The 72,089-nt window shown below is 41.8% G+C and overlaps 1 protein-coding gene across 2 annotated transcripts; it reads right to left on the bottom strand.

The window, feature by feature from the left end:
- Window positions 1–16,022: 16,022 nt before the first annotated feature.
- On the bottom strand, window positions 16,023–69,207 carry LOC117460761 (protein S100-A1-like). Of its 2 annotated transcripts, none has more exons than XM_034102303.2 (4): window positions 69,117–69,204; window positions 19,685–19,753; window positions 17,257–17,419; window positions 16,023–16,313 (listed from the first exon to the last, which is right to left on the bottom strand). In XM_034102303.2, exons 3-4 carry the CDS (start codon window positions 17,395–17,397, stop codon window positions 16,149–16,151), a joined length of 306 nt encoding a protein of 101 aa, XP_033958194.1. In that variant the 5' UTR covers window positions 17,398–17,419; window positions 19,685–19,753; window positions 69,117–69,204; the 3' UTR covers window positions 16,023–16,148. The 2 variants fall into 2 exon arrangements, with proteins under 2 accessions (XP_033958194.1, XP_033958193.1); XM_034102302.2 differs by lacking the exons at window positions 16,023–16,313; window positions 17,257–17,419; window positions 19,685–19,753 and adding exons at window positions 40,671–45,232; window positions 45,343–46,525; window positions 47,864–48,858 and having other exon boundaries at window positions 69,117–69,207.
- Between the last annotated feature and the right edge of the window lie 2,882 nt (window positions 69,208–72,089).

Raw genomic sequence — 72,089 nt, 5'->3', positions numbered from 1 at the left:
ATTGAAGTTTTAAAGGATAGGTGTAGTTTTTGTTTTTAAAGTGTATAAAAGAGGATGTTTTTAAATGGGTAAAACGCTTTTCAAATGATATTTATTTGGTAGTCATGAAAATCTGTTTATTTATTTGATTGTGTAATGTTTTAGTTTTGTTCCGACTCTGTTGCAGGGTGGGTGTATGTTTAAAACAAATGCAAATAAAATTTGTTTTAAAAATCAAAAATCTTCTTCTTCTTCTTCTTCTTCTTCTTCTTCTTCTTCTTCTTCTTCTTCTTCTTCTTCTTCTTCTTCTTCTTCTTCTTCTTCTTCTTCTTCTTCTTCTTCTTCTTCTTCTTCTTCTTCTTCTTCTTCTTCTGGCCTTTGTTTTTAGATCTCCCGCTCCATTGAGGTGAGCACGGTCAACTTGTCTATCTCCATCAGACCTCGGTATTCACAGACCGAAGACATCTCTATGGCCGATCTCCAACAATGGGATACCTACAGTAAAACAATCGATATTGATGAATAAGATAAGTTTTGTGTTGAACTGTTCCTTGGGCTTTAAGGTCATAGTCTCGTCACACCCCACCTTCGCCTAGATCCTGCCATTAGTCAATTTAAGGATTTCCTGGCACGATTGAAAAAGATGAAAGTTGAAATCAAATATAGCCTCAAAACGTCCCTTCAGTGACACATGGTGACCTTGAGCCAGGTGTTCAACCTCTCACAGCTCAACGGATAGTCAACATTCCTGGTAGCCAACTGCAGCCTCGGTAGTTAAACAATAACAGAAAAAGGAAAGTATTTACAGGGCAGTACGCTTCTAATCATCTTCCTCTGGTTATTTTATGAGCATTTCCTCCAGCATTCACACACACACACACACACACACACACACACACACACACACACACACACACACACACACATTAATCATCTGATTGGGACAGTGTGTACAGGTCATGAAACGTGTTGAGCAATCTTGAGTGACGTTGCACATCCGACAATTTAAGTATAGCCTTTCTATTTCTCTCTGTGTCTTCTTCTTCTTCTTCTTCTGTGGTTGTGGAGCGCTGCCTGCATTGTCTGGGATCATTGTGACAGTTTGATGAGCCATTAGTCCACATAATTTATCTGTGTGTTCGCTCTGGCTGCAGACTCTCTGTCTGCTGCGGGACAGCGTGCCTATGTCCTGACTGCTGCAAGGGGCTAGGCCGGGGGTTTGTCACGCACACACACACGCGCACACACACACACACACACACACACACACACACACACACACACACAGTCATACACCTATGACGTAAATAATGTGATATGGCATGGTGTTACCAAAGTCTTAAAAGTTCAATATCATGTCCAACGATGACGAGTCAGTTCAATAAAAGGCTCACTATCTTAAATGTGTCACACACTTTTACGGCCAACATAAACATGGGCAATCACCGTCAATGCTTTAGTTGTTCTCTTAATGTTTCTGATCCGCGTGTTGGTTCAGTGAAGGCGTCGTAGATACCACTTTGGCCAAGGCTCAATGAAGACGGACAGCAGAAAGTTCTTTAGGTCAAAAATAAAACTTTGAGGAACAACGTTCACATAAAACAAACACAATGTCTCATTTTGCGAACGTCAAGAGCTACACTGGATATTTTGAGTCCAGAGGTGCCAAGAAAAAGATGGCAAAATGCAGTTAAGTGTTCATAACGTCTGTCAGAGGGTCCAGATAATTCATCCTGATGACTTTTGTTAGTCTTGGATTTTCTATATGAAAACATAAAACAAAGAGGTCTTACTTAGTCCTCAAGATTCAATTATATTAATTATTTATATTAATTGTAACTTGGTCAATGTTTGGTCGATGGTTCTGTTTGTTGTCTTAGATCATAAATATGTGCATTCATGGTTTTGGGTGTAATACCTGGACACACACAATCAGCAAATGGAGTATAAAGGTAAACAAGGTGAATGTAGAAGCAGACACTTCAGAAAAGAGACAATCAAACTTGAGACAATGGGGCTGGAGGAAGGTGTTGCTGTAGTGGATGCTTATAGCGCATTTCCGCTGCAGCGGGTAGCCCCGTTTAAGCATCCTTAATCGTCCTTAAGCGTCCTTAATCGTCCTCAAGCGGCCAGGCCAGTTTTTGGTGGCCTTTCCATATAGCGTAGCACCGGCTACCGGGTACTTTTCCCCTCTTTTTCCGGCCCCATAAAATCGTGGTTCTATCAGGCCAGGGCTGAACTAGTGACGTCTACACTCTCGACTGCTGATTGGTCAGAGAGAACCGTCACAAGATCGCGCGCGAGATCATCCCTAGCGTCGCAAAAATGGCAACGTCAAAGAAAAGCACACCGTGGTCGACCGAGGAGGTGACGACGTGCCTACATCTCATTGGGGATGATAAAATCCAGCGGGAGCTCGACGGAACAACAAAGCCGATCGCCCCGCCTACGCTGCGTTGCTATAGTAACTACCCCAGGTCCGAAACTGTAATGGAAATGCGCCACGGCCTCGGACGGCCAGCGAGGCAGCCCGAGGCCTGAGCGAGGACGCTTAGGGACGCTTAAACGGGGCTACCCCGCTGCAGTGGAAATGCGCCATGAGTAAACTCTGAAATACACTTCTTATGATTGTTAAGTGAGCAAGCAAAACGGAAGGTAATTTTGTCAATCGAAGGGAAGTTGCGGTAACACTTCATCCAGTTGGATTTTTTTCATTAAAAGAAGTGATCGGCTGTTGGCAATTTGATCAGCCATAGATAGAATTGATCGCATGATTGTCCATAGTTAATCGCAAATTAATCGCACATTTTTGATCTATTCTAAATGTTCCTTAGAGGGATATTTTAAGATTTTAATACTCTTATCAACATATGAGTGGACAAATGTGCTTTATGCTAATGTTTGTTTATTCTAATGAATATTAAACAAAACAACCTCTGAACATTACAAATATCCGCCTCAATTCAACCTGGAACCTCTCTCATACAATACAACAATAAAATACAAAGTGTGTGTGTGTGTGTGTGTGTGTGTGCGTGCGTGCGTGTGTGTGTGTGTGTGCGTGTGTGTGTGTGTGTGTGTGTGTGTGTGTGTGTGTGTGTGTGTGTGTGTGTGTGTGTGTGTGTGTGTGTGTGTGTGTGTGTGTGTGTGTGTGTGTGTGTGTGTGTGTGTGTGTGTGTGTGTGTGTGTGTGGAGAGACACTGTGATGGATCATTAGAGCTGTATGTAACTCAAGGCATATGCTCGAACGGGAGCTGCCTGGACGCTGCATTCATGTTGCCCACTATCCGTGCTGAGTGTGCTGACTTCTCCTACAATGTCCCACTATCTGGCTTCCTGCATAAAGTCAAGTGCTCGGCGCAGTTGTTGGCGAAATGTCGCTCCTCTGTTTTCATTGAAACAGCTCCTTATATCCGTTAGCGCAGCTAGCTAGCACCAGATGCTAACAACAACAATACACGCAAGGTGTGCCCGTTCTCTCTCGCTCGCTCGGGCCACACACACACACACACACACACACACACACACACACACACACACACACACACACACACACACACACACACACACCCTCCCGGTCCTCCCGATGGCCAGTCGGTGCCTGCCGGTGAGCGTGGAAGTGTGGTCTGCCACAAGCGGGCGGCAGGAGCGGGGCTGTCAGCATCAGCTTGTAGATGGTATTTTAAACTCGATGCGCTCTGAAACTTCGGGGCGGCCGAGGACAAAAAATACACATGCGTTAATCGCGTTAAAATAATTAGTGGCGGTAATTTTTTTTTGTTATTAACGCGTTAACTTGACAGCCCTAGTGATAACCCATTACTGTTGTAACAATCTTTAATTGTGGGTCTTTTTTCAGCTTCTTCAATGTTTTTTGATCCCGAATTTCCATGCAATCATCATTCATTGTAGTCGTGTGAATCATGATTAGTCGTAGAGGCCGAAGAAGTGAGACGATGTTAAAACGTAGCTGGTCAATTTACTGTATATGTTTGGGTCCTCAAAGCATGTGACTTCGGCGTTGTTGACTGTGTTTTGCATCCCGTATTTCCTTCCAAACGGTGTTGGTTTCCCCTTGACAAAGATATTCCCCTACCCTTTAGCAATAGTTATTGACGACGATAGCAGAGGTAGTGTTTGGACATGTCGTGTGAAATTACTGCATGCACTATCATAATATTTGGTTAAGATACTCATGGATTTAGGTGATGAATACCCTGGATTGTCCGTTTGAAAACAGGACAAGAAGAGGTCTCCTAAGTCCTCAAGGGGTCCTAGTCATCAAGAGCCAACCCAGGACCTAAGTTGGCCAGGTCCAAATTGTATTTGTTGTGACTTGGCCTATGGTAAGGTTTTGCTTTGTTGCCTTTCGTCTTAAATATGTGCATTCTAAGGATATGGCTAGGGTTAGGGTTAGGGTTAGGGTTAGGGTTAGGGTTAGGGTTAGGGTTAGGGTTAGGGTTAGGGTTAGGGTTAGGGTTAGGGTTAGGGTTAGGGTTAGGGTTAGGGTTAGGGTTAGGGTTAGGGTTAGGGTTAGGGTTAGGGTTAGGGTTAGGGTTAGGGTTAGGGTTAGGGTTAGGGTTAGGGTTAGGGTTAGGGTTAGGGTTAGGGTCGGCGGTTTAACACCTGAATGGACAATCAGCTATGATCATGTAGGGACTTGTCCAAGTGAAATGTAGGATAGATGAGATGTATTGTTGCTCCTTCATATCTCTACTCGTCTGCACTTTCACAATCTTCTCTAATAGTCTTCAGGGCTTCTTCAGAATTGTTGTCAACATTTCTGGAAAATGAATATTTCGCATGTCTATTTTCATGGGTTAGTTTTGGACCTGTAATGATGTTTTACTTCAAATTGGTCCAAATTACCAAAAATCACTGCTTGAAGTCTGTGCTGATGGTATCCAGCCGTGTGTTGGATCGGCATGATGATGTTTGTTCCCGCTCAGCTCCAGTGGACAGACAAGTTGGAAGCAACTGGAAAACGAATAAAGTGGGAATGCAGTAAAAACCTCTGAAAAAGGTTTGACTTCAGTTCAAACAAAAAAGAAAGGTAACACAAGACAACCATCTGTTAATGTCTAACTGGATCAGTACACATGGCTTCATGCACGCCTGAAAGCAAACATATGGGTGTGCACATAAAAAGGCATTTGTACACACATGCGTTTCCATAAGATTGAAATGGCCACTCCATAATTGCATTTTCCAATTAGGTCGGTTTGAATCAGTCTTTCTCTGAACGTTCACATTTATCAATTGCATGTTACAAAGTGAAATATTTTCAGTTCACACATTTTCCAGATACAACTATTTTCAACAAAAGGCATCGACTACACTAAAGTATGTATGTGTGTAATTGGCCACAAGGGTGGTTTAACACAAGACTCTTTAAGTACAGCTTTATTGCACCATAATATCAGAGAACACACATTCATGGAAGGAAATTGAATCTCTCCTCGACTCTCACTGTTAATACGATCCATACGGCACATTTCCTGTCCACCTCGGTCATAAACACACCGCCAGCCTGCTCACACACGGCACGGTCGTGTTTGACTATAGGTCTGTACATGATGCCAGCTATGTCCCATTTAATGGACCGTGACACAGACAGCGAGTGGACGAAAGAGACACTTGTCATTTTAAAGGTCCCCTGTTATAGTGTTTTTCATCAATATATCACAGGTCTCAGATATACACAGAGCCTGTCTCTGATTGGCTGAAACACCAAACAGATCATAGCAGCATTACCCATTACCCCCTGTTTCCAAAGTGCTGATTCTCTGTCTGTTACTTTAGATAAAAATAAGGAGCCCCTCCCCACGCCCCTCTGAGAGAGGTTTGGTTACAAAGAACTCAATGGAGCTCTAGGAGGAGATTCAGGTGATAAGGGGGGGGGGGGGGGTTACCTTGTTGCTGATTGGCTAATGGTTACCCAAGACAACACATCGTTATGACATCACAAAGTGGCCAAATCTGATCAGCTCATTTTCAGACAGGTTTTTATAGAAATTGATCAAAAAGAGAGAGAATCTTTGTTCCTGAAACTTTCAGAGTCTCTTTCCACAGAGGGGACACATGTTGATGTAGAAGAGACATGAAGAAGAGGGGACACATGTTGATGTAGAAGAGACATGAAGAAGAGGGGACACATGTTGATGTAGAAGAGACATGAGGAAGAGGGGACACATGTTGATGAAGAAGAGACATGAAGAAGAGGTGACACATGTTGATGTAGAAGAAGAGACATGAAGAAGAGGGGACACATGTTGCTGTAGAAGAGACATGAAGAAGAGGGGACACATGTTGCTGTAGAAGAGACATGAAGAAGAGGGGACACATGTTGATGTAGAAGAGACATGAAGAAGAGGGGACACATGTTGATGTAGAGGAGACATGAAGAAGAGGGGACACATGTTGATGTGGAAGAGACATGAAGAAGAGGGGACACATGACCTTTAATTCAAGTTCCAGAGAGATACGGACACACAGAAACATGTCATGAGTATCCAAGAACCCCAGGGGCTTAAAGCCGGTCCATGAGAGGAATTATCATCAGTGTATTAATTGGTGATACTCATGCAGCCACGCTGATGTTAAACTGTTCTCATGCTGCTGCTAATCCCTGTGCTATCGTCCACCTCCACCAGAGGTCCCTACCTGCCTCTTTGCCTGACAGCAGTTCTCACTCCGCCCCAATCAATCAATCAACCAATCAACCAATCAATCAATCAATCAATCAGCTAATCAGTAAGAAAAAGTATATCTGACGCTTTTTTCTTCAGACTCTTTCCATTGTGCATAATCATGTAATTACAGAGGTCTAGTTTATTACAAATAGTTGTTGTGCTGTATCGTTACTTGCAACTGCTCAAATTAAACGTTTCGAATAACTACTGTCTGTTTCAGAACATGTATTAAATAACATGTTCATATCAAAAAGTGTCAATATGTTAAATGACAAATCTCTAATGCACCAAACACACCGGAAACAGTGACAAGGGTTTCACTTTGAAGTCTGTGTCTCCACCTGCTGCTCAGTTGCTGAACTGCATGTTGTGTTGAGTCCGGGCTCAAGTAGTCTATGTAGTAAAGGATGCAGTTTTTCTCCCATGTGACTGTGTGTGTGTGTGTGTGTGTGTGTGTGTGTGTGTGTGTGTGTGTGTGTGTGTGTGTGTGTGTGTGTGTGTGTGTGTGTGTGTGTGTGTGTGTGTGTGTGTGTGTGTGTGTGTGTGTGTGTGTGTGTGTGTGTGTGTGTGTGTGTGTGTGTGTGTGTGTGTGTGTGTGTGTGTGTGTGTGTGTGTGTGTGTGTGTGTGTGTGTCATCATGGCGAAATATGGTCCTGTACGCTCCTACTGTAGCAGGAACTACCACGGAGAATACTTTAGACATATGTTTTTATTCACGTCTGTCCATGGAGAAGGAATTTTAGCAAGAAAGTGTCACAATTGTGCAACAGCAGTTGGTTGACTGTTGCATTAAAACAGGGGGGTCAAACTCAATTTCATCGACCAGTCAGGTCGACCGGTCTCAAGTCAGTGCCGATGCAGACTCGCTGTTTGAGGGCTTTGAGGGGTAGGGTGTAGGGGGCGGTTTGGGAATGGGCGTTAGTCATGAAACACAAGTATTCGATGAATGAATTATGATGGGAATATGAATGTAACAATTGCATGCCCATCAATCCACAGATATGTTAGATATTTAAGTGATGGTTTGACCTGTATTACGCAGAAGGATTATGTGTTAGCGGCGCCATGGTAACACCTAACCAGCACCGACATAAGAGATCAACTCTTGAAAAAGCAATGTCTACAGACCAATCAGAGCTTGTGCACTGAGTTTAAATCCATATGAGGTGATATTCCAGGCTAAAGGAAACACTGTTTGAATTGCTATATGTAGGAAGGACGTCTGTCAACAATCGCCAACTGCCCGGACATATAATATAATATAATAATATAATATATAATATCAGCCTGCATCTCCAGAACATCTGACTTTAATTACATGTATAACAATGTAATTCAGAGCAATGCATATACAGTCGGCACTGTAAGTGAACGACGCCAAGGTGTGGCGCTTATCATTCATATCCCACCATCATCTTATATATTATGTTGTGCAGCACGTCGTATCATAAATTCACTTGTCTGTGTTTCCGATCAGTTGTTGTGCATCACGCAGGAATGGTACACTTATCTGCAGACTGTATGCATTTTACTACAGGTTACATACTTCTATGTCTCCAGTGAGTGATTATAAGATAGTAAAACGCTTTTTTGCAAAGACAGACAGGTGCTGGACAGAATATTATTTAAATGGTTAGAAGAGATTTTATTCATAAAACACTGCTGTCTTTTAAGATATGAGAGTAAGCGTAAGCCTGCTTACCGTGTTTACTTATGTTTTTATATTCGTTTTGGGGGGTTAATAAAGTAAACTATATGCTGTCCTATACACATGTATCAAGTCAACAAGTTAAGTAGATGCAATAATCACATTTAATTGAAGTCAGATCCATTGCTGTCTTAGACAGAAACGTAGGCACTATCACATGATGATAGCTCAATTTTCTTTATTTGTGTTCAATAAAGTCCAGGTTAAAAGTCCATTCTCCTAACTCACTAGTTGTTAGAAAGGCCCATGTTTTTGACTGGGTGAACGTACATATCATCGCTATCCAGGGATTGATGTGCACATCCAAATGTTCCACTAAACTAAATGGAAATGGGTTCATTGAAAAAGAAAAGCTCCTGAAATAAGAGATTATAAGACAAACGTCTGTTCCGATGAGATGCCTTTCTGAACAGTCTCGTGACTCCAGGCAAGAAAAGTGTCAATCAAGACAGTAAGACCAGACCTGCCCTGATTTGTATCCATCACTTCCGTTTTATGCAAGATACTGCCTTAACAAATGTGGTTGAGTAGATAAGTATCAATGGACAACAAGTACAGCCAACCCAGGTGTTACCTTTGAACTTGGCTGAACCCTTTATAAAGATCCAAATGAGTTTAGAGGTAAGAGTATGAATGACATACGTATTCAAAACCTCCAGTAAAATAAGCGATTCCAGTCCCGCTGCAGGTGCCACATGCAAACACTAGATGGCACTGTGCATGCGTGGCTGGGAGCTGCTGATGTGTTGTTAGTTTCCCGCTTTGTATTGCCTCTCCTCTCTGTCTTGAACCAACACACCATTTCGCTGCTTGACATTTCACAGTCTCTGCTCCCGGCTGCAGTTTCATGCCACCGCAGCGCTGGGTTTCTGAGGAGTTTCTGCACAGACAGCTGTCACTCAGACAAGCTGCTGTTACATCATTTAATAAGTATTTTTATGAGCCCCTATTGGGTTTCCCCAGACTGCATTATTTTTGTTTCAAAGCGATGGCCCTCTCTCACTTTAGAGAATACAAGCCTAACAAAGACAGCAGCAGCCTACTTCCCTTAGTATATATTTATAAATCCCTTTGCATACCAACCTTGAAGCTCTACTGCAGTATCTGGAAACTGCTTTAGATTTCAAGTGTGTCTCAACTCAGAGACCTCACAATTCAGACAAAAGTATTTTCACATTTGTTCTATGGCAGGTTATAAAGTTCATCACCAATAACAGACCGATTTGGGTCAACTTCAGATCTTTAAGCTACGCTTGTTTAATGATTTGATCTGCAAATGAGAAAAAATACAGTTGCAAAAAGCCAACTTTATTACATTACATGTCACTTGTTAGACGCTTTTATCCAAAGCGACTCACTCAATACTGCAGGAGGAATTTGGGGTGAAGTGTCTCAACGACATGCTGACTGCAGCGGGGTTTGAACCTGTGACCCCCTGATCCCAGCACAAACGGACTAGTCCACTGCGCCACACGCCTCTGTTATAATGGAAAGATGTATTGCTTTTGGCAGGTAATAGACCGTGAGGGGAAACATTTTTGGTGCTGCAGCGTTGATTTATACAACTTTTAAGAATATTCATTGTGAATCTGACAGTGTTATGGAAGGCTCATTCTTAATTAAAACAATTAGGAGAGTTTAACAATCTTCTCATAACTTAATGCAGGAAATATGTATTTCTAATTCACAATAAACCTTTGCATTACAGCCGAGTGAAGCCTCGCTGAAGATGAATGGAAATTGCCCTAAAATGTGGAAACTGTGGATACGTTTTCTAGCTTTTGAATAAATGATAATATATCCACACTTTTTTTTGTAATGCTTCGATTACATATAAATAATATATTATTTATTCTGCATATCCTCATGTAATAATATATAAGGATATATACTTATATATCATTACATGAGGATATGCAGAATAATAATATGTCCTAATAATATATGCTTTACATAAAGCATATATTTTTCACAAGATTCCCATTACAGCTCAGTCCTTTTATCCTTTAAGTAGTGCATGCATGATTAAATCAATCTGTAAAACAGGTCAAATCAGTACATGTCGTGCAATTCTATCCAAAGACCAAGAAAAGACCATTCGGGGAGCAATTCAAATGCTCCTATAATCTCATTAAAGTCTGTGTTGCCTGCATTATGTTGCTTCGATTTCAGTTGTATCTGCTTGTCAAGGTGACCGTACAGTTCTTCTTTCTCTGAAATGAAGAAGCACGGAGAATCGGATGAAAGAAAGTGGATGTCTGAGAGCTTTTGAACGCACTTCCAGCATTGTTACCAGTACAAAACAGAAGGAGCACAGAATCAAACACAGGGACGTGCTCAAGGTTTTTTTCAAGTAGTAGCCCTTCAGACGTCACGGTGCTTTTCATAACAAACATCTTCAAAATGTGCCTGGTAAATATGTTGTTTTCATTTTAAACCTCATGGATCTGCACAGCTTTGACGTATTAGAAGACAGGATACTGAGAGGATGTCTATTGGACAAATACAAAGTAATAGTGTTCAAAACATGCCTGATAGTTGCATCTACTCAAGAGCTTTGGACCTGATCAAAGAACGTCTCCTTACAACCTATTACAAGTCGGTCAAGCATTGGTGCATTTTCTCTTTACAAGTGAAATAAGACACAACCATTTTGTATCCATCTGCAGACAGGATGAGATCATGGCCATAAACAACTGTCAGACCAAAATAAAACATAACCAGGGGTGTCAAACTCAATTTCATCACGGGCCATATCAGCATTAAGGTTGCACTCAAAGGGCCGGTTGTAACTTTAAGACAATATAAAAATACATATACAAATATTTAATATATATAAAATAATGTATTATATTACTTTATTGCCTCTGCATTCGATTATTATCGGATAGGGTAATAACTTCGTAATTAATACGTCTGAAAGCAGAAGTCTATAGGGCAAATAATTGCAAGTCTCTTCAGTAAGAATGTCACAAAATGATTTAAAAAGAAAAGCCAAATTCTGGAGAAAAAAAAATAACATTTTGGAAAAAAAGTCAAATTTCAAATGCATTGTGGGATATGTAGTTTATGGGCAACGTGCTTCTGTAAAGTAGCATGTAACCGTAATAAACATATTATATTCTTTCCACGCTCTTATGGGGCCACATAAAAAGAAGTCGCGGGCCGGATTTGGCCCCCGGGCCTTGAGTTTGACACCCCTGATATACAGTATCTTCCTCAGTTTCTACTAACAGATACTTTTGTTGGAAGCATGAACTGGATACTTTGGTTTGCATACGTTTTGATTAATATTGGGTAGACCATTGAAGCACCTTTAAAGACTTTAATCAATACAGACAATGATAATGAGATGCTGCTTTAATTTGGGCTGAAAAGTTAAACGAGATGTGTGAAATTGTCAAAACGTCTGGAAACATATGGGGAAACTTGTCGTGAAAGAGAAAGTGGTACATTCCAATTTGTATTTGTAACAAGTCGTATTCTTTCAAAACACAAACTCTATTTATAAAATGGATTACAATGAACGTAGATCGAAGGCAGGTCGATCCAGCTAGTAAGCATTACAGGAAATGCATCAGTATCTCACACTTAAAGGGGAAAACGTTCAAAGCATAACCTTGATAATTATAACATATCCAGAGAGGAATTCAAATGGCTTGCACATGCTCTCATAAATGCACAGAAGCCTCTGTCGTCTGCAGTGTGTTCATTCGATACAGTCTGTTTTATCAGCGGGTCCAAGCGCCTGCAGTCTCTCTGAAATGCACAGCCAGACTGTTTCTGACTGACATCATTTATTGGGCCAATGTTTTCCATCAGATTAAAACAGAGCTGCTGGATGAGATGACGTCAGGCTGACATGATGCAGTACCTCCATCGGCCACTGGGTGGGGCTCAAGGTTGCCAGTAAACTGGTGAAGTGTTTCAGTCTGCAGGGACTTATTTGTGGATAAAAGAGCATTTATCTTTTTCTACTTTATTTAGAATTGTTCTTTTAGTTACAATAAAGCAAAGACATACACAATATACAGTAAGTAGGCACCCGAAACCTTTACATGGCGTACAAAAAAAAGACGTTGGGTATTGTGGTATTTTCTTTTAATGTTTATTTTATTATCTTTGCTTTTTAATGACTGTTTTCAAATGTCATTTTCTTAATGTCTTTCATTTTTGTAAAGCACTTTGAATGGCCTTGTGTTGAAAGGTGCTATATCAATAAACTTGCCTTGCCTTATTGCCTGAGAATATTCTAAAGCTGCCAGTCGACAGCATCGTAGACAAACAAAAAGGCCAAGGCTAACCCACTACCAACAAAATAAAAAGAGAGAAAAAAAACATTAAGAATTACCGTAGTCTTTACAGAGTAAGTAAAATACAAGCAGCAGCAGAGCTCTTTAATTAAACGAGACCTGTTCGCAAAAGAGAATGGCTTGATAAATGCACAAGATGATGGAGAAGTCAATAATGTGTGATGGATGTATGACGGCAAAAGAGAACAGAACAGATTAAAAGTTTGACGGCATTACGACGATTGGCTGTTGGAGATTGTGGCAAAATGTAGTTCAATCAGGAGAGACGGTTTTGATGTAATAATACATATTTAATGCGCAGATACACAAATGAATGTGACAGTTTTGGCGATTAGGCCCCGTTGTGCAGGAAGTATCATTCGGGAGGGTAGAACCGATCCGATGAAAACCCCCCGGGGTCTAGAATCTAGACCCCGGGGGGTTTTCATCAACTATCCATTCACCACCACCAGTGTCTAGACACGGATAGTTGGGTCGGTCTGAGGAGGAGTGGTTTAGCTTGACCCTGGATTCAGCGGGACGGGAGGTGAAAAGGGGTGGAGGAGGGTTGCGTCGAGTCACCTGAAATGACTGTCAGAGGGCAGTGTGCGAACTATACCACGGTCACCGGGGGAGCCGCAAATGCTGATCCGTGCATTAATAGCAACAGCACAGACATAGGCCTATTATATAGAGAAAACCTGTTGCACACGGGGTAGTGCCACAGGTCTACATTTACATGAAACGTCCCGATGGATCATGTAAATGTCAACAGATTTCCCGAGCATGTATGGGCTACGCAAACTTCAATCAACTTGATAATAAGTAATCCACGGACCACCAATGTAACGTTTGACTGTTTAATTAAATCAACTTAAAATGTCTCAAAAATGTGATCCACTCACTCCACTGTTGGCTGGTCCAGCCAGCCGGAGGCCGCGGGACCACCGCAGCAACTTCGCCCCCCCATCTCGAGCAGCAGGCAGGGAGGAAGAGGAAGAACAGGTGGAGTGGTCATCAGCAGCATCATCATCATCTTCTTCCACATCTCCTTCGACCTCTACTATGGTAGTTGTAGTCATCAAGTTAGCTTCTCTTGGCTCGTCTTCTTGTGTCTCTTCAGCCCCCAAGTTAACGTTAGCTGTCAAGTTAGCACTAGCACTGACGTTAGCTCCCTCCTCTCTCGGTTCTGTTGTAGCAGCAGTCACAACGTACGATGTGCTACCACCAGCTACATTCGGTTGGTCTTCTTGATCAGGTTGTTTGGCCGTCTTTTTAAAGAAATTGCCCAAGGTACGTTTTTTTTTTCTTTTCGACATGTCAGCAGCAGCAACAATGCCTGGTAAACATGCAGTGCCAACTAAACGAGCTTGTGAGTGAGTGGGTAGTGGGTGGAGCTGCGGGCAGCATACAAGCAGGCGACACTTTTTTCATGAATCATAAACTATAATTTTATTTCACTTATTTTACACCTTTGAAAAAAAAACATGCCCAAAATGGAATTTATTTGGTCATCATATCAGTATTTTAGAGAGCTCCCCCCAAATTTCACAAACCATGTTCCCAGGGGAGCTCATGTCACCACTAGGGGAGCTCCCCCTGCTCCCCTCCAGTTCGCACCCTGTCAGAGGGGAAAGAGCAGAGTTTAAAGCAGTGGTTCTCAACTGGTGGGTCGCGGACCCGTTTCGAGTGGGTCGCGGATGTGTGAGTGAAGAAAAAAAAATTGGAAAAAAAAAAAGTGGAATTTTTTTTTTTGGGGGAAAAGTCAAACTTTTATTTTGAAGGCCCGATTTTCTAACGCTGTGCATGCAGTCGGCGTTGGACTGGAAGTACCGGAGACCATAAACGGTTTTGAAAACTTCTGTCACGTAGTGATCATCTTCTCAATAAAATATCTTTGCTGATGTTTTTTCGAGTCTTCTGGCCAATCAGAATCAAGATTGTTGCCGGAAGTCCCCACGGAGAATAACTTTGCGGGAGAACTCTTTTTTATACATCCATGGTTACAACTTCAGATATAAATGAACACATAATGAAATATGACCCGCGGTCTGATGACTGACAGGTCACAGAACAATGGGGGCTATCTACCCTTACCCACAATTTAAAGTAAGTCACACAGACTCTTTACTCTTTACTCTTCTCGCAGCAAGATGTCAAAACAAAGTGAAAAACAAACAATGGCATAAAATATTATTAATATGTCGGGTAGTAATAGATTTATTTATTTTCTTCTCAGAGTGTACCAGAATGCATAGTTTATGTTAGTATTTCTAAAAATCTCCTGGGGGAGAATCCCCCCAGACCCCCCTGCTGCATGGGGTTGGGGCTTCAGCATGCGTGCCTTTTTATATAGTTCAGCTTTGATTCCATCATCTCATTAAACCTTTTTTAAAAGCATACTTTAGTTCTGTGAAGGGATATAAGGGATATATGCACTGTACTTCACTTTAATTGATATTGTATGCTGAAAAGCGTATATATTACAGCACGATTTTTTTGTTGAATAGATTTGAGTGCTTCAAAATGTTGGGTCGTGATGTATTGACCAAGTAAAAAGTGGGTCCTGAGGCCTGACCAGTTGAGAACCACTGGTTTAAAGGGTTTGATGGCACGCTCTTGGGAATAGAGTAAAGTGATTGGCTAAGCTGAAGAGTGACGCCCCCGGTCACTTATTAAGAGGAGAGAGAGAAACATGGAGATGGAAATACATGAATGAGTAAAGACGGTCTTGGTTGAACTTGCGCTGAGCTTCATTTGTGGGATGTATTAGGTGTTAACTTATAATCATCCAATTCGAGTTAGCTGAGGAGTAACAGAAATATGTGACGGATGTGTAAGGGTAGGCTTCATTTCTTATGAGAACGGGTCTCTCATTACTCAGGCTTCATAGCCATTGGAATTGATTAATTTCTACCCGACGCCATTGTTATTTTCCGTGCCACCTCGAGGCTTTCTAAAATCTCCCTGGATCCTCCATGTTATATATGTTGACATTACCTTCTATGTCATTTGGATTGTCTATGTTATAATATCATGACGTTGTTTTATTCTTTAACTTGATGATGACCTCTTTTGCACGTCCGTCGGTCCTTCCTCAAGTTTCTTTCCTTCGATTGATTTTAGGGATTATTTATGTGTGTGTTGTACTGTACGGGTCTAATGACAGAGGGTGTCAGATGCTGTCTTTAAAGCTGTGAAACACACGGCTATCTTGGGATATGTAAATACAAATGTCATCTATATGTATGTTTAATTTCTGCCATAGTGTTTAAAATACATTAAGCAGTCCAGCTTGCTTCTTTAAAAAAGGACACTTGTGTAAAGGATGACATCTTTATTGAGGTGGAAGACTTTTCAAGGACAAAAAGATCAGAATCATGACATTTAGTTTGTAGTGATTGAAAGTTCCACAAACCATAATATAGTTTGGATCTTATTGATGTAAAGGAGGGATTGGGGATTTATTCTGAATGCTCAGACTTTCTTAGAACCCTGCTCCTTCATGTCTTGGAAGAATTCATTGCAGGTCACAGTCAGCTCGAAAACCAGAACGACAAACTCCTGGAAGCTGATTTCCCCGTCCTTGTCTTCATCCAGCCCGCTCATGATGTGCTCCAGCACCTGGGGGTCCTTGCAGCTCTGAAACAGAACAAAGAGAGTGAAACCGGGAAGAATCTATTTGTTCCACTCAAGATCAATTGTTGATGGCAAATGCACTTGAAAGCTTTAAAAACCATGGGGTGTTAAGATAACCAGAGACTATAGCACTGCCCAGATCTGCTATTGTTCACTAACAGACCGTTGCTTAGGGTCTATGTCACATGTGTCAAACTCAAGGCCGGGGGGCCAAATCAGGCCCGTGGTGGATTTAATTTCGGCCCGCAGGATTAATTACTATTAGATCTGGCCCGCCGGTATATTACACGCACACCTTCCCTCCATCCTGAGGGTCTCCTCCGCTCAGAGCCTGAGCCCAAACATTGATTGACTTGCACCCGAGATGAGATGCCAAGTGGCTGAGCTAGCATCTCAGAGCAGCACACTGAGTTCAATGGATGCTTCCTTCTGCACTTTCTCTCTCACGACAACAGGGCATGTTTGGTTTCTCTTTGAGGGGAATAGTTTTTTTGAAGCTGTGGGAAAATGTAATCATAAGAAATGACTCTGGAAAAGCTGCAGATAGAGCCATAAGAAATGAATGCAACTGATTATTTAATGTTGTTTTTATAGGCAATAATTTAAGCTCTGTTAGTTCCAGGTTTAATATGTGCAATAAGTTCATTATTAAAGAGCCTCTGAAAGTTTCAGGAACAAAGATTCTCTCTCTTTTTGATCCATTTCTATAAAAACTGAAAAAAAAAATTAAATTGGCCACTTTATGATGTCATAACGATGTGTTGGCTTGTGTAACCATTAGCCAATCAGCAACCAAGGTAACCCCCCCCCCCCACCTGAATCTCCTCCTAGAGCACCATTGTTTGATATATTGATGAAAAACAGTATACTAGGGGACCTTTAAGTGTTATAAATGGTATTCTAATTATAGTGAGGTGTCAAACCTTTGCTTGAGTCCATTTCTCACCTTCATGGAGTCACCAAATTCCCCCTCCAACAGGTTCTTCAGCTCCGTCTTGCTCAGCTTGTATTTGTCACCTTCTCTTCCAGAATATGAGTGGAAGACTTTAATGATGCCTTCAATGGAGGACTCCAGGTGGGAAGCCATATTTCAGTCGTGTAGTTAATGCCTGCAATGACACATCAGGGCATTACGTCACTTGTTAGACGCTTTTATCCAAAGCGACTTGCATACATTCAGTACTGTGGACAATCCCCACTGGAGCAATTTGGGGTGATGCGCCCGGGGACACAACGACATGCTGACTGCAGTGGGACTCGAACTTGCTATCTCCCGATTCAAAGTTAAGCGCACTAACCACTGAGCCACAGCCATTGGATTAAAAACTAAAACGCTAAATACAAAAATGGTGCTTCAGCATGTTTGTACTGATCCGGTTTTCAAAGACGTTATTTTGTTGTTCAGTTGATTCCTAATATTCTGGCACACAATATTCTGTATGCACATTTTCCTGAAGGTATAAAGGTCATTAATGAAAAGTGTCGTTTTCTTTTGGCTTCATCTGTTTAACTTCTGTCAAAAGGATACCCAAGCCGTTAAATGATGCAACGCAGGAAAACAAATTGATGGGATATTCGGTCCAACTTCTACGAGCTTTTTTTAAATGTTACTTCACTTCGATAAACACACATTCAAAGTGCGTTACATTTAGCAACACGTTTCTTATAATAAAAAACAGACGAAATGGGGAAATTATGTCTGTTGAATGTCTGTCCTTTGTTTGTCTTGATGTAGCTGTCAGACTTGATGTGACCTTAAAGTATCATTGTATGGTACGTATTGTTCTTATGGAGATATATGCTGTTAAATTATGCAACGCAGGAAAGCAAATTGATTTACTTATATGGTCCAACTTTTAAAATCTTTTTTAAAATGTCACTTAAACAAATAAGTGCTTTAAATTGAGCATTACGAAATTTGTTATATAATAAATACAAAAATGTCTCCATCTTGTATCCTTAGTTACTTTATCTTTCTTGATGTTGCAAATGGAGCTGCTGTGATGCATGCAACATGTCAGACTTAAAATAACAATAAATGAAACTTATATAGCGCTTTGCTAAAAACGCAAAGACTTGATTAAAACACTGATGATTTGAGCAGATTTGTTCCACATTGAAAACAAAGATTGTTATGTTTAAAGTATTCATTGTTGTTATAAGATAAGTACTTTATTGATCCCAATTTGGGAAATGTGTGTGTTGCAGCAGCATAAAAAGACACGGCATTGAACAATACAAATTAAAAGACAAACAAGAAAGTAGAAAACATACATGTTGGATTTACACATGTACAATAACGAGATGCAGTATAAAGCAAGGTATTATATACACATAAGTATGTGACCGATGGAATATTAACTGAATATATAAATGAACAGTGAAGAGAGAAAACTATGGAAGATGTCCTAAATTTAGCCGAAAGCCAAATAAAAATGCAGGTTAAAAAAAGGTCCATTAGAGACTATTAGACACATGAGACGCTGCTTCGGGGGGGCTGAGTCGGGTCACCCCCACCCGCCACCAACACAAAGGACAGACCCCTGCTGGGCAGCATGCACAGGTGGCTCTCCTTACCTCAGGGAAACGACCCGATGCCTCAGTGCCGAGGCTCGGTCAAGTTGCATCGTTTGAATGTCTGACGGTTCTCATCATTATGAGCAGAGAAGTGCTCTAGTTAATAATGCAGCTCTATAGAAGTCTGAGAGAACAACTCACTCCCGATCCACGCGAAGAGAGCCAGAAGTGCCACAACACTTTCGTTCATTGCTTTAATGGGTCTCCGTGAATGCCGTTAATCATTCCCTCCCGCGGAGACCAGGGAGCTAATTAAAAGCCTTTGAATGCCAAATGCAAAGTGTGTTCATTAACTGAGACTAACACTAAAGCACGAGTATTTGGAAATGTTAGAAACAGACTGCAAATGCTACGACGAGATACTTTTTAACATTTCCCCCCTCGTCAGGCTCTGTTATTTCACCCTCATGACTGTTCAACGCAAGGCCAGTTTATATAGCACCTTTCAACACAAGGCAATTCAAAGTGCTTTATAACAATGAAACGCATTAAGAACATGGCATTTAAAAACAGTCAAGATAATACAATAAACATTTAAAGACAAACTACTTGAATAAAAGTGACAGTGCAGTCTAAGATGTGAATAGTTCAATTAAAAGCAGCGACAAAAAGAAAAGTCTTCAGCCTGGATTTAAAAGTAGTCGGAGTCGCGGCGGCCCGGCAGGTTTCTGGGGGTTGTTCCAGATGTTTGGAGCATATTAACTTCTCCATGTTTAGTTTCTCTGGGGACAGAAAGCGGACCCTTCTAACCTTGATAGCTTCCCAAACTCCTGCTATAAATAAACCGCACAACTCACCTGATGCTGACAGATCTGCTGCTGCTGCTGGATGTGGCTTCTCCTCTGCAGTTATATGGCTCCTCTCACCTGTGTGCAAATCAGTCAGGATCAGGTAGACGCCTCCCTCCAGCTGCAGAGCCTTGTAAGGCAACCACAGGCGCTTTATTATTCCCTACCATGTCATAGCAGGAGAGGCATACCTGTTATCAAACCAAATGTGACCATTTATGTTATAAAGTTTGAGTTCATAACTGGACACACTGTACATTTCACATGTATATGTAATGTAATATTCCATTCCCTATAAATAATATCCTGTTTTATATTGTGTCTAAAGCCCTAAAGAGTTGATATATGTTTTATGTTCACGGTCTACAGTATATGTCCTACTTTTTAATGCTGTTTTAATTCGATTTTTAAATTCTTGAATTGTTTATTTCTACTCTTTAATTTCTACTTCTGTGATTTGTTTTGTTTTTTATGCTGCAGCAACGCAAACAATTCCCAATTTGGGATCAATAAAGTATCTCTTATCTTATAATCTTTATCTTACAAGTGTAGCTACTTGTCAGGGTTGAGCGAAGCAGGCAAGACCCACATGCAGGTTTAACAGAAAACACCTTTATTTCAAGGCTACAAGTGACATACATCAGGGCCCTGTAGTGTCCTACGAAGCTAGTTCAACCTAACCTGGATGTGTTTGAGTTAGCCGGTTGGCCTAATCCAAAACATACGCGTTCTCACTAAGCGGTCCTACGACGCTGGTTATCAAGTGGATCGCTCAAGCCAGCCGTGTCCTATCTAGTTAGGTGCGCGTTCACATGAAAGGGGTGGTATCTGGAGCATTTGACCAATCACAAACATGGAGAAGCGTACCGACAGCGCAGCGTCATACTTCCTGAATGAAAAGTGCACTTTAATACTAGTCAAATATGAAGAAGTTAAACTTTAAACATCCATGACTTAAACACTTGATCAGGATCAAAGCCACAGAGCTGCACCTGCACGGTGAATACAGCTGGGAACAGAACACGTGTTTGAATGCGTACATTAACAGGTTTATGATATCACTGCCCGTCTAAAACACGATCTGACTTCAATTACATTTGACTCGAGTGTTTCGTCAACTTATGTGTTGCTTAAAATAATACTTCTGCATACAGTCTGTGACACTGTGAGTGTTGCACGGCCAGATACGGCTCAGCTGACTCGGATAAGGAGATATATGATACATTATGAAGTGATGTGAATGATAATGGGACACATCGACGTCTGCACTCACAGTGCCGCGGACTGTCGGCTACGTAATGTTACTTTGATTGGTTACTTATGTTGTGGCAGATATTTAATTAAGCTTTCTTAACATAATAGTATAATGATAGTTATAACAGTCTGATTGCTCTGAACATGGGAGGTGATATTCTATTAATTTTCACGTTCACACAGTCGGCGATTTTGGCCGGCCGTCTTTCCTGCAACGGCAGCTTAAACTGTATTTCCTCCGCACACTGAGCTCTGATTGGTCAGCAGGCAGTGCTTTCGCTGAGTTGATCTCTTATCCTGGAACCTATCCTGCTTCGGAGCACAGACTAGGTTCCAGGATAAGTCACCATGGAGATCTAGCCCGCTAAAAAGTGAACCAGCTTCGTAGTACCGGAAATCCCAGAAGTTATCTTGCTAACCGAAAATCCTGCTTCGTAGTATACCCCCCAGGTTAGCCGCTAAGCATAAGTTACCATGGAGATCTAGCCTGCTAAAAAGAGAACCAGCTTCGTAGGACGGTTCTGTTATAAAGTGATATTTACAATGGCTTTATCCCAAATGCGCAGTATCACTCTCTCGATTATGAACAATAATGCTGTTATGATTATATGAATGTAGTAGCAATAAACACAACGTGTTGACACATACAACTGTCTATTCAATATTTGTTGATGAGTTTCCCGCAAAAAGCTTCCTGATTTTTATTGTTTTTCTGTCAACGACATGTTTGTTGTTAACATCACTCAAAGAGAAGACAACACGCTGACTGCAGGGAAGCATCCTCCATCCTCTTCAGCTCCAGCAGTGGCTGTGGTCTCTGCTGGCTAACAGGAAGCTACGCCGTGTTACTGCTGAGCTTCAAGGTCCTGCCAAGTGTTCTACCTGCACGCTCCACCAACATGTCGAGCACAACCGGACTGAGGAACAGTTGTTTACACTAGGCTGTCCCCCCTCTCCCCTCTCCCCTCTCTCCCCCCTCTCCCCCTCTCTCCTCTCTCCCCTCTCTCCCTCCCCCCTCTCCCCTCTCCCCCCTCCCCCCCTCTCCCCTCTCTCCCCTCTCCCCTCTCTCCTCTCTCCCCTCTCTCCCTCCCCCCTCTCCCCTCTCCCCTCTCCCCTCTCTCTCCCCTCTCCCCCCTCTCTCCCCCTCTCCCCCCCTCTCCCCTCTCTCCCTCCTCTCCTCTCCCTTCTCTCCCCCCTCTCCTCTCTCCCCTCTCTCCCTCCTCTCCTCTCCCACCTCTCCCCTCTCCCCCCTCTCTCCTCTCTCCCCTCTCCTCTCCCCTCTCTCCCCCCTCTCTCCCCTCTCTCCCCTCTCTCTCCCCTCCCCCTCTCCCCCCTCTCCTCTCCCCCCTCTCTCCCTCTCCTCTCTCCTCTCTCCCCTATCCCCCTCTCCCCTCTCCTCTCTCTCCCCCCTCTCCCCCCTCTCATCTTGCACCAAAGTTATTGACTGTTATTGTGTATATATTGATTGTTGTGTTTATCTCAATGTGTGCATATGTGTAAATGTGTGTTTTGATTGTGTATATATAGGATTACCATATGTTACATTCGGGATGTTTGGAAACGTCATGTGGATCTCTAAATCACAACCTGAGACAGATTGACATTAAAGTTGACTTTGATGTTCCGAGTCATTGTAAGTGTGGATAAGCATATATTTATAATTGTAAATGTATATTGTATGTAGACATTTAGATGTACATGTTGTTCATAATGCAGTGTTTGAGAGAAGGGGTGGGAATAAATAAGTGTAAGTAGATCATTTGTTTATATAATCATATTTTGGTTTATCAATTTGATAATGCTTACGCTTGTACAGCATCATAATTATCTTGTTTCATTTCATTGTTCATTATAAATGTTTGTATTATTGTTTTACACGTTCGAAATAAATCTAATCTAATAAAATAAATAAGAGCAAATACTTTATACAAATACCGCTTTTGAGTTCGATGATCTAAATATGTTCAGCCCTATAGCGAAACCGTCCTGTTCATTCTTTAAATGTCCATCTTTTTTTACCCTGACCTGCCAATTTAAATACATTGTTTGCGCACAAATACTTGATCACTAACCTTCTGATGATGTAACTGTTAAGCTTAAGCTCTTCTGCTCGCGCTCGTCCCTTTTCATGCTTATTAGGAGCGGCGAATGCTTTCCTTCGACATCATTTGCTATTAAGGGAATGATTGTGCTTGAATGACGGGCGCAATGCAAATCAAGCACAGACAGGCCATTCAATCCTCCTTTAAGTTAATGATTGACCTCGGTGTCTGCAGGCGGCCATTGTGAAGGCTTTGTAGATATTTGCATGCTTCCTTTTTCCTCTTGCTCATAGCCAACGTCTGATACGGCAAACATTCAAAAAGGTCACACCAGGGAAAGTGTGAGATCATTGAGATGCTTCTCAGGTCCATATTAAGGAGGGACAAGAGCAAAATACAATGTAATAGATTGATGGCTTCGTGGGAAATGAATTCATGGTGAATTCAGCCGGTTTAAATTGAGATTCAAAGATGTCTTTTTTTGTGGAATGGCATTTCGTCAAATTCAACATTTGGCTATTAATGTAATCAGAGACGGATTTTCTTTTCTTGGTTTGAAGTAGCGTCAACACGTTCTTAACTGGGACCACCTATGTGAGAAGAAGAGCCTCTCGACTATCTGTTATGGGAAACCAAAGCAACCAGATCGTATTACTTTATTTAAGACACACTGCAGATCAATGAGTGGAGCAGACCTGCATCCATGCGAGGGCATTTGATATTGAAGGTGGGACCAAGTTTAAAATAAAAGGTGGTGTGGACACATCAGTTTATTTATAATCTTTTCCCCGTTGCTATACCTATACCATATGTTACTCTAAACACACGCACTATTCTGATGCTTTGTATGCACTCTAGCCACTTGTTTACATGCACAGAACGCATGTCTCAATCATTGAACAAGTACAATGTGTAACCTTACCACAAACACACATGTCATTTGAAGATTACATATATATTGCGTTGTAAAAAACGTTCAATCTGCCATATGTCCTTCCTCTTCTGCCTGTGCCACTCAGGGCTGACCACCACCACACACACACACACACACACACACACACACACACACACACACACACACACACACACACACACACACACACACACACACACACACACACACACACACACACGTTCTCACTCATCCCATCACATATTGACGGACGGTCAGGGCCCCTCCCCGTCGCTATATTACGTACAGGGTACCCCTTGCCCGTCAGGCTTCTACGGGAAGGGCGTCCCATATACCTTCATTGCGGACAGCGGACCCCTTGCCCGTCAGGCTTCTACGGGCAGGGCGTCCCATGGACCTTCATAATGCCTATTTTAAGGTTCATTTGGCCATTAAAATGCGTTTTGATGTCATTTTATGCGAGTAATGAGTTTTTATTTCTGATTATTTGTGCAGTACATGTACATGATGTTTAGTTTGCTAGTTATGACGAAGATTACTTCATGAATGTGTACACATTCATGGTTGCTAAGATGGTTGCTATGGACGCTGCAACAGCTCCCAGACCACGTGATCAACAACAATGGCCACCCTTCGTGTTATTCTCGGTGGAAAATGCCTATTCTTTTTTATTTATATTTTTCACTTACATTTTTATTGACATTTTTATAAACATACAAAACCACATATAGTTCACTAAACACTTGAATTAGAGACCCATTGAAGAAGAAAAAAGAAAATACAAATAATAATAAAAACAAGCAAACAGTGACATGGAAGCTTTCTATCCTATTTTAATGCAACATCATGGTCTGGTTCCAACTCTCAATTTGTGGTGTCATTCATTTTTCTTTTATATTCAACCCATTTTTCCCATTTAGACTCAAATTTCCCTTCCTGGATCCTCAATATGTGTGTGAATCTCTCCATATCAAATATTTCCTGTACTACTCCCAGCCATTGCTCCTTTGTAGGTGGATCTGCTTGTACCATGCTCTGGTAATTGTTTTCTTGCTGGCAGCCAGCAGCACCTTAATCAGGTATCTGTCCCCACCCTGTGAGTTTTCCTGCACCAGATTCCCCAAGTATAACATCAGGCCGGTCTTAGGAACCTCATAACCTAAGATCCCCTTCAATACTCCCCACACTTCCTCCCAGTATCCCTTCATCTTTTGGCATTTAAAAAAAATGTGTGTGTGGTCTGCCCCCACCTCGCCGCATTGCCTCCAACATGCGTTCTGTTCCGGGGCATACCTCCCTTTTATCTTTGGGGTTATGAAGTATCTGATTATGTTTTTCCACCCAAATTCCCTCCATACCCTTGACCCAGTAGTTGAATGCTGCACTCTACATACATTATACCATTCTTCCTCTGTCATATCAATCCCGAGTTCTTTCTCCCACTTTTCTTTTATAGAGTTGAATTCCCCCTACTCTCCAACAGAGCTTGATACAGAGCTGAAATCACCCTGCCTTTCTTCCCTTCATGCTTCAATCATGACCTTAATTACCCCATTTTGTTTAGTGTTTTTATCCATTTTTATTTCTTTTATATAATAGTCTCTCACCTGTAAGTATCTAAAATGGTCACCCCTTTCCAGATCAAACTTATCTCTTAGATATTGAAAACTCTGCATTTCCCCTTTTTCCACCATCCTACATATTGCTGTGATGCCCCCTCGGGCCCATCGCTTAAAACCTGCATCTTCTTTTCCCGGCTGGAATTCATTATCATTGTTATCCATCTCAAAATCTTTGTCTGTTTTCCTATTTTGTATCTCTTTATTACCGTGTTCCAAGTGTTTAAAGTGAATTTTGTGATTGGGTCTAATACGTTTTCCTGTGTCCTGAATAATTCTTTATCCCCGAGTAGTTTTTGAATCTGGTTGTTTTCCCCATTTGTTTCGATGTCCTTCCATTTAGCTACGTATTCCATATTACACCAGCATGCCACTGTTCTGATTTGTGCTGCATAATAATAATCCTGGAAACTCGGCACTGCCAATCCTCCTCTCCCTTTGGGTAGCTGCAGTGTCGCAAGCCTAATCCTGGGCCTTTCCCCCCCCAAATAAACCTTGAAATCCATTTATCCCATTCCATAAATTGACTTTGTGGAATAGATATAGGTAGTGATTGGTAAAGGTACAGTAGCCTAGGCAGTATATTCATTTTAACTATTTCAATCCTTGAACTAAGGTCTAAGGTCTGTATTGTCCACCTACATAAATCCCTCTTGATATTCTGATTGATCTGCGTATAATTTGCATTGTATAATCCTTTTATGATGTTAACCCCTAAATATTTAATTGTATCCATGTCCCATCTAATTCTGTATTTGTCTTTGATCTCTGGTGTTGGTGTGTAGTATAGTGCTAAAATCTGTGTCTTTGTCACGTTTAGTTTGTACCCTGAGTATTGTCCATATTCCTCCAGTAAATCCATCAGTATCGGGAAGCCCACGTCTGGTTGCCCCATATATGCTATCAAGTCGTCCGCAAATAGTCCCAATTTGTGTTCTAAACCTCCTGCCTCAACCCCCTTTATATTCTGGTTCTGCCTGATTGCTTGGGCCAATGGTTCGATGAAGATATCAAAAAGTGTTGGGGAGAGACAGCAGCCCTGTCTTGTCGACCTCTCTAATTTAATCCGATCCGTCAGACTACCGTTCACTTTCACTCTAGCTGTTGGTTCATGATACAATGATTTTATACATTTGATTGACTTTTCATTAAATCCAAACTTTTCTAAGACATTATACAAATAGACCCAGTTCACACTATCAAAAGCTTTTTCTGCATCTATACTCACTAAAATTGCACTGTCTCCCCTCCTTTGGGCCTCCTCCACTATATGAATTGTTTTCCTTATATTATCTTGTGTCTGTCTCCCTCTAATAAAACCAGTCTGGTCCTCATCTATAATGTCGGGCATGAATGTCTCAAATATTTTCGAAATTATGGACGTATACATCTTGTAGTCTACACAGTATGGATATTGTTCTAAAGCTACTACATAATTCTTTATCCTTGCCTTCCTTGGGAATTGTAGTAATGATAGCCTCTTTCCATGACGGGGGAGTTTTGTTCTCTTTCATAGTATATTTAAATGATGCCAACAGTAAGGGGCTTAATTCCGATTTGAATATCTTATAAAATTCGGATGGCAGCCCGTCGCTGCCTGGTGACTTGCTATTTTTCATTCTACTAATTGCATCCCCCATCTCTTTTTCTGTAATATCTGAGTTCAATAGCCTATTCTGTTCTTCTCCTATCGATGGTCGGTCCAGCCCCTCTAAAAATGCCTTACTCTCTTCCTCTGCTGCAGTTGGTTGTGCGTAGGGGTGGGCGATATTGAAAAATATGTTATCACGATATTTTCAGGCAGTATCACGATAGACGATATATATCACGATATTTTTTCATGTCGGTTATTATGGTTATTTTTCAAGTTACTTAACAGTACAAGCACCTACAAGGTAACAGAAACTAAAACAAAAAGGAGTAACAGACCAAAATAGCATTTCAAGCTGGTTTTATTTCAGAAATGAAACCCTGAATGAACAAGTGAGCAGTGAACATCAATAAACATGAAAAGGAGGGTAAAACATAACTAAGTAAAACATAAAACATCAATGAGGAAAAGTCAGTGCCAAACAATTCAAATGTAAACTTTAGAGTAGACTTGAAGTGTAATAAAAGACTTTAGCATAACTGAAGGGAAAAACATAAAACGCCACCGCGTCAGTTATGTCTTTCCACCGTTTGCTAGTCTTTTCATCAGGAGCCCCTTTATGAAATGTCTGCCCTATGGTTGCTCGCTGCAAAGAAAGGGGGCGGGGACTTTGGGAGCGTGTCAAACAACTCGGACTGAACGAAAGCAGAGGTGCGCTGACATTGTGAAATCGATCGGGCTTGATATATGGTGAAATTAAAATCAGTAGGTGAGGCTGGGGGAGCGGGAGGGGAAGAGACTCTCCGTCCGCTGTCATAGCCCCCTGTGCCGCGCACGGAGAGCCTCTTCCCCTTCCGCTATTTTTTTTTTCTTTCAATTTTTTTTTTTTTTTTATCACGATAGGACGATATCTCTGAAAAAGCATATCGTGGAGACCTAATATCGTCACGACGATATATATCGTCATATCGCCCACCCCTAGTTGTGCGTATAGTGTCCTATAATAATCCTCAAATGCTCTCTCTATGTCCTCCGGCTCTCTTAGTAACTCATTGGTTTTAGGATTCCTAATCTTATGTATAGTGTTTAATGTTTGTTGTGCCCTTATCTTTCTAGCCAATAATCTATTTGCTTTGGGCCCCCCTTCATAATATGCCTGCTTTTCAAACCTAGCTTTCTTCTCCACCTCTATTAATAATATATTTTCTATCTTCCCTCTAATGTCCTTAACCTTCCTAAGTGTCTCTGGGTCATTTGTATTTTTATGTTGCCTCTCTAATTATTTTAGTTGCCCAGTTAAATTTTGATAGAGTTCCAGTCTGGTTCTCTTAAGGTGTGCCGTTTGTGCTATTGTGTAATGGCGCGTTTCCACTGCAGGCCTCGCTCGGTTTGGCCTTACTAGGCCCGGCTCACTTTAATGCTGCGCTTCCATTACAGTTTAGGAACTGGGGTAGTTACTATAGTAACGCAGTGTAGGCGGGGCGATCAGCTTTTTGGCGGGCGGAGCGACGCTGCATACAACTGCCGTGACGTCATCTTCAATGCGACACAACTCACACAACAACAATGGAGGATGTGGAAGCCATCGTGTCCTTGCTTCTTGGTATGTGTTTTTTCATCACAGCAAGAAGGAAAACGTTGTTTCGGAAAAGGCTGCTTATAGCCAGACGTAATACAGAAGAAGCTGAGGGGACACTTATGGCAATCGTACAACGCGGCAGAGACTACTCCAGGACGACGACGCTACTCGGTAAGCTAACGTTCGCTAACTAGCAATGTGTTTCACGCTCACTATACGACAAAAGTGTTTCAAGTATTTAATTAATTGTAGCTACCACTTTTACGTATTAAAATATGTATGCTTTTGTTTGTGTATTTCAGAAGTTAGGTTGCCACCGCAGACCATGTGTTTGGATGCTTGACGGAGCAACCGAGTGGTGGGGTGTGATTGTTCCATCTTCCACACACACTCACAAGAATTTCTTGTGTTTGTAATTATAAACGACATTGAAAGATTGTGGGCCATTAAGGCTAGTGACGTTTTGTTTTGTTTTTATTATTACTACATTGTATTGAACATAAATACATCTTTTTTTCTCTTTCACATGTGTTTGTCAAATGATTTAAACAAAAAAATGTTATCAGAATTGACTATTTAGTAAATATTTGATTTTCAAGCACCAGTAAGTACTTCCCCATAATAAGAACATTTGAGCAAATATGAAAGTAAACAAATACAAATGATCTCTTATCCCCCTTATCTTTCTGTTTTTTCTAAATACCACCTTCCAGTTTATTTGTAAAAGGAAATCTTTTACTTTAAGTAATGTGTCAGTTACCAAATAATGTTTTAGGAGGACCTCAAGCAAGCAAACTCAATTTCTTGCTTTAAATCTCTTCTTAAAATTAACTTTTATCTTATGGGCTTTTTCCTAACTGATGGTGTTTCTTATTGCTTTATAAATGCATGTATGTTTATATCTCTACATCTTAATTGGGCTATTTTTACAATTGTTGAGTGATATTGTAGGCTTCTGTTTTTTAAAGATCCACAAATATTATTAGTAATGGTATTAGTTGTAGCCTATTTTTATCTAGGACAAATATAGGCCTATAACTTCTGCCTCATGTGAATCTGAGTTTTTGTTCTGCTGATTTAAAGCCCTTTAATTGTACATTTCAGTTTATGATTGGATTCCAAAACTGTAATTTTGTGTGTGAGTGTGACTTTGTTTACATGCTCACGGAAATCAGTTTGTTAATCAGATGATGCATTTATCAACAAGAGATAAGATACTCTTTATTATCAAAGTACTTTATTGAATCCCAATTTAGGAAGTGTTTTTTATTGCAGCATAAAAAGGCATGGCATTGTACAAATACAAAATACAAAACTGTTTGTATTGCAGCAGCATAAAAATATACGGCATTATATAAAAAAAAAAAGGAAAGATAAGAAATAAACAAGAAAGTATAAATGTTGCATTTACAAATTAACAAAAACAAGAGAGATGAAACTGAATAATATTAAAATTACAGAGGTGGTTCGTCTTCCTGAGGAGACGGGCCACGTCGGCTGCCCCCTAGAACCTGGCCGAGAGTGCGCAGGAAGGCTAGGTTAAACGCATGAGTTTGAGCGTTCTCCTCCCTTCTCAAGGCCATTTCCTCCTCCCTCGCCCGGGCAGCAGCCTCCATGGTCAGCTGCCAGTGCCGATCCACCTGGCCAGGCTCTGTTCATGGTGCCGTTCCTGCTGTGCTAGGTGCTCGTCTCCTCCTCGTTTCCTCTTGCCTGTATGACGATAAGATAATTTTAGCAATAACAATGAAAAACACAGGACAGGTATAGGTCACACAAGGATACAATACAATGTATAAGCAGAACAACAGTAAGGATGAACTAAAGACAGTTATGCCCTAGATGTTTACAATGATTGTGAAAGTGAATTACATTATGTCCAGCCTGTTGATAATGAATATAAATATATGTATATGTATATAATAGGATGTCACACACAAATGTACTAGCTGCGTACTAGCTAGTTTGTAACAGAGCATTTCCACACAGTGGTATAGCTTATTTTACTTACTGACGATGGATGATCTAAAGTTAAAAAAAGTCACAATTCTAGTGGTTTTGCCATGCCTATTTCTTACCTAGAACCACACGCTGCGGTGTCGTGATGGCACTCGGCGTTGCTGTCGGTTCCTCGGCTGGTGTCTGTGGTCGAGTTGAGGTCCGTTCTGATGATGTGAGGACGGAACACTGCCACCACCCGGTGTTCGGGACTGTTCCTCCTCACTAGTCCAATGGCATCATCTAGAACAGCAACATGACTTGTTAATTCCACAAACTACTGTAGCACAATACTAAATAGCAACAACAACTGTAGAAAAGAAGAACCTAAACAATGGCGCATGTGGTGTTAGCAAACAATAGCTCTAGCTAATGCTATCTGCCTTAGCTAGCTATGTAGCTCTTCGGGGCTCCATAAAAGCATGGGTTGTCGAACATAAATGTAAGGATAAAATACTTGTTTGTTAGAAGTGAGCTTTAGAATAGATAGGGACACAACGCTTTCAAGCAAATAACAGAGCGTTAGCAAAGACTTACCATGCAGGGACTCCAGTAACGCGGTTGCAGAGTCCAGGCCTCCCTCCCTCCCAACGTTGGCCGGTCTATGGCCATAAATAGCGTCCAACAGGTCGAACCACTTCCAGCTTTTCCTATCGGAACCACTCCGGCCGTTGTGGTCCTTCACGGCTCTATACTCACTCTTAAGCTTTTTCAGTTTTTCCCTACACTGCTGGAAAGTCCTTGAGAATCCGCGTTCGGACAACAGTGCAGAGACCTCCTGAAAAACTTTAGGTTGCGAGTTGTGCCGTCGAGCTCCCGCTGGATTTATCATCTGCAATCAGCTGGAGGAACGTCGCAACTTCGTCAATCGACCACGGTATGCTTTTCTTTACCATTTTCTTAGGTTTACAAAAATGCTGCAAGCGTCCCTTAATATATGCGACACTAGGGATTAAGTCGCGCGAGAATTGTGACGATTCTCTCTGACCAATCAGCAGTCGTCACTAGTTTAGCATATTCCGCCCGGTTGTTGGCCCCGCTTGTTGGCCTCGATAGAACCACGATATAGTCGGGCCAGAAAAAGTAGCCTCCGGCCAAAACTAGGCCAAGGTGGAAACGCAACCAAAAACGGGCCCCGCACGGCTCAGCGCGCTTAAAGCGAGCTACCCGCTGATAAATAGACATTTAAGCTAGTCTGCAGTGCCGACACCCAGCTAGGTTGCTCGTCGTTGCTAGCTTTAGCGTTAGCCGTTAGCGGCTGACTGTGTTCCGTCTGGACCTGCATCTCTCCCAGCTGTTTTTCGGCTTTCGTCTTTTTCTCCGTTCCTTTCTTATTTACTAATAAACTAATGACCTATTCTTCCAACTTCGAATCACATTTATCGGGGTTTTCTTCCTTTTTTTAACTTATTTGGCCGGGAGCTCCTCTTCTTAGCTGCTTATCGCCTCATGTGTAAACCGGAAGTCGGAAAATGCCTATTTTAAGGTTCATTTGGCCATTAAAATGCGTTTTGATCTCATTTTATGCGAGTGATGAGTTTTTATTTCTGATTATTTGTGCAGTACATGTAGATGATGTTTAGTTTGCTAGTTATGACGAAGATTACTTCATGAATGTGTACACCTTCATGGTTGCTAACGTTTTTTTGGTGGAAATGTGTTTTTTTACAGCAAAGTCACCCTCTGTACTTGGACTTATTGGGAGAATCTAAAGGCAAGAACATCCCAAATATTCATTTAGGTCTTTATTTTAGACCTTTAGTGTTGCCGTCTGTGAGGAAAATAAATGGGGCTCAGAGCCTCGTATTTTTAAAATCTTTTTTTCCTTCTAATTTGTTATTCTTTTCAAAATAACACAATGTTATTTACTCACCAATAACACACAATTATCCTTGCTTTTATTTATTGGTTTAATTCCATAATCTCGGGCTTTTTTGGCGTTCGTCAGGAACTGAATTTCAAAATAAAAATAACCGGAAACAGACGTAGGCATTTCAAGTGATTACCCAAGATCCTCAGCTATGCTGTTTTAGCCGCAATGCATGCTGGGATTTGGTGTTTGTTATATGAAATCAGGAAAACATTTTAAAAGAATAAAATAATACTTAATTCCGAGTGCTCTTCCTTTTCTCTTTGAAAGTCATCACATAACGGCATTGTAATACACGGTTCGGCTGCATTAAATATTACAGATCTGCCGTAGTTCTTTATTTATAGAGCCCTGATGAGAAGACCTTTGGAAAAACTGAAGAAATGCCGCCGAAACTGAATACTTGACGTGGATCATAAATATATCAACAATTAAACAACATCTTCAATTTCTCTTCACACAATACGTCTCCTTGCAGTATCAACACTAATTCGGCTGACTTTTACATTTGATCTAATTCATAGATAGGTTATATTTACACCATAACGGTGCACAGCTGATATAAAAGGACTTGTAGTTTTTAAAGATATTACTGATTTGAATTGGATTGAATTTTGAATGTAAGAATGTAAATACTGAGTCTGAAATAGTATAGCAATATGCTGTAAAATTATGTGAAAGCATGAATAAAACTATCTTCAGATGTTGTACATACATAAATGTCCTACACTAATAATACAAAGTTATTATGGCTGTGTGCACCGCCTAGTGGTTAAAGCACGTTATTGAATTATTGTTTTTATGTGTTATATTTGATTAAAAAAATATTAAGAGTACATACTTTCATAGGGGGAAAGTAGAAGGTCTGTGATAGAAATATAGAATATAAAAAATCAAGAAGATACTATAAGTGATCTCTACAATAAAACAGTTTAGTGCAGGATGTACAAAGATATTAATAGGAGGTGCAAAACAGAAAAACGAATGAACCTTTATTTAAACATTAAATAACAGATTAAGGTCTTCTTTTAAATAAGAAAAAAGCTTTGGGGGTATCTATCTACAGATAAATATTAAGCCTGACAAAGTACTTAACGTCTAATATATTGCTTTCCTGCAATGTTAACTATGTTGAAGCACTTATTTTAACTGATATTATACACATTAATTATACTCTTATGTATGTAGATAGAATAAGAAATGTGCAGAATATGACAGTTTAATGGTGGAGGTACACACATATTGATAGATGTCTTGTAATGCACTGTTGAGGAACCTGTGACCAAGTTTTTCATTCATTGCATAACTACACCGTAGTTGTGTATATGATATGTCAATAAACCTTTGAAAATCTTGAATTCTTGAAAGGGATGTGCAAAATAGCCATAATACATAGTCTTTAATTAACTATTAGTAGAGAATAACGAGTAATGAATATACTTTATTACTATCAACTATTTAATGACATCAAAACGCATTTTAATGGCCAAATGAACCTTAAAATAGGCATTTTCCACCGCGAATAACACGAAGGTCGGCCATTGTTGTTGATCACGTGGTCTATGAAGGTCTATCTATGGGACGCCCTGCCCGTAGAAGCCTGGCGGTCAAGGGGTCCGCTGTCCGCAATGAAGGTCTATGGGACGCCCTGCCCGTAGAAGCCTGACGGGCAAGGGGTACCCGGTACGTAATATAGCGACGGGGAGGGGCCCTGACCGTCCGTCAATATGTGACGGGATGGGAGTGAGAACGTGCACACACACACACACACACACACACACACACACACACACACACACACACACACACACACACACACACACACACACACACACACACACACACACACACACACACACACACACACACACACACACACACACACAGAGTTAGTTTAGAGACTTTATTCTGACATATGTTATGTTTCGACTATTTCACATTAACACCTTTGACGCTAGGTCTGTGGGTAAGAGCCGTTACACTAAATCTTACAGTTTGTCACGATCTGTCTGTGTTGTGTTTTGTCTTGTTCTGTCTTTGGTGTCATGTTTTATTTTGAAAAGTCTTCACCTCCTTTCTTGCCTGTTGCTGTCTGTCTGTTTTCCCTCCTACCTGATTACCCGATTGTGTTCACCTGGTGCCCCTGTGTTTTCTCCTCCCTCCTCACCTGTGTCTTGTTTGTGTGATTAGTCTTGTGTGTATATAAGTTCTGGTTTTTCTGTCTGTCTTTGTTGGTTCATTGTTTGTCTTTGACTGTGTTCTCGTGTTAGTGTTCTGTTTGTGCCTCTAGAAATGAAATAAAGGTATTTTTTCAGTGTATTCTGCATTTGGGTCCTGCCTGCTTCACTCAACCGTAACACAGTTTATGTTTGCTAGGATATAACACAACAATACACATAAAACGAGAAGTACAAATGTCCAGCATAGTAATACAAATGGGGCACCTATTGTACTTTACATATTACGGCAACTACGGAACACAGTGAGTTTCGAAATCCTAGGGGAAAAAAACAAGTTTGTCTAGAATATGATAATGATTATGCACACAACATTTTTAACACTGGTCTCCTTCATCTGTAACTCATCTCTCCCTCTTTCTCGCTCTCTAGGACATCAATCAAACCAAGGTCAAGGGTGTCATCTGCTGGCCATTTCTACAAATGTCTCTACAATTATCAAAAGTGACTGCTTTTAAAGTGTTACATTATACTGATTCATGTACTGCATGTGAAAGTGAAAGCTAATAAGTCATTCGTAAAATATCAAGTTATTTTAAGAAACATTCATCATCATTGTTTAGCACAAGTGTGAGCTCCAGGATATAGGAGCGGAAGGAGGAACCTATTGCGGTGAGCACGTTGCAACTTCCGGTTGTTGTTGTCATCTCCGGGTATCCCGTGTGCCTGTTCTGTTGCTGATAGCTTATTAACTTAAACTTAATCGATCGTTTTAAAACTCTTGATCACGGCAACTGCCTGACGTTGTAATCACACGTTACTACAGCTTAAGCACTCACAACTCTCATTCTCTTAGCGACTGTAACTCCACAGTTGCCTACACTCTTTTCGGGTTTGCTAACGGTAGCTACTTTAGCTTGATAGCTAGCCATGGCTCTTTCCCCACCTTCTGGTGCTATTTCCTGCTCTTCCTGTCTCATGTTTGGTTACTTCCCGGCCTCCCTTACTGGTAAGGATACATGTGTTAAATGTAGTATAGTTGTTAGGTTGGAGGCGGGAATCATAGCCATAGAAGCCCGGCTCCGCATCTTAGAAAGTAACTCAGCTAAAGTAAAGCCCATGTTAGCATGTGCGGACCGGCAAAAGGAAGCTCCTCTTAGCCATCCCCCGGCAACTCCCGAGCAGCAGGGAGGCTGGGTGACTGTTCAGAAGGGGCATAACGCGAAACCCGCAGGTCCCCACCAACCCGTTCACGTATCTAACAGATATTCCCCACTCAGCGAGACACCCGCTGAGAAGCCAACTCTGGTTATTGGTAGCTCTATTATGAGACACGTGAATTTAGAGACCGAAGCCTCCACAGTCACATGCATTCCGGGGGCCAGAGCGGGCGACGTTGAGGCGCATCTTAAACTGCTGGCTAAAGCTAAACGTAAATACAGTAGGATTGTTATTCACGTCGGTGGTAATGATGTTCGTTTACGCCAATCAGAATGCACCAAACTTAATGTGGAGTCGGTGTGTAGTTATGCTAAAACAATGTCGGACACCGTAATCTTCTCTGGTCCCCTCCCCAATCTGATCAATGATGACATGTATAGCCGCATGTCATCATTTCAGCGCTGGTTGTCTTGGTGGTGCCCAGCAAACAATGTGGGCTTCGTAAATAATTGGACAGCCTTCTGGGGAGAACCTGGTCTGATTAAGAGAGACGGCATTCACCCTACTTTGAAAGGTGCAGATCTCATTTCGGCAAACATTTCAGGGCTTTGTGGACGTAATCCATGACAAACTGGAGTTGAGACCAGGAGGCAGAGTCGCAGTCTTACACGCTTCTCTGCGCTCTCTCCTAGGCAGTCACCCATAGGAATCCCGAACCCAATAAAATACCCAATATTAGCGGTGTGTGTGTCTGCCCAAGGACAATTTAAGGTAAAACCTAATAGAGGTGTCATACATAATAACCTAATAAAAGTAAATGTAACAACTACTACAGTGCAACAAAACAGGAAGATTAAATGTGGTCTCTTAAACATAAGATCTCTAGCATCTAAAGCAATATTGGTAAATGATTTAATATCAGATTATAATATTGATATATGCTGTCTCACTGAAACTTGGTTGAGACATGAAGAATATGTCAGCATAAATGAGGCCACTCCACCCAGCCATGTCAACACTCATATTGCTCGAGGCACGGGCCGAGGAGGTGGAGTTGCAGCAATCTTTGACTCAAGTTTACTTATCAATACTAAACCAAAATGTAATTATACCTCTTTTGAAAGCCTCGTTTTTAGTCTTACGCATCCGACCTGGAAAACTTTGCAGCCAATCTTATTTGTTACAGTGTATCGTGCACCAGGTCCTTATTCAGAATTCTTATCAGAATTCTCTGAGTTTTTATCAACTTTGGTTCTTAAAACAGACAAAGTAATTATCGTAGGTGACTTTAATATTCATGTTGACGATGATAAAAATAGCCTTACTGTTGCATTTAACTCTATATTAGATTCTGTTGGTTTCTGTCAGAGTGTAAATAAACCAACCCACTGTTATAATCACACTCTCGACCTTGTTCTGACTTATGGTATTGAAATTGAGCAACTATTAGTCGAACCGCATAATCCTGCTTTATCCGACCATTTCTTAGTAACTTTTGAAGTACTGTTACTAGACTACAAAGCATTAGTCAAAAGCTCTTGCAGCAGAAACCTATCTGTTAGTGCTATAGCCACATTTAAGGAAGAGATTCAACCAATACTTAACTCGATAGCATGTCTGCATGTAGGGGAGGAAACTTATACAAAATGTACACCACCCCAAATTGATCATGTTGTTGATAGTGCTATAGATGCGCTGCGAATAAAATTAGATTCTGTTGCTCCTTTGAAAAAGAAGAAAATAAAACAACATAGATTAGCTCCATGGCATAATGCCGAAACCCGCAAAATAAAGCAAAAGTCTAGACAACTTGAAAGGATATGGCGTTCCACTAAACTTGAAGAATCTCGTTTAATTTGGCATATTACTCTCAATGAATATAAGAAAGCACTGCGTAAAGCGAGAGCAGCCTACTACTCTTCATTAATAGATGAGAATAAGAATAATGCAAGATTTCTTTTCAGCACTGTAGCCAGGCTGACAGAGAGCCACAGCTCGATTGAGCCTTCTATTCCCTTAGCACTCAGTAGTAATGATTTTATGTGCTTTTTTAACGATAAAATTGTTACTCTTAGAAACAAAATTAATGACCTCTTGCCTTCGACCAGTATAGTGTTATCAACAGCTCCCGGAATCGTAAGTTCTAATATTACACTAGATAGTAAACTAGAATGCTTTTCAGCCATTAACCTTGAACAATTACATTCAATGATTCTCTCTTCTAAACCATCAACGTGTATGTTAGACCCAATTCCAACTAAGCTGTTGAAGGAAGTTTTTCCATTAATTAGCACTTCTTTATTAAATATTATGAATATGTCTTTATTATCAGGCTATGTTCCACAATCATTCAAAGTAGCAGTGATAAAACCGCTTCTTAAAAAGCACAACCTCGATCCAGAGGTTTTAGCCAACTATAGACCTATTTCTAATCTTCCGTTCCTCTCAAAATTCTTGAGAAAGCGGTCGCAAAACAGTTGTGTGATTACTTAAAAAACAATGATTTATTTGAAGATTTTCAGTCTGGCTTTAGAACACATCATAGCACAGAGACAGCTCTGGTTAAAGTCACAAATGATATTCTAATAGCCTCAGACAAGGGACTTGTCTCTATTCTTGTTTTGCTGGATCTTAGTGCTGCATTTGATACTATCGACCATGATATCCTATTGCAAAGACTAGAGCACTTAGTTGGCATACAGGGAACTGCTTTAGGCTGGTTTAGGTCCTATCTATCTGAACGCTCTCAGTTTGTACGTGTTAACGATGAATCTTCCACGCAAACCAAAGTTAGCCATGGAGTGCCACAGGGCTCAGTGCTCGGACCTATTTTGTTCACATTATATATGCTTCCGTTAGGCAATATTATAAGGAATCATTCTGTAAACTTTCATTGTTATGCGGATGATACTCAACTATATTTATCAATCAAGCCTGATGAAATTAATCATCTAAATAAAATTCAAGACTGCCTTAAGGACTTAAAAACGTGGATGACTTTAAACTTTTTGATGTTAAACACGACCAAAACTGAAGTTATTGTACTTGGCCCGAAGAATCTACGAAACAAATTATCTAAAGACATACTAACTATGGATGGCATTAATTTGGCCTCCAGTGAGACTGTAAGGAATCTTGGTGTTATATTTGATCAGGATTTATCCTTTAACGCCCACATAAAATCAATTTCAAGGACCGCCTACTTCCATCTACGTAACATTGCAAAAATCAGGCATATCTTGCCTCAAAACGATGCAGAGAAACTAGTCCATGCATTTGTTACTTCTAGGCTGGATTATTGTAACTCTTTATTATCAGGGAGTACCAAGAAGTCAATCAAGTCGCTTCAGCTGATTCAAAATGCTGCGGCTCGTGTACTAACCAGAGTTAGGAAAAGAGACCACATTACTCCTGTTCTGGCTGCCTTACACTGGCTCCCTATAGAACACAGGATAGAATTTAAAATTCTTCTTCTCGCCTACAAAGCCCTTAATGGGCAGGCGCCATCTTACCTTAAAGAACTCATTATACCCTACTGTCCTACTAGGGCATTGCGTTCCAAGAATGCAGGGTTGTTGGTTGTTCCTAGAATCTTTAAAAGTACAATGGGAGCCAGAGCCTTTTCTTATCAAGCTCCACATTTGTGGAATCAGCTTCCAGTTTGTGTTCGGGCGGCAGACACCCTATCCGTTTTTAAGAGTGCGCTTAAGACCTTCCTTTTTGATAAAGCTTATAGTTAGGGCTGATTAGATTCAGCCCCTAGTTTTGCTGATATAGGCTTAGTTTGTCGGGGGACATCTTACTTCTTCCTTCTCTCTGTCTATACCCGTGTACACTCATGTTCCGATTAACCCAGCTTCCCCAAATGTCTTTCTTTTTGGTGTCTATATACGCTGGGATCCGGAGTCATGGATGATCCTGCGGTCCTGTGTCCTGGATCGCGAGCGCTGGATCTTGAGTCGTGGCTGTGGTCCTGGATCATAGGTCCTGGATGGATATCCTCGTGGATTCATCTTCCTATTATATACACACATGCATTTCCAAACATTTGGACTACCTATGTTGCAAATGTATTATCTTTTCAATTTACACACGGCATCTATTGCACGTCTGTCCGTCCTGGGAGAGGGATCCCTCCTCTGTTGCTCTCCCTGAGGTTTCTCCCATTTTTCCCTTTAAACTGGGTTTTCTTTGGAAGTTTTTCCTTGTACGATGTGAGGGTCTAAGGACAGAGGGTGTCGTATTGTCATACTGATATTCTGTACACACTGTGAAGACCACTGAGACAAATGTAACATTTGTGATATTGGGCTATATAAATAAACATTGATTGATTGATTGATTGATTGAGCTCAAATTAACTCAAATCCATCAATAAAATACCACGTGTTGAAAACACTGACATTAACGTTACAAACACTATAAGAAATATATCTGACAGCAATCAAATTAGTGATTATCTGTCAACCTTGAAACACTAGAGGGTTTGTTAAAAAAACACTTTGAAATCACGAGCTGTGTCAGTGCAACACATTGGTTAAATACAAAGGACAGTCAATCAAATGTGTGTATGTTTAACATTTGCCAAGGATTTAACTAACCACTAAACATTACCCATCGTGAAGAGCTAGCATGGCGTGCTAAATCTAAATATCTACCAACATTCATAAGGGATTTCAAAATGATATGTACCAGTTGAACGGACGCATTCCTGTTATATCGCTATATTTAGGCCATTGAATTGGCCCTTGATATCTTATATACAGAGGAGCAAAGATGTACCAGAGCATTCAATTCAATTCAAAACCTTTATTTATCCAGGTAAAATCCCATTGAGATCAATGATCTCTTTTTCAAGGGAGACCTGCAGCACAAGAAGACATAAAAACATAAACAACAGAACAACAAAAGGACATCATACAGCAAAATGTACAGGGATTACAATTTACATATTTAACCACATGTACAGGTACCAACAGCATCTGATTGTGTAGCATCCAACCAAGCTTTAAAAACATGTAGTGGTACTAGCTTGGTAATTTTCCATTCTTTTTGCAGACTGTTCCATGTTAGTGGAGCTGCACATCTAAAAGCTTTCTTCCCTAAGACAGTCCTAGCACTTGGCACATTTAATAAAACCACAGCATGCGATCTCACTTTCAATTCGCAGAGAGATCAGGGAGCAGATATAAGATGGTAGTTTATCCAACATGGCTTTGTAAATGAAAAAGTACCAGTGACTGAGCCTCCGTACAGTAAGTGATGGCAAAACCGCCTTGGTATACAGGGTACAGTGATGCGTAAGTGCTTTACAATTTGTCAAAAATCTCAGTGCGCTGTGATACGCAGCATCTAACTTGCTCAGGTAATTGGCAGGTGCATTCAGATACATCAAATCACCATAGTCCAGCACAAGTAAAAAGGTCACAGAGCCTTTTCCTGGCCTCAAGCGAGAAACAGGACTTATTTCTGTAACAGAAATCTAGCCGAACCCTCAGCTTTTTAAGCAGGTTATTTACATGAAGTTTAAAAGTGAGACAATCATCAAGCCAGATACCCAGGTATTTGTAACAGGTAACCACTTCAAGTTGTATTCCTTGCGTAGTTACAATATCCAAAGCAGTCTCCGGTATATTTTTAGCTTTAGCTTTAGAAAAGAGCATTACCTTGGTTTTATCCACATTTAAAAGAAGCTTAAGCTCAGAGAGCTGAGCCGGAATAATGTTAAAAAGAGCCTCGTTAATCGAGGGACCTGCACAGTACATAACGGTATCGTCCGCATAAAAATGTAAGGTTGCTCCTTCGACATTTTCACCTAAACTATTAATATAGATAGAGAATAATAGTGGTCCTAAAACAGAACCTTGTGGTACACCATTAGTGATGTTTAACCACTCAGAAGACAGCCCATCAAAGTGAACACATTGGGACCTTTCAGAGAGGTAGTTCACAAACCATCCCACTGCAAGGCTGGATATGCCAATACTGAGTAGCCTCTGCTTTAAGATGAGATGATCGATGGTGTCAAACGCTTTGGAAAGGTCAATAAACAGAGCTGCACAACTCTGCTTATTATCTAAAATACTAGTAATGTCATTTGCCACTTTCATTGTGGCAGTAATGGTGCTGTGTTGCTTTCTGAAGCCTGACTGATGTTTAGACAGGATGTCATTTGTACATAAAAACTCCTTTAACTGTTCACTCACTAGGCGTTCAAGAACCTTCGCCAGAACTGACAATTTAGAGATGGGTCTATAATTGTTTAATAAGGTGGCCTCCCCTCCTTTTAGCAAAGGCAGGATATACGCTGACTTCCATACTTTTGGGATTTTGTTCGTGCTGAGAGAGAGGTTAAAAAGAGTAGCAAGAGGTGGAGCAATAAAATCTGCAACTATCTTTAAAAAGAAAGGTTCTAAGTTGTCCGGACCAGCCGGCTTTTTAGGATCTAGCTTGGTTAAGACTTCATGAACAACATCAACAGTGAAAGGAGTAAAACTGAAAGGGTTTTCCAGACCACGTTGTTCAGAGTCACGGACTGTGGTGTTCACAGAAGCAGAGTTAGTGACAGAATCAAACAGAGAACCGCAGGACACAAAATGCTCATTAAAACAATTTAGCATAGTAGCCCTGTCCGATATAGAGCCAGATGCTGTGGTGAGGCACGGAGGTAGCTCATTACGGATCTCACCGGTGGATATCGATTTTATGGCTTTCCAGAATTTTCTAGAGTTGTTCTGGTTGTTTGTGGTTACTGCCAGATAATACTTAGATTTAGCACTTTTGACATGAAGTGAAGCTATTCCTTAGCTGCCTAAAACGCAGCCACTCTACCTCTGAGCCTGATGGCCTAGCCTTAGCCCAGGCCTTGTTTCTCTCATGCAGGAGACTAGACAGCTCAGCAGAAAACCAAGGATTGTCTCGTCCTTTACTCTAAATGTACGCAGGGGTGCATGTCTATCTATAATTTCTATAAAACCAAGATAAACATAAGACCATGCGGTTTCTACATCAGCACACAAATCGATTTTTCCCCCAATCAAACCCAAACAGATCATGCACAAAACCCTGCTCCACAAAATATGTTATGTCTCTCTTGATGATAATACGAGGTTTAACCTTTTGGACCTTAGTGTCCCTAATTGTGGCTACAACACAGTGGTCACTCAGATCATTCACAAATACTCCCACAGATGAATATTTATGGAAATATTAGTTAAGATGAGATCAATTAGGGAGGATTTATTAGGGGACTTAATGTTAGGGCGAGTAGGACTGTCCACAATCTGAGTAACATTTAAAGAGATACAAAGGTTTTTAAAATCCTCTGACACGGCAGTTAACCAGTCCCAGTTAAAATCTCCAAGTAGCACTACAGTATTTCATTGTAGTCTAGTTGCGATAAAAGATTTGCTAGTGAAGACAAGGAGTCCTTGCCAGCTGAGGGGGGGTCTGTAACAACTCACTACCATGACCTGTTGCCCCTTTGCCACTTCTATATTTAAGGCTAAAAATTACACATTATAACCATTTAAGGCAATCTCAGAGGCCAAAATAGATTTGTTTAGCCATGTTTCAGATAAGACAATGACGTCAGCGTCAGTCGAGCTCGCCCAGATACGGACAGAATCTAGTTTACCTAACAGACTGCGCACATTCAAGTGGATGAAACCCAACCCAGACCTAGCTTTAAAATCAGCAGGAGTAGCGATCTGACTATTACTACTGGGCGGACCAGGGTTAGGTTGTACATTTCCTGACAGTAATAACAACAACAAAACAGGCATCTTTTCCTCTTAAGCCACACACATACATTGTCATCTACTTTAGAATCACCGTAAAAGTCTGCGAGAGTGTGATTAGAGCTTAAGAAGCAGTCCTGAAGAACCATCATCGCAGGAAAATAAAAAAGACAAACATATTTTGTCGAGCAGATTGACTGTGACAAGGCAACAATTCCAATTGTTTGAACAACACATCCGAACCTTTGCAGGGGATGCCCACTGCGGGTGGCAGAACAGACCTGAATCCAGTAGACTTCTCAGAATGACTAGAGATCTTCTCATAGTCCAAAACAGTTAACAGGCACAGCAGAATCCCGATATGGGCCATTTTCACAGACCAGCACACAGAATCCGCGAAGCAAAATCAGCACAGCAGCAAAGGACAGACGAAAGCAGGGTAAAAACCTCTCCAGTACAGCCGTACTCTACAGTTGGGAGCAGGCCTCTGTAGATCGCAGATCGCAGGAAGCAAACAGGTGGAGCCGCTCCGTCTCTTCGCGACGAGCAGTCCTCCGTAGATCGCAGATCGCAGGCAGCAACAGGTGGAGCCGCTCTGTCTCTTCGCTCCGTCTCCGGGGGAAAAACACCTCAGTACAGCCGTACTCTACAGGTGGGAGTTGGCCTCCGCAGACCGCAGACAACTAAAACTACTACTTGTATAAGCAGGGATGGCTAAAAGTTTGTGAGCAGGAGAGCTAGATGCTAACAGATGCCAGGTGCTAACAGGTAGTGGGAGCCTGTAAAAATTGCGACTATTCTCTCTCTATAATCCACTTAAACAGCCTTACTGTTTAAGTGGACTATTAGCATAGTCCTTTCACAGTCAGGCTGCTGTCACCATATCTTCATGAAACCACGCTTGTTACTGTATCCAGATTGCAAAAGGAGAAATCTTCAGCTTGTGGCGTTTCGGAGCCTGTCAGCTGGCCTGGCGTGGAGCAGGGGGCATCTCTGGGTCCTCGGGAACACACGACAGAATGACATGGGCTGTCAAAGGGTAATGTCCTTCTCCTCATAATGAGACGTTGGCTCCTGCTCCCAGCTTTTACATACATCATTTCCAAAAGGTTACCTGAACTCAGTTCTTTACGTTGACTATCCATTTTGTCAGAGTGCCACTAGAGGAATTTGTCTTTGATTGGAAAGTTCACAATTGTTCCTTTTTATGATCTCATCTTTTGGTACTGCTTCTTTGTCTGCATTAGGTGTTGCTCCTTTGGGCCTGGTATCTTCGATGGGGGGCCCAATCACAGAAACTTCGCCCACAGATAACGCTCTGCTCCTAACGCTGTGCCTCTCCTCTCGGGTCATTGTCGGCTTGCCCAGAACACTCCTCAGCTGTGCCCAGAAAAACGCCTGCAGGTTGACCTGCTGGGGCCACTCCAGGTATGTCTTGGTGCTGAGCATCTTCTTCAGCCTGCAGTACTTGCTGGGAATGGACCTGGCATCCATGGGCTCCATCATCACAAGAATGACATCCCCAAAGGTCTTTCCCATTGCTCTCTGCTGAGTGAAGTACAGCTCATAGTTGCACCACTCGCTGTTCACAAAGTGCCGAGAGAGGATGAATATTACCTGAGGATGGAGACACAACAAAAAAAGGAAAATAAAACATGAAGTACATTGCTTTGTAATATTTTCGTGTGTTGTATTTTGCCATGTAAAGAAAAACTCAATGTCGGTACCTTACGGCTGCTTTCAATGTTGTCAATGATGTTATCGATGATCCACTTTCCTGGCATGAAGTCCCTCTCATGAATACACAGACGGTAAGGGTTCTTGTTGTTCTCTAAACTGGGTAAGAGCTGTTCCCTCACCCAGTCTGCATCAGAGTGGCTGTATGATATAAAGGCATGATAAGTACAATCCTCCAATTCCCCCGCCGCCTTTTCCTTGTGATATCTGTATTTGGCCCGGATGATCTGATACGTTGCTTTAGTGTACCACGGCAGGTCAAAAATATAGCAAATCAGCATTAATATCAAGATCACTGCTGCAGTGGTCACCACACAGATGATGATCACTAGTCTGGTGTCACAGGCCACTTGATTTGGAAAGAATTTGGATATGACTGTGTTTAGCAAGGCCTCTGGATGGTAACACCTGTAGTTCCAAGGCCAGTCGGTCAGGTTAACCTTTGCCTTTGAAATCGTATCCTGGACGAAAGCATGGAGTTCACAGGTGCAATGGAAAGGATTGTTCCCTGCCCTCAGCTGAGATAGTTGAGGCATATCCTGGAAAGACGCCTTGCTAATGAGACCAAACGAATTCCCATCCAAAGATAGTGACTGCAGTGACTGACTTTTCCACTTACATGGTATATACTTGATTTTATTTCCACTTAACAGGAGCTCTTTCAGGTTGGTGGCTTTCTCAAAGTACATCATGTCCAGCTGGTCGAGGTCGCAGTGGGACAAGTCCAAGTACTGCACCGTGGTGGGCAGACACTGCAGAGCGTCACTTACAAATGGATTGTGGTGAGCTATAATCCTGGTGATATTTATTTGCCAAACACAGTCCTGACTTGTTTCAGCAGATCCCATCTGGTTGTAGCTAAAATCCAATACCTGCAGCTGCTTGAACTCCTTTGTTAGCATTGACAAGTCTCTTAAACTGGTCAGGACATTTCTGCTCATGTTGAAGGTGTGAAGATTTGGCACGGCGCCCCTGTAATCACACTGTTTGTTAAACAGGAAATTATTATTGAGACGATTATTGGAGGCATCCAGTATCTCCACAACTTCCATCTCAACCCAAGCATCGCAGGGAACGAAGTTGAAGTACACATGCTGAATGGACAGTTCCTTAACTTTGTTGAACCAGGTGAAGCGCCAGTCAAATCTCAGGATATCAGGGTTGCTGATGTACCTAAAGAAGTAGAGATTTGTTTTAGCATCCATTTATTTTACAGGTAATTGTGGTAGTATTCCAAGTCAGCTGTAAACATGATGCAGTATGCTACATAAACCAAGTGGTTCATTTTAGGAAATATATTTAAAAGGGTTCAGTTAGGGTTGGGGTTAGAGACTTGGTCGATGGAGCTACTTATGAGAAATCTAATTAAATGAAGGCAAATTAATTTAGCATTGTGTGCTATTTGACTTTTGTTGCACACTGGCTATTTAAAGTGGACCTATCATGCTATACTTGAAACATATATTGTAGGGCCATACCTATATAAAACATGTCTGTGAAGTTTTTTTTTCAAAATACCAAACAGTTCACCCATTGTGCCTCATACTGCTCAAACCTCTCTTTTGGAGCCCTGTTAGAGAAACGCGGATCTTGGGTCCTTAGCTTGAAAAAAAGGAAAGAAGAGGAGGTGGAGCTAATGCCTGATCAGAATTCTACCGGAGATAAAGTTAAATTCTACTGTGATAAAACGCCATCCTGTCTAAACCACGTCAAGGATTACTTCTGAAACAGTATGGAGCTCAAATGCTTTTTCTCTTGCGGGTTTATCACAAGGTGAGTTCTTTTTTTATTTCCTGCTTTTTAAACACATGTGCTCTCCAGTACAGGTTAGCTCTGAGTGTTAGCGAGGCTTGCTAACGTAAACAAAGACGAGATTACGTCCAAAACACGTCAGGCATTGTTTCTGATAGCAACTTTCTGTGGGTCCGCTGACGTCACAGCAGATGGAAATCGTCACAGCGGATCGAAATCTGTATCCGCTCGTTGCAAATACGTTTTTAGAGATTTGGGTACGGAGGAAAAGAGAGAGGGTTTTATTTTCTGATGCTGCGTGAGTTCCCCGACGCACCGGGGACACATGTGTATGGATAAAAGACAGTTTTGCATGATAGGTCCCCTTTAAGGTTGCATCTAATTGTTTTTGCATTTTGTAAAATTGTCAAAATCTATTTCAGCTGCATTTATTATTGTGGTAAACGGTCCGAAGGAATTTCAGTTTTAGCACACATTTCTTTTCAATGTCAATACCTTATACATATTGTGAGTTTTGGTTTGAACCTACATCAAGTCAGGTAATTGCAAGTTTGTGAATTCCTGATAGACTTAAAACGTAATAATCTCTTTGTGAATGCAGAGTAACTTAATAATATGTAAGCCTAGAATTGTTGTTGGAAACTGCATTTTTATGACATCATTCTTCAAGAAACATGACATTAGCATTGGTTAAGTTTCAAACCATATGATTTGTATTGTTTGCGAGGACAGGGTGCCCCGTAATACGGAGATACTCACCAAAGCTCCAACTTATCCAGTGCCAGGTCGGTGATGCTGGAACCAGCTCTGCTATCAACAAACGTGGGTGAACGGGCAAAGTCGATGTACTGAAGTCTCAGCCTTTTTATGGGGGCGTCTTGTAAGTTCATCAAAGCCATACTGAGGAGATGCTCATTGAATTTGCCTCTGTGAAAGACGAGCTGTTGGGCTGTGATGTCTTTCAAACCCTTGAAAATGTCCTCGTCTTCCATGTAGTACATGAACTCAAAGATGTTTCGGAATTGGATGGCCCTGAAGGTCTTGTTGGCAATGTCCTGTAGCATGAAGGGAAGAGCATATGGCAGTTGATCTATGGCCATATCAAAGCCCATATCTCTTGTCTGGATGACTTCTAAACTTCCAGGCTCGTAGAAACTTAGATCGGATGAACATTTAATTGAAAACTCCTGTAACTTAATGTTCTTCAGGGGCTGAAAATCAGCTTTCTTTAGACCCATCACCAGAGGGCCACCCATAGACAGAACTTTCAGTTTGACACATTTGGAAAAGCTATGAGCCAAAGTCGCACTTTTGTAAAGGTTATTGGACATGTAGAGCTTTTTCAGATTCAACAGAGTAGACAAAGCTGCGGCAGGAATTTCCTCCAGGGAGTTATTGAAGATGTTAAGATGCTCCAGCAGCGTGTTGTTTTTAAAGGCGTCTTTGTCAATGTGTGAAATGTTATTGTACTGCAGCTTTAGGGTGTGAAGCTGAGGGAGGCGGAGGAAGTCGTCAACACGGACAGCTTGAAGTTTATTGTAAGAGAGATCTATCTCTTCCAGTGTGGATGGAAATTGTCTCCACGGGATATGTTCGTACTGTCTTCCCACACAGTCTGCTGAGCGGCCAGATCTGTAGATGTGACAGGATTCTCCGTCACTGTTAGAGGTGCGTTGGGAGGATGGAGCTGGGGACGCGAGTGCTCCAAGAAGAAGAGCACTTAAATGAACCCATCTCCATATCATGGTGGCAGACTTGTAAAAGAAACAAGAAAAGGAGATATTAGATGTTGGCATTTTACTTTTATTGACAACATAAAAGCGGCAGAACATTGACCCACATTGTTTTTAGAAGCATGGGTTTACTTTCAAATGAAAAAGAATAAACATTGCCTTAAAGGTCTCCTATTATACTGTTTTTCATCAATATATTAAAGGTGTCAGATATATACAGAACATGTCTCTGATTGGCTCGAAATACGAAACAGATCATTGCAGCATTACCCATAATCCCCTCTGTTCTCTGTCTGTCACTTTAGATGAAAATAAGGAGCCACTCATTTAAAATAGGCTATTGGGACGAGTGCCATCAGTTTGAAGGTCATTCCAAGACCAAGGAGCATAATAAAAAAGACTCATTTTTCCAGCCTCAGTCCGCACGGCAGGTACCCGGAACCTACATCAATTGAGGCATCTCTGAGGTACACACACTCTATGGTTCTCTCACACATCACCTGTTTAACTACCTGGTCACATGCCAGGACAACAACATTAAAACCACTGGAGTCATTGTACAAACAAACACTCAAAATACTGGACAACAAATCTGTTTTTTCGCATCACTGCCCAATACTCCAAAAATACAACTGGCTAAGCTGGGAACACCTCATTAAACAAATGCTTGCCTTTTCTACAAGATTGTCAACGGCCTTACCTCACCTCCTCTTAGCCAGTTTATTAACACACGCACAACTGCAACGAGGGTAACAAGAGGTGAGGAGATTGCATTATTCCACTCAGAAAAGGTTCTTTCAGTCAGTCTTCATTTTCTGTTAAAGCTGCTCAGCGATGGAACTCAATCCCTTCTCCAATCAGAGACCAGACCACGTTCACTTTATTTAAATCAAGACTCAAAACCTGGTTAGTGAGGAATCAGCTCTGCCAACACTGACCCAATCTTCTGCTCCTTACGACCCACCGCCTGTGTTTTAACATGTTCTTTTGTTTTGTTTGAATGTTCTGTATTTTAAATTGTTTTATTTAAGTATCCCAGTAATGTCTGTTGCATGTTTTAAATGTATTGTATTTACTTGTTTAAAATGAACTGTGTTTTAGGTTGACTTTTAAAATCTGTCCAGGGACTACAGATGAGAAATAGCCTCGTGGCTAACTCTGGCACGTCTACAGAAATGTTCATGAATGTGTCCCCGTTGAATAAACCGTATACCATACGTACCATATATGACCACGTGAGCAGAAAGTGTCACGAACTTGGATACTCAAAGGTAAGGACTGAAATGCACGACCCGGGAGCCAGAGGTAAAGTATAATTAATATACTTTATTTCTTCCATAACAGATATACAAAAGAAAAACACTCTTACGAGGTGACAAAAAAGTGTCCAAAAAGCTACAACAAAATATCGCTCACAACGTGAGGAATTAAACTTTCAATACGTCTCAGAAGCATAACGTAGGTTTGAACAAAGCAGCAGTCGACGACGAGCAGAGTCCAGGCATGAGGACAGGACAAGACGAACTGACACAGAACACATGGGAGACAGGGAATTTAAACACTCAACAAGACACATGTGGGGACAATCACTGGTGCTGATGAGGGCGGGAGACACACACCAGGACAGGAAGTGGTTCAACAAAACATGAAGAAACATGACTAGACTTGACATTTGTGTCGGTGCACAACAGAAAGGAGGAAATGTGTTCATTAAGCATGTTATATGGTCTTGATCTTACATTACCTCCCGGCCTCCTCACGTACATAATGCCAAGTGTAAAGGCTTTTCAAAATATAAATGCACAAACATACATTCTTTCCATCAAATATAAAAACATTTCATCAGCCCCTTTTTCTTATGCTAGCACCAACGCTACACAGTACTCACCCTCTTAAGACTGTTTTCCTGCCTGAGGCTGTTCTTGCAGACGCCTTTAAATCTCCTCTCCTTTATTTATATTATCGGTCCAAGGCTACACACTGTTTTTACCCTCTCACATGGATGAGCCATCGAGCTTTATATCGCCTGGTAAACAAACATTGTTAGTTTCAGTCCACACGTGACGTGACTTGAATAAACATCTATGTGTGCAGAAAATGGGAAGTGTAACAATATATTGTTTCCGTATTAATTTTAACAGCTTGGAAAACAACCAGAACACACCGGTGTCTGCAATCAACACTTTAAATGGAATTGTGGTTTGAGTTAGAATGTAAAGTACATTAAAATGACTTGATGTTTTTCATTGTTTGGAGCTTTTCCAGAGTTAATGAATCGTAAAATAAAAACCTGATGTGTCGGAAATAACTTTGTTATATCTAACATTTCCAATTATCAAAACTCCCTAAGGGTTTGTTATTCAGATGGATATTTATTGCAGATGTGTTCAGCCAATAGAACGATAAGGACGGAGATGAAGCACAGATCTATTCTCCTCCCAACATGCGTTTGTGGTATTCAGCCAAGCACTCTTCGCAGGTCAACAGTCATCTGAATGATGTTTTTTTCTAGGTAAATAAAAGACAGCAAATGAGAGATTGTATTCTTTGAATGAATGAATGTCACCCTGTGTTTGCTCTGTGGCTCCCATGCTTGATACCTAAACACGATCTAGGTGAGAGAGCAGCAGTCAGAGGTGATACTTCTGTCCTACATGTCTGACATGCGTTGGAGCATATGTCTTGTGATCGAGGACCATCGTCTCATACTAAAGCCCAACGTTCGCTGTACACTCTGGCTTTCTGTCAGTAGCCCATGTCTTTTCAACCATAGTATTCACCATGGATCAGTGCATCGAGCTTTACACACACAAGTATGTGATCTGCAAAGACTAGAATCCACCCGGAGGGAGTTTCTCTCCCACACACTCCTTTGTTTTGTCTGTAACATAATAACATCACTATTAAACGCTCACGCTAGCACTCCAACACATTTCCGACACGTCTGTAAGGGGTCACAACAGAGCCGGCCTGCTAACCAATCAGAGCAGACTGGGCTCTGGTTTCAGACAGAGGGTGAACAGAAGTGCTGCAGCACAGGCAGTATGAGACAAATAAAGAGCTTTTTGAACATTAAAGCATGGAGACATGTCCCAGTAGAGACACTACATGCAAATAGGAACCTGGACATGTGTCCTCTTTAATGTCAGAGAAACACAACCCATCCTGTCATGACTCAAGTAAAAGGAGAAAAAGGTAGCACAGTACATTTCTGTCATGGTTTTGGATTTATGTTCATTTTCCACCTTTTATTTTGAAATGTTTTCCTCCTTCTGTCTTGTCTGGTCCTACTTCCTGTGTTTGCCTTCCTGTCTTTAGTTTCCCTGGGGCCTGTACTACGAAGCCGGTTCAACCTAACCTGGATATGTTTGAGTTAGCCGGTTGGCCTAATCCAAAACATACGCGCTCTCGCTAAGCGGTCCTACGACGCGGGTTATCAAGTGGATCGCTCAAGCCAGCCGTGTCCTATCTAGTTAGGTGCGCGTTCACATGAGAGGGGTGGGATCTGGAGCATTCGACCAATCACAAACAGGGGCCCTTTCTCATTTCATCAAATCCCCCTCCTCAACTCCTCGACTCCTCGACTCCTCGGTCCTCCGGTAGTGACCCGGAAATGAATTTGAGTGCGCCATGTTGAAGGACATCTCATTTCTCTAAATGCACTTCGAGGACCGTTGAGGAGGCTCTCTGGAGGAGCTCTAACCGAGGATACACTGATGGGTCCTCCACGGTCCTTCACGGCTGCTTCGCGGATGCATTTCCGGGAACGGTGATGTTTCAAAGAGTCGTGACGCACGACCGGACTTATCTCAGCCAATGACAGCTCTGCATGCATCCCCTGGATATTATTTTATTAACTGCTCTCATCGCAGCGCGATGTTTACAGTGAGAACAGCTGTGAGGTCCGTGCAGAAAGGAGAGCAGTGTGTATAATATTTATCACTCAGTATAACAGGCTCTCTGTATTTGCTTTAGTTATATCTACAAACAAAGAGTCCATATTTTTCTAAGACCATTTAGTGCTTCACAAAATAAAATACACAACGGCTGTAGCCTGATTATATGCTTTAGGAGCTGTAGGTGCGTATGGTACAGTGTGTAGGTGTGTGTGTGGTACAGTGTGTAGGTGTGTGTGTGGTACAGTGTGTAGGTGTGTGTGTGGTACAGTGTGTAGGTGTGTGTGTGTGGTACAGTGTGTAGGTGTGTGTGTGTGTACAGTGTGTAGGTGTGTGTGTTGTACAGTGTGTAGGTGTGTGTGTGTAGGTGTGTGTGTGGTACAGTGTGTAGGTGTGTGTGTTGTACAGTGTGTAGGTGTGTGTGTTGTACAGTGTGTAGGTGTGTGTGTGGTACAGTGTGTAGGTGTGTGTGTGGTACAGTGCGTAGATGCAGCGGACAGACAGGTCTCAGTTGGTTTGGTGTCCTCTGCTTACTTGTAATACTTGTAAATAAAACTTTTGGCCCGTAATTTATTTTCCTCATTGCAGCGACCAGAGAGGGGGGGGGGATATATCCAGTCTCTGATAGTGTTACGTTATTATGAATGCTCTGTTTGATTCTGAAATTGTATATATTTATATAAATATATACATATATATGTGTGTCCCCGCATCTGTAGCCTGTTATTGTCTCATTATACCGCACTGTGAATGAATCAAAGTAAATATATAAGTCATCATGAACACATCTGTCCATCAGACAGAGGCTGCTGCCTCCTCTCATCATTAATGGACGTCTCTTTAAAAATAAGATAAGATGATAAGATGGACTTTTATTAATCCCTCGTGGGGAAATTGTTTCTCTGCATTTGACCCATCCTAGTGTTAGGAGCAGTGTGCTGCCATTTTGAACGGCGCCCGGGGAGCAGTGTGGGGAACGGTGCCTTGCTCAGGGACACCTCGGTAGCACTTGGTCTAGCCGGGACTTGAACTGGTGACCTTCCAGTTACCAAGCTGGTCCCTATCGACTTCGCCACCACCACCCCACATGACCAAATGACCGCTCAGAGGAGAGGAGTTCTCATTTCTCTAACCGCCTGCTGCTTCCCCTCCTCTCTCCTCGGTTCCCCTCCTCTCTCCTCAGCTTCGTAGGACCGGAAAGCCGGAGTTTTCCCTGAATTTAGCCGGCTAAGCGAAAATCCTGCTTCGTAGTATACCCCCCTGGTGTGTCTGATTGTGTTCACCTGTTGTTGTTGTTGTTGTTGTTGTTGTTGTTGTTGTTGTTGTTGTTGTGTTTCTGCCTCCCCTGCCCATGCTGTGTCTTGCCCTGTGATTACCCTTCTATGTATTTAGTCTTGTCTTCCCCTTTACTCGATGTTCGGTCGTCGACATTCATGTCTTCCTTGCACCTCCATGTTCATCCCTGTCGGGTTGTGGTCTGGATGCTACCTCATGCTATCGGTTCATGGATTGTAGGTGTTTTCTTGTTTGTTCTTTGTCCACACCTTTTTCTTAAATAAAGCTCGCTTTTTGTTACTTGACCTTTTTTTTCTTTTTAATTGCATTTGGGTCCTATTTTCCCAACCCTGACAATTTCGTAATTTATCCTAAAAGAGAGGTCAACCTCGCCTGTGGGTTCCTAACCTACATTTGCCTAAGGCTTGAAGTCCATGACCTCCAGCTGGTTGGACATGGACCCGCCAGGAAGAAGCTTCTGAGATGGGCTCTGTGTTGAGAGAGGATTCACTGGCTGACCTGTGTTTGTGCAGCGCCTTGTTTGCAGCCTTATCTGTCAAATGAATGTGCAAAAACAAACAGGCAATGCTGTCAGTCTTTCTTTTTCATTATTTGCTTCAGAAGTTATTCTGTTGCAATCACTTCAGCACACATTTAAGTTATTTAATTAGATTATTAGTTTATACAACTCTAAAAGCTCCACAGCGGCTCTTCTTCCTCCGCAGGCTGAGGAGGTTCAACATGGACTCCAGGATACTCTGCAACTTCTACGGGTGCTCCATAGAGAGCATCCTGGCTGGCTGCATCACGGCCTGGTACGGCAGCTGCACCGCCCTCAATCCTAAGGCTTTACAGAGGGGGGTGGAAACTGCAGAGAACATCACCAGGACGGAGCTGCCATCCATGGAGGACCTTCACTCCCAGCGGCTCAGGAATAAATCCCTCAGGATTATAAAAGACCCCATCACCCCAGCCACAAACTGTTCAGTCTGCTGCCGTCTGGCAGGCGTTACCGCGGCATCCGGACTAAAACCACCAGATTCAGAGACAGTTTCATCCCACAGGCAATAAGACTGCTAAACACCTGAACTGCTGTAACAACATCCATAACATGCATCTGCTTAGTCATTATTGATCTATTATCTAATGTATCATTCCAATAGCTTGCATATAGACTCTTATTTCACTTTTTCACTTTTTTTAAACTATTTACTGTTTATTTTTTAATATTTACTTGCACTATATTTTTCTGTTTTTCTGTATTATTGTGTTGCACTGTTGGAGAACCCTGTGACCTAAGGTTTTCATCGAGTACAGTATGTTCGTATGACAAATAAAGAACCTTGCACCTTGAAATGGCTCACTGTGTACACAATATGTTGATGGGAAAAGGGCCATTAGTTTAGTGTCTATAGATTACACCCACAAAGCATACGGCCCTTTCCCTGGTTCGATATTTTTAACCCATTGCCAGGTTAATTTATTTCAAGCTGTAAAGACCACTGGAAAACCCCCCGAAAGCATGACAAGAGGGAACATATCTGTTTTCTGCATCCGGTTGATAGCTTTAAAAAAAATCCTCTTTATAGAGTGACACTGCTTGGCAACAACAACATCTCAGTGAAATAGTGGTGTTGTGACACAAGGAAGCAAATTGAAACGTAATCTTCCCGAATCAGGCTTCTCGTAAGAAAAGTAAAAACAAAACAGGAAGCAGACAGACCAGAACAAAGGCCAACTGTATTCAATCAAAATCCTTGGCAAGCCAGTCAATGCGCAAATACAGCTCAAGTCGGACAGTTTAATACATTAAAAAGATCAACATCAAGACAGAGAGATATTCCCTTTTTGTTACAGACAACTTGCGCCTACATTACCCACAATGCACTGTGGCCAAATACGATGTTTTGGTGTGATATGCTCAAAGACACCACAATGCAAACATGTAAAATCTTGCCAAGTATATTTGTCTAATTTCTAGTCAGAATATGTCGTTACACTTGATATAAGACGTAATAACTTAAGTCTTGTTTTTAGACAAAGCATCTTTTTAAGTCAAAGTCTGGAAAATCTCCAACGAACATCAGAAAAGAGAAAATGTCTAAGCATTTATGGCTTACAAATTCCCTAATTCTGGTCAAAATAAGTGTTCCTGCTTTTCCTGATGCTCGAAGCGCTTATCTTATTTTATTTGACTGAAACTGCGGATTGAAGGTGGGGCTTATCTCAATAGCGCAACCTCTGGGTCCCAGATGCAGGTATTTGTGGCTTCATGCACCACTGAGCAACTCTCAGCGAATGGAGTCCCGCTTCCAACAAGTTTTCTTTATACATCCATTCTTAAAACGCTGTAGAATCGGGATGTGTTGTGTTTAAACATTTCCCGTGATGTGCCATATTTAAACTTCTAAACAACGCCTACGCTGAAACTCTCCAACGGCTGTGGGTGTCATACTTATCATTAACCCTATATGTTCAGGCACACAGGAGTACTGCGTCAATAGGAAACCAATCTAACGTTCATGCCGCACTCTCGGCTCCATGGTAGTCCAGCACTGAATAAGCAACCTGGCAATGACACAAACAATAAATAGCTCTATCATTGATTAAACCATTATATCTGTCTCGTGCTCCATGAATGGCGTCACTCATGGAGCACGAAGCTCTATTACTGTGTGTGATATTTACCCAGCAGTCAATAGTCAGTGGCAAACAGCTCTTTCATTGACATGCTGGCAGCACTGTGCCTGCACACGACACTCATCTGGCAGCAGACTTGATTCGCTGATGATGAGTGTTCTTTACTCCGGTTTAATGATGCTTCGTGTTTACGTGCGACTCACAAACACAGCTGCACTTGTGCTCGAGCTCATGCGACAGACACTCCACACGTGTTCATGTCATACATCACGTTTACTTTCTCAAACCATGTTCCCACTCACACTTGGAGCTAACAGGACAGTTGCTATTTGTCCAGGTTACGCTATGACCGTCTCTGAGATTTATGATAAAGAATGAATTTCCTGACTGTTGTTAGAAGGGTGAGAAAAAGGAAGTGTCTTTAAAGCAGGTTTGTCTCTATGGGGTCCAAAACAACCTTTTAATAAACTGTTAATAACCTTTTAAAAACAGTTTTCCTGTAGTATTTTTGACTTGTTATTTTAATTATCCAGAATATTTTGTATTGTTTTCTTTATATTGTTTATTATTTAATATAACAAAAATAATAATCAATAAAGTATTTATATATCCACCTACCTACCTACCTACCTACTGTTAGGAATGGGCGAAGCAGGTAGGACTCAAATGCAGAATAACGAAAAGCGAGCTTTATTAAATAAATTAAAGCTGTGGCAAAACAAGGCAGAATCCAAAATATCCAACACCAACGAGCAGCACAAGGAACACCGACCGTGGAATGACATGGAGGGGAAACAATGAACCGACATGGAACACAGGGGAAGACTAGACTAAATACACAGAAGGGTAATCACAGAACAAGACACAGCTGGGCAGGGGAGGAGAAACACAAGGACAACAGGTGAACACAATCGAGTAATCAGGGAGGGAAACAGACAGAAAGCAGACAGGCAGGAAACGGGGGTGAACACTTTACACAATAAGACAGGAAACCCAAAGACAAGAAAAACACCAACACAGACAAAACTACAAACGTGACATAACATGAGAATCGTGACAGAACCCCCCCCTCAAGGGACGGATCCCAGACGTCCCAAAAAAAAGTCCAGCAGGGTGGGTGGAGGGGGACCGGAGTGAGGACACATAACTAGGGCCAAGAAAGGGTGGGTGGAGGGGGTCTGGAGGACGGGTCTCGGGCGGACGGCCCGGGGGAAAGGCAGAGACCAAGGAGGGGGTCTCGGGCGGAAGGCCCGGGAGCAAGGCAGAGACCAAGGAGGGGGTCTCGGGTGGACGGCCTGGGGGTAAGGCAAAGTTCAAAAAGGGGCGAAGGCCACAGCGGGCAAACTCAGGGGGCCGAGCATGAGGGCAAAAGCAGCGGCAGGAAGAGTCAGGGGGCCGGGCCCGAGGACGAAGACCGCGGCACTCAGGGGGCCGGGCTCGAGGGAGAAGACCGCGGCTCTCAGGAGGCCGGGCTCGAGGGAGAAGACCAGACAGCTCCGGAGGCCGGGCAGGACCCAGTGTCGGCCGAACAGGAACCGGAGCCAGTGGGACAGGCTTGGGCAGGATCCCCCACGGAAGAGGACCAGTAGTTGGCAGGACCCCTGGTGAGACAGGTGATGGTGGGGCCTCCAACGGAACAGGACACGGGGTTGGCAGGACCCCCGGCAGAAGAGTTGTCGGCGGGACCCCCAGAGGAACAGGACATAGGATTGGCAGGACCCCCGGCAGGAGAGCAGTCGGCGGGACCTCCAACGGCACAGGACATAGGGTTGGCAGGACCCCCGGCAGGAGAGTAGTCGGCGGGACCTCCAACGGGACAGGAAAAGGAGCTGGTAGGACCCCCGGCAGAAGAACAGTCGGCGGGGCCTCCAACGGCACAGGACAAAGGGTTGGCAGGACCCCCGGCAGGAGAGCAGTCGGTGGGACCTCCAACGAGATGGGACAAGGAGCTGGCAGGACCCCCGGCAGGAGAGCAGACGGCGGGACCTCCAACGGGACGGGACAAAGGGTTGGCAGGACCCCCGGCAGGAGAGTAGTCGGCGGGGCCTCCAACGGCACAGGACATAGGATTGGCAGGACCCCCGGCAGGAGAGTAGACGGCGGGACCTCCAACGAGACAGGACAAGAAGCTGGCAGGACCCCCGGCAGGAGAGTAGACGGTGGGACCTCCAACGGGACAGACATACGATTGGTAGGACCCCCGGCAGAGGAGTAGTCGACGGGGCCTCCAACGGGACAGGACATGGAGTTGGCAGGACCCCCAGCGGAACCTCCAACGGACCAGGACATTGGGTAGGGACTTGAGACGTGACTCGAGAGGGGAACTAGAGACGGAACTCCAGAGGGGACTAGAGGAGAGACTAGAGGAGGAACAAGAGGAGGGACTAGAGGAGGAACTAGAGGAGGGAACTCGAGAGGGGACTTGAGAGGGGAACTAGAGAGGGGACTCGAGAGGGGACTAGAGGAGGGACTAAAGGAGGGACTAGAGGAGGGACCTCGAGAGGGAACTCGAGAGGGGACTGGAGAAGTGACTAGAGGAGGGACTAGAGATGGGACTAGGGAATTGACTAGAGGCGTGACTTGAGTAGGAACTAGAGATGGAACTCGAGAGGTGACTGGAGAGGGGACTCGAGAGGGAACTGGAGAGGGGACTCGAGAGGGAACTGGAGATGGGACTAGAGAAGGGACTAGAGAAGGGACTTGGGAAGGGACTAGAGAAGGGACTTGGGAAGGGACTAGAGAAGGGACTTGGGAAGGGACTAGAGAGGTGACTAAAAGGGGGACTGGAGAAGGGACTAGGGAAGTGACTAGAGGAGGGACTTGAGAAAGGAATTGAGTAGGGACTAGAGAAGAGACTATGGCAGCTGGGACCAGGACTGGGGCCGGAACCATGGCTGCTGGGGCCGGAACCATGGCTGCTGGGACCGGCACTGGAGCCGGAGCCGCTGGAGTACGGGCTGGAATCCTGGCCTTGCATCTTCCAGAGACCTTTTGGAGGCTCCGTGGACCTCCAAACGCCAGACGGGTTCCTGAGAAAAGGTCTGAGGTTGGAACTGGAGCCGCTGGAACCGGAACAGAGGCCTGGACCATGGCTGTGTGGGCCAGGTAATCGAGCAAGGAAACATAGCTCTGCGGGCCGGTACTGGTGCATGGATCCATGGCTGTGGAAACCGGAACTGAAGCCGGGATCATGGCTGTTGGAGTACGGGCTGGAATCCTGGCCCTGCGTCTCCTAGAGGCTTTTTGGAGACTCTGTGGACCTTCAACAGGACAGTAGTCGGATCCCAGGAAAGGGTTAGAAGCTTGTGCCAATTCCTCAGGGCTACTTGAAAAGGTTTGTAGCCACTCCGGCAACAAGCTCCTGAGCCAGGGCTTGCGAGCAACCTCCCGGCGTGCCTCCTTCAAAGCAGCCTCTTTACCCCGTCTAGATGAGGCGTTCTTCCAGGTGTAAAAAATGTACTCCAGAGAGTACCCAAGACATTCCGCCTGTGGGGCCAAAACATTGAAATCTGCTGAGTCCAAATGTGGTCGGTTCATTCTGTTACGAATGGGTGAAGCAGGTAGGACTCAAATGCAGAATAACGAAAAGCGAGCTTTATTAAATAAATTAAAGCTGTGGCAAAACAAGGCAGAATCCAAAATATCCAACACCAACGAGCAGCACAAGGAACACCGACCGTGGAATGACATGGAGGGGAAACAATGAACCGACATGGAGCACAGGGGGAAGACTAGACTAAATACACAGAAGGGTAATCACAGAACAAGACACAGCTGGGCAGGGGAGGAGAAACACAAGGACAACAGGTGAACACAATCGGGTAATCAGGGAGGGAAACAGACAGAAAGCAGACGGGCAGGAAACGGGGGTGAACACTTTACACAATAAGACAGGAAACCCAAAGACAAGAAAAACACCAACACAGACAAAACTACAAACGTGACATAACATGAGAATCGTGACACCTACCTACCTACCTACCTACCTACCTACCTACCTACCTACCTACCTACCTACTGTTAGAAATGTGTATGGACAACTAGTCCGCTTTTTCAAATCTCCGCGCGTCCCTAAACAAGCTGATATCTTACAGGAAGGAATCCAGAGCATACAATTAACCGTTAACAATAATCTACTTTAATGGTAATATGACAATGCAATACAATCAATACAGTACAAATTCAATACAGTTATCTTTGGGATCCCACATTTACCTGATATTCACGTGAGCCAGCCAGAGGAGAGAAGGGCTGAACACAGCGTGGTTCCTGTCTAAATACCTCGCTTACAAGAGGAGGAGTTATCTGCGCCTCCCTTCCAGACCTCCGTGATTGGCTGCCCAAATATCCCCAACACCTCACTTCTTAAGTTTCCCAATCACAGTGGCTTAGCTTTATTATCTCCTAGATCTGAGTTGACTGTAAGTCAACTCCTCACCTTCCCCCTTCTTCCTTTGTCCTCAAAAACCACATGTTAACAGGCCCCAAATCCAGCTCACAGTTTAGTTTGCTAACATGAATACATACAAATATTCCCTTACACTACCAACAGGTTGTGGCATGTGTATACATATTGGGCAGCAAGATGTCCTAGGAGTGCTCTCAGTCTTGAGAGGTCATCAATAGGGGTGCAACAACTAATCGACTTAATCAATTAAAATCGATTACCAAATTAGTTGCCAACTAATTCAGTCGTCGATTCGTTGTTGACGTCATCACGTGTGTTTTACACCCCGTTAAGCTCTAACTTTATTGGTCTTTGTATCGGTACTGGAGACATTTAAAAAAGATATGTCATGTATTATTGCTACAAAGACATTATATCGCAGTCTCAGTGTCGCCAACTCGTTTCTAATATCGTCACCTTCTTAAACTAATGGCCTAAGTCATATTTTGGAGAAAATGCTTTTTTTGCCTAAATCATCTCTTCTTGATGCTGGCCACCTCTGGTAAAATTGCCTACATCCTTATTGAAAGGATAGTGCTGTTCCTACCCTGATAGTATAATGGCCTATGTCAAGAGTGTGACTTAGGCCATGTATTTATAAAAGATAATGGCTTAAGTCACATTGTCTTGTGACTTAGGCATTTTACAAGCTTTACAAAATGGCTACTTCAAGAAAAAAAAAAATTACAGATAAATGAAGTTATTTTCATGGTTCAGGGCTTGTCCCCTATTCGCAAGTGATGTTTACTATACTATAGGCTAGGCTATAAATGTTGTGTAGTTATTAGTCTTTTACTTTCACAATGTATAGTTACTGTAGCTACCGAAGCTATACTATAGGTACTATAGTTACTGTAGCTACTGTAGCTCCATGAAGCATGCACACATTCCCTTCTGGGACTAATCTAACCTTTCAAAAGTAACAGTTACAATTACTGCATAATTATGAATTAGGAAAAGTACATTTTGCGTTTGTCTGTTTCAATTCTTAATATTGTATTATTGTCTCCTTTTTCCACATTACATTTCCATCTTATTAGGAAAGATTACATGTTTTTTAATTGAATTAGGCCAAATGATATTCATCAAAATAGCTTTAATGTATTAATGCATAGGACCACAGTGCAATTACAAAACATTTTTTCATAATGATCACAGTTGTGACCGTACGCCTACTCCTTTTTGGTAGGAGATGCACTTGACTTTTCAGACACCGATCAGGAATCATCCAATGAAAATGAGACCGTTGTTAAAGAGATGGAGCAGCATGTACCAGGCCAAGACCCTGTATCAGATGGAGCAGACAATAACTTAAACACTCTCATTGAAGAAGAGAGTGTTGCTGAAGATGCCAAGCAGACCCGTCCACACCATGAAGAAGACTTAGATGATGATGATGTTATCATTGACCCAAACTACAATCCATCCTCTGATGAGTCCTCTCTCCCTGAAAATGAAGACAGTCTGGCAGCAACTTCAGAACATTATGGTCCTCATCTAGAGGATGTATGAAAACAATATGGTCAAAAGGAAACAACATAAATACCTCAGCCCAGAAACATGGAAGCAAAATGAATCCAGGAAGAAACATCTCAAAGGAATGGCATACAAGGCCAAAGGTGGCAAAGAAATAGCTGCAAAGGCTATGGGCCTTCCCTGCAATTCGAAGTTCTGTCAACGAGTCACGACTCGAGACTGTCAATCCATTACAGAAGAGCAGAGGCAGTGAATATTTCAGAAAGTTTGGTCAATGGACAACTGGGAAGAACAGAGGTAATACGTCACCACTTTGGCACAAAGGTTACCATGAAGCGAAAGAAAGAAAGTTGGTGAGGGATCCATGCGCAGTTCATCATTTTCCTACCAACTGAAACTTCAGGATGGAACGAATCTTAAAGTGTGCAAAGCTTTTTTTCTTCTACACTTGGTATCCCTGAAAGAACCATTACACTGGCTGAACAAAGACACCATCGACCATGACGAACAAGTGGCAGACCCGCCAACTACATCTCCACCTAAGAGTGGCAAAATGCAAAGCTGGAAACTGCTGTCACAGAGTTCCTTAAGGACTGGTTGAAGGATCTGCCACTGTTGATTCACACTACTGCAGAAGCACAGCGACCTACAAAGACAAGAAGTTCCTTCACCCAGGCACAACCATCTCCCAACTACATCAGGAATATCAACAGGCAGCTGCAACTGCTGAAGTTGACGCTCTGCCAATCAAGGAGAGGAAATTTCAGGACCTTCAGTCCATGAAACATGTCATGCCCTTCGAGTGCTTTTTGACAATTTGCCACATAATTAGACACACACACACACACACACACACACACACACACACACACACACACACACACACACACACACACACACACACACACACACACACACACACACACACACACACACACACACACACACACACACACAGAGTAATCAAGACGACTGAGAAAGATTCAGGGGATAAACTGATTTCTAGGTCCCATGTCATGCTTCTCTGGTTATTACCCGTCCCCTTGTGTGTTGTGTAGTTTTTCTGCATGTGAACGCTCTGCAGAGTCACACACCCTCAAAGCGCACCCTGTAGCGAGTAAAACTCTAACACAGAAAATACCTGTCTGTGCTGCCCCAGAACGCCTTGTTGGACATTTATCTTTTTCCATTGTTTCTTCCTGAGTATAGTGACGTAATCTTACCCAGGTCCAAATGGACCAATCCGTGGATCTCCACTCACAGTTTGCCACACACTCACGTGTGTGTGCTCAGGCTGAGTTCCGTGGTATCTCGCAGACAACACGCAGCAACCAGGAAACGACACCAGTAATCCAGCACAGACTGTCCGCTCTTCGAGCCTCAAAGGGCGGAGCAGCGAGCCCCGTAACATCTCGCCAACACAGCACCCAGACCGCATGCAGCATTCTCATCTGTTTGTCATTACTGGTGTCATTTTCTGGTTGCTAACTAACGCCATGGTAACACATAATCACTGATGTTCAGCTGTAACGGTGGTGGACTAATCAGAACAGAGTGGGCGAGCTGACCAATCAGAGCACAGTGGGCTCATAGGGAGGGGGGGGGGCAGGATCTCCAACAAGCCATGTAGGACAGAGAGTGAATACACAGACTATGCAGAGATGCTGTGAGAAACCAATGTGAGTTTGGAACATTGAACAATGTGAATCTATTCTAGTAGACCTCAACAATGGAATTATGATCAGTCGAAATGGCCAGGACATGGGACCTTTAAATGGAAAAGGGTTGGCTGCAATTAAAAACACAGCAAAGAAGAGCTGGAGGGAGTAGTGAGGAGAGGCACATGCCTCCTCAGGGTTTGATTTACTTGCCTTTTGTTTTATTTAGCTAAGATTTAAGTTGTACCTTTTGAGTTTGCTATATTGAATTAAAGGGCCAACAACGTCCAAACTGCCCTCTCTTTTCTGAGTCTCTGTATGCTCTTCTAGCATTTGAAACTGTTAGTTGCTGACCCAGCCATGGTCTGTCACAGTAATGCGGAAAAGAGAAGTGCTATGTTTTGCCTAAGTCACTTACTCCAGAAGTAATAAGGCCTAAGTCAGGTTTCAGATTGCCTAAATCACAACAACATGTTCGTAAATTGGCCTAAGTCATCTAATCCTCTTATTTTACACAATTGACAGACAGTGTTATTTGTACGTCAATAGTCATATATTGTCATAACCTTTTTGTGTGAAATAATTAATATATATCATATATTCTATATTTGGTTCAGTTTTTTCAGTTTTTTGAAAAACTTTCAAATATGACTTAGGCCATTAGTTTAAGAAGGTGACGATATGCAAAAAGACAAACAAATGCGTCTATGATGTATTTTCGATCTTTCTCTCCCCCGCCTGCTTGCGAGGGGGCGGGGCAGTTTACACACGAGCAGCTGCAACATGCAGCAACACACACACGTGGGAGATGGCGGAGAGAACGCTCTCCGAGGTGGTTAAACTTTACCCGACCTCGATGTGGAGAATGCTCGTTACCAAAAGTGGAATAAGAGTTTAGCATGTAAGGGCGGTAACACGAGCTATTTGTCTAAACATTTAGCAAAAGTGCTCCACATCCAGACGGAGGAATGCACCGGGTTCCACTGTCTTTCTAGTAGCTCTGTAGCCCCGTCCACAGTAACGTGTCCACGTCAGGTGTTATGTATGCTAGCAGCAACACACGGAGCTAACTACATTATACAAACATAATGATTAGAGGTAACAGAGTTATTTGCGGACTTTTGGTGACAGAGCCTTCAGTGTGGCATCTCCCAACCTCTGGAACTCTCTCCCCCCCCGAAATCCGCAGCGCCCCAACCCTGGACATTTTCCAAAAAGCTCTCAAAACGCACCTTTTTACCCAAGGCTTTCCCCACTGTATAGTGAGTTTAATAGGTTTATTTGTCCGCTACTTCCCCCCCCCACCCCCTTAACCTGTCTGCCTTTTTTCCCTACCCGACTTGTAAAGCGACCTTGGGTTTCCTGAAAGGCGCTATACAAATATTATATATTATTATTATTTAGTTTGTTAAAGTTTCAGCTATTCTTATATTTACAGTTGTGTCATCAGATTATTTAATACGATTTGTTAAAACACTGTTGTTTCTTTTGATGTGAAATATTATTTATTTAATTTGAATAAAAAGCAATGTTAGTTTTGTTCACAATTTAAGTTATTTCAATAATATATTTATTTTGGAATCAAGTATTCATCTTTATTGTCTTCATTGTTAGTTTCCACATGCCTAAAACAACCTCAAGCTAAATCTAAAAGTTGATGGCTAAATAAGAGCGTTTGAGAAATTGTGCAAGGCATACAGTAATAGGCCGAATAGTCGATTAATCGTTTCATTAATCGATAGATTAATCGATTATCAAATTAGTCGTTTGTTGCAGCCCTAGTCATCAACCTCCTTGAAACCTGAGATCACAGAGTTCAACTTGTCCTTCGTTGAATGTTTGGCACTTCAGGAGGAAGTGCATCTCTCTCTCTCTCTCTAACATAAATATAAGAAGTAGAGGACCTCCATTTCACCATGTAAACACTTTGGACACCATCGAAGAGGGCAAACGGCAGCAGGGATCTTGTGACTTCAGTTTACTAACACATCCCCAAAGACACCACTGGAGCGTTCGCTAAACTTGACTCACTGTAAATAAATCCCCAGAGCCTCCAACATGGTGTATCCTCCCACACACTGGTACAGAAACACCACGCACGTGATCAGTCAGGCAGTAACAGCCGTGCCGTTGGAGATGCACAGGTGCCAGCCATTAAGCAGCCCACTAAGAGAGGGTTGTGTTAGAAGATATCACTGTGTGCATACTTCTTTATACTATCATCTTAAATCCTGTTATGATTGCCCAACCATCCATTTTGTTTTGATATAATGCAACATTAGCCAAAGTAATGGGATGTCATTAGTTTTACAAGCATTTGGTCTATGATTCAGATTCAGATGACTTTATTGTCCAATTCATTTTCATACAATCAGATTTACAACACAACATGCACACAGTGACTTAGACTTTAGCAGTGGAAGTCATAATGCCAGTGCTAAGTGGATTGTTCTTCTGCTGGCGTGTACAGTGTACAGTGTCACGATAGCGCATGATACTATAGTGTTGATGGTAGTATTAACAATACGTTTCAAATAATTGAAACATTTACAGGGTGATGATGCCAGATTAAAAGCTTAAGGGATCGCTAAGGGATTGTTTTTAAATGCCATTTTCTGAATGTCTTTCATTTTTGTAAAGCACTTTGACTTGTGTTGAAAGCAGCTGTAAATAAACTTGCTAATTATTGCAATGTATTCAATTTGGCAATCTGTCCACTATTAGTCAAGGTATTTCGGAGTTACCAAATGACATGTTTTATTCGTGACAAAGCTGCTTCTGAACCAACAACATAAACCTGAGTGGGGGAAATAAACGAAGCGAATTGGGGAGTGTTTAAAAACAGACACTGAAGCTATGAAGCCTGAAAGAATCAACCAATAGGTAGTTTATCAAAAAACACTTTGACACGATACTATAAAAATAGCTTGGAAGCAAAACACTGATTTCTAAAGGAGATTTCTCTCCATGTGGCATCAAGGAACAATAACACCTTCTTCACCTACCGATCCACTTCAGTCATGTCATCATGGACACAAAGACAATGAATGAGTCACGCTCTGGGATTATGTTTTCCTTGCACTCAGTCATTTCAGGGGGGTATACTGCGAAGCAGGATTTTCGCTTAGCCGGCTAAATTCAGGGGAAACTCCGGCTTTCCGGTCCTACGAAGCTGGTTCTCTTTTTAGCAGGCTAGATCTCCATGGTAATATATGCTAAGCAGCTAACCTGGTCGGGACCAGGTTAGGTTGCAGGCTAAGAGCTCAACTCAGTGAAAGCACCGCCTGCCTGCTGACCAATCAGAGCTCAGTGTGCGGAGTTTAAAGCGATCAAGTCATATTACAGGAGAAAGGAAATACAGAAAAACTGCCGTTGCAGGAAAGACGGCCGGCAAAAATCACCGACTGTGTGAACGTGAACATTAATAGAATATCACCTCCATCTTCAGAGCAATCTGACTATTATAACATTAGCGTTAAGAAAGCTTACTTAAATATCGGCCACAACATAAGTAACCGGATCAGAGTACATTAAGTACAGTCCGCGGCATATCACTTCATAATGTATCATATCTCCTTATCTGAGTCAGCTGAGCCGTATCTGGCCGTGCAACACTCACAGTGTCACAGACTGGATGCAGAAGTATTATTTTAAGCAACACATAAGTTGACGAAACACTCGAGACAAATGTAATTGAAGTCACATCGTGTTTTAGACGGGCAGTGATATCATAAACCTGTTAATGTACGCATTCAAACACGTGTTCTGTTCCAGCTGTATTCACCGTGCAGGTGCAGCTCTGAGGCTTTGATCCTGATCAAGTGTTTAAGTCATGGATGTTTAACTTCTTCATATGTCTAATATTATAGTTGACTTTTCATTCAGGAAGTATGACGCTGCGCTGTCAGTGCGCTTCTCCATGTTTTGTGATTGGTCGAATGCTCCAGATACCACCCCTTTCATGTGAACGCGCACCTAACTAGATAGGACACGGCTGGCTTGAGCGATCCACTTGATAACCAGCGTCGTAGTACAGTTTAGCGAGAGCGCGTATGTTTTGGATTAGGCCAACCGGCTAACTCAAACATATCCAGGTTAGGTTGAACCAGGTTCGCAGTACAGGCCCCAGGTCTTAAAGGGTTTTATCTGTTATTTTATTATTTATCAGTTTTAGAGCAAAATGTCCTCTTAAAATGGTCTTTTAATCTTTTATAATCATGACGTTTTTATTACTATTATCTTTGTATGCTTGTTGTACCTATATGTTTAATTTATTTTATAGCGTTTCATATTGTTGCTTCACTTAGTCTCTTATTTGATTGTATTGTGTGTGTTGTTATCATACCTTTGACCTGCTTGTATCTCTTAACCTGTCGCTGGATGTATCTCTAAAGGTCTTAACATCCGATCCGAGGGGAATTTCATGTTGTTTAGTTTGAACTTTTGATGTGTGACATTTTGTAAAATTAAGCTTTATTATTATTATTATTATTATTATTATTATTATTATTATTATTATTATTATTATTATTATTATTATTATTATTATTATTATGTCCCGTTTGTTCTCTCTTTTGCATTCAATGGTCCCTTCTTTTGACATACTCTACTACTTAAGCCGGTCCACGCACGTCTGTTTCGTCACTGCCTCTCGGCGGTGATTCCCAGTTTGTTTTGAACACCCTTTTGTTTTTCAGCTCAACATTTGGATACTTTGCCTCAAATGACTGAATAGACGTGGGAGCTAACTTTGTGACTGCTGCCAGTGTTTCCTTCAGGTCCTCCTGAAGGGAACACAACAACATCATTCAAACCGCAATAGACTTGCCCAGAAGCAAAACATTGGATATTAAAAAAACACGTTTGGTAATAAATCTTTCAACTCACCTTGAGTGAGCGGTCGATAACACTTCTTCTTTACTTTCCACAGAGCATCTGGACCTGCGTGTTGGACACCCAGGGAAGAATTGACTCAGCACTGGATGAGTTAGCCTGTTGTAACCCAGCTGAGTTATTTTCTCTCTGTCTGCCCTCCCACTCTCTCTTTGCCAAGTGTGTGTGGGCGTGTGTGTGTGGGCGTGTGCGTGTGTGTGTGTGTGTGTCGCTCAGGAATGTGAAATGTCAGAGGAAGATTTTCTTCTGCCTGCCTGACATCTTCTCAGTTGATTGGAAAACATCTGTCTCTCGTATCTCTTATAATGATGCCATGAGAATACTGCTGAAGAGACCTCGATGGTCTCGTGCAAGTGAAATGTGTGTGGCTGCAGGAGTCAATACTCTACAAGCTGTTTTAAGAAATCTTATGTATAAATGTATTTGCCGGCTTAATGACTGATAATGAAATCCTCCTTATCGAACATACGGCTTAGTACATGCTACCAATCGCAGCTGTGGAGACATAGTTGTCTCTTTGTAGGACACTGATTTAAATTATTCTTAAACTATGAATTATTTTTTTGCTGTGTATGTAATTTATCTATGTGTAATGTCTTCTCTTTTATCTATGTAATGTCTTATCTTTTATCTATGTGTAATGTCTTATCTTTTATCTATGTGTAATGTCTTATCTTTTATCTATGTGTAATGTCTTGTCTTTTATCTATGTGTAATGTCTTATCTTTTATCTATGTGTAATGTCTTGCCTTTTATCTATGTGTAATGTCTTATCTTTTATCTATGTGTAATGTCTTTTATCTATGTGTAATGTCTTATCTTTTATCTATGTGTAATGTCTTGTCTTATATCTATGTGTAATGTCTTTTATCTATGTGTAATGTCTTGTCTTTTATCTATGTAATGTCTTATCTTTTATCTATGTGTAATGTCTTGCCTTTTATCTATGTGTAATGTCTTATCTTTTATCTATGTGTAATGTCTTTTATCTATGTGTAATGTCTTGTCTTATATCTATGTGTAATGTCTTTTATCTACGTGTAATGTCTTGTCTTTTATCTATGTAATGTCTTATCTTTTATCTATGTGTAATGTCTTGTCTTTTATCTATGTGTAATGTCTTGTCTTATATCTATGTGTAATGTCTTATCTTATATCTATGTGTAATGTCTTTTATCTATGTGTAATGTCTTATCTTTTATCTACGTGTAATGTCTTATCTTTTATCTATGTGTAATGTCTTGTCTTTTATCTATGTGTAATGTCTTGTCTTTTATCTACGTGTAATGTCTTATCTTTTATCTATGTGTAATGTCTTATCTTTTATCTATGTGTAATGTCTTATATCTATGTGTAATGTCTTATCTTTTATCTATGTGTAATGTCTTATATCTATGTGTAATGTCTTATCTTTTATCTATGTGTAATGTCTTGTCTTTTATCTATGTGTAATGTCTTATCTTTTATCTATGTGTAATGTCCTGTCTTTTATCTACGTGTAATGTCTTATCTTTTATCTATGTGTAATGTCTTATATCTATGTGTAATGTGTGTAATGTCTTATCTTTTATCTATGTGTAATGTCTTATCTTTTATCTATGTGTAATGTCTTATCTTTTATCTATGTGTAATGTCTTATCTTTTATCTATGTGTAATGTCTTATCTTTTATCTATGTGTAATGTCTTATCTTTTATCTATGTGTAATGTCTTATCTTTTATCTATGTGTAATGTCTTGTCTTGTATCTACGTGTAATGTCTTATCTTTTATCTATGTGTAATGTCTTGTCTTGTATCTACGTGTAATGTCTTATCTTTTATCTATGTGTAATGTCTTATCTTTTATCTATGTGTAATGTCTTGTCTTGTATCTGGACCCTGAGTCTGTAATAAAGTTTTCATTCATTCTAGTGTCAAGACTGTTTTGATTAATTCTGCGCCGCCGTTCATCTGTTCAGGTTTTGAGATGAAGTTTTAACTTAACTCAATAAAGTGACGGGACATTAACTTTGAGTGATTGCAAGATTAACAATTGCCATCTAAAAAAAGCAACATGTCTGAAAGCTGCAAGTAAATGATAGATGGTGGAATAAAGATAAGAAATTGACAAATTATATAATAAAAATGTACATGTACCCCATACTCATATCGATACTTACTGTCCACTTAACAAATGGGCTTTAAAAAAGTGCTGATTGTAGAAAAGTTGGCACCTCCAGACCATCCTAAATAATGATGAATGTCTCCTCTGTGTCCTTGCTGCAGTCAAGCAGGAGAACAGCATCCTTTGAGAATAGGATTTTTATTTAATCTTTTTATTGTATCAGGTGTTTATTTCCCTGCAGTCACGTGCCTTTACTAACATCCCTGTGTTCCCTCCAAAGGCAGTTTCTCAACCCCAGAATGTTTTGCAGCAAGTTTCCTACTGTTGATAATGACTTTATTTCTCCGGGTTAAGATCTGTTCACAACACAAATGGCAAAACCGCAAGAAAGGGGAAGTGAGACGTGTCGATATATTTGGGTGTACCCTTTGCAACATTACCAGATTGCGTTATTTGTCATGCTCACATTACCTCTTTAGCTCATTGGGACATAGCATCTGGAAATCATTGGAATAAGGTTTTATTTATTTTTCTTGGCATGCTTGGTTTAGAATCTATTTCTGTGTCTGTTTTCCTTCCAGCGCAAACACTGAGAGGATTGACGTGGGAACTTCTTTGCTGGATATGTCTTTGTTTTTTATACAAAAGACAGTGTGTGTGTGTGTGGTGTGTGTGTGTTGTGTGTGTGTGTGTGTGTGTGTGTGTGTGTGTGTGTGTGTGTGTGTGTGTGTGTGTGTGTGTTGTGTGTGGTGTGTGTGTGTGTGTTCTAGCATTACTATACTTGTGGGGACTTAAATCTCTTTACATAGTCACGTGTGGGGACTGGCTTCCCTTATGGGGACAAATTGGAGGTCCCCATGAGG

The sequence above is a fragment of the Pseudochaenichthys georgianus genome, chromosome 16, assembly GCF_902827115.2.
Source record: "Pseudochaenichthys georgianus chromosome 16, fPseGeo1.2, whole genome shotgun sequence".
NCBI classification, from domain to species: Eukaryota; Metazoa; Chordata; class Actinopteri; order Perciformes; family Channichthyidae; genus Pseudochaenichthys; species Pseudochaenichthys georgianus.
Note: the sequence above shows the minus strand (reverse complement) of the source record. Positions and strands in the feature narration are given on the sequence as shown.

Coding starts and splice junctions, on each gene's coding strand:
- LOC117460761 (XM_034102302.2), bottom strand. CDS start 48,849: ATGATATGGAGATGGGTTCATTTAAGTGCTCTTCTTCTTGGAGCACTC. Junction 46,526..47,863: donor CTGGATAAGTTGGAGCTTTG/GTGAGTATCTCC, acceptor CTACTTCTTTAG/GTACATCAGCAACCCTGATA. Junction 45,233..45,342: donor ACATTGAAAGCAGCCGTAAG/GTACCGACATTG, acceptor CTCCATCCTCAG/GTAATATTCATCCTCTCTCG.